This window comes from Nicotiana tabacum, chromosome 16, assembly GCF_000715075.1.
Source record: "Nicotiana tabacum cultivar K326 chromosome 16, ASM71507v2, whole genome shotgun sequence".
Lineage (NCBI taxonomy): Eukaryota > Viridiplantae > Streptophyta > Magnoliopsida > Solanales > Solanaceae > Nicotiana > Nicotiana tabacum.
Window position 1 is genome coordinate 21,041,432 of NC_134095.1, and position 60,948 is coordinate 21,102,379.

The 60,948-nt window shown below is 38.4% G+C and overlaps 1 protein-coding gene and 1 long non-coding RNA gene across 3 annotated transcripts; both read right to left on the bottom strand.

Moving 5' to 3' along the window:
* Positions 1 to 25,982: 25,982 nt before the first annotated feature.
* Positions 25,983 to 31,744, bottom strand: LOC142170532 (uncharacterized). The gene is made up of 2 exons (XR_012699762.1): positions 31,205 to 31,744; positions 25,983 to 26,210 (listed from the first exon to the last, which is right to left on the bottom strand). It is a non-coding gene; the product is annotated as an uncharacterized LOC142170532 (long non-coding RNA).
* Positions 31,745 to 39,472: 7,728 nt separating this feature from the next.
* Positions 39,473 to 46,706, bottom strand: LOC107779683 (peptidyl-prolyl cis-trans isomerase FKBP62). 2 transcript variants are annotated; one of them, XM_016600153.2, is made up of 13 exons: positions 46,342 to 46,706; positions 46,148 to 46,234; positions 45,389 to 45,646; positions 45,114 to 45,194; positions 44,930 to 45,010; positions 42,990 to 43,184; positions 42,428 to 42,517; positions 41,878 to 42,053; positions 41,088 to 41,204; positions 40,851 to 40,997; positions 40,307 to 40,434; positions 40,106 to 40,226; positions 39,473 to 39,782 (listed from the first exon to the last, which is right to left on the bottom strand). In XM_016600153.2, the coding sequence occupies exons 1-13, from the start codon at positions 46,532 to 46,534 to the stop codon at positions 39,720 to 39,722; spliced, it is 1,737 nt and encodes a 578-aa protein (XP_016455639.1). In that variant the 5' UTR covers positions 46,535 to 46,706; the 3' UTR covers positions 39,473 to 39,719. The 2 variants fall into 2 exon arrangements, with proteins under 2 accessions (XP_016455639.1, XP_016455638.1); XM_016600152.2 differs by having other exon boundaries at positions 41,088 to 41,210.
* Positions 46,707 to 60,948: the final 14,242 nt, after the last annotated feature.

Genomic DNA, 60,948 nt, shown 5'->3' on the forward strand with positions numbered 1-60,948 from the left:
TGCCCTAACACATAGGCAGGTATCCTACCATCAAGCCAGTACTGTGCGATGAGCAATCATAGTGATCTGTGCATTGTCTCAAAGCTCTCAGGAATACTGTTACTAAGCTAAAATGACAAGACATCCTCCCACAAGGCAACGACAATAGCCCAATCAACAATACGGGGAGAAATATCCCGCACCATATCTGTAGTGCCATTACAATCCTTCAATTCTCAATTTATATCCAGCAGTTCGCGTCGTGTAAGATTGAGTAGGAAGGAAAAAAGTGCATAAGCTTCAAGGAATCAAATCGTACGATAAGGAATCAAGAAGGGAACTACTCCTAACAGCCCTGTAGCCTCCCGAAGATAAGTACAGACGTCTACATACTAATCCGTGAAACTCTACTAGACTTGCTCATGACCCGTGAGACCCAAGGGAACATAGTGCTCCGATACCATGTTGTCACGACCCAAAATCCACTAAGGGTCGTGATGACGCTGGACACCGCTATCAGGCAAGCCAACCAAGATACTTAATTAAATTCTCGTTTTAAAATTTTTGAAAACTATGATTTTCCTTCAATTTACCAGTAAAAGATAATAGTCTCAAATCAAATATGAATGTTAAGAAGTTCATACAAGATACCCCACAATTATCCCAAAACCCGGTGTCACAAGTGCATGAGCATTTACTAGGGATGAAATAAAATACAGTAACTGTCCGAAATACAAGTGGACAAAAACGAAAATACAGTACAATACTCTGAAGGAGACTTTCCTGGCTACGGTCGTCTCGAATAATGCAACCCACCTGAGTTTCTGTATCAACCATGCCGCTATTCCACTAGCCACACATAAACCTGTGCAACAAAAATGCATAGCAAGTGTAGTATGATTACGAAAACAATGTGTACCCAATGAGTATCCCATCTAATCTCGAAGAAGTAGAGACAAGAGGTCGACTTCGACACTTCCTAGTGGTCCAATAGTAATATAGTAAAAATGTGAGGAGATCAGGGGATTTTATAAAACAATAATTATAATTCATAAAGTTAGATAGTAGGTAAACAACCTCCCAAATAATTATGGATTTCCAAAGATTTACTTTTTATTATCTTTATCAATTTATCTCTGGCCAGGAAAGGCAAATATCAACATTTATAAATCTTAAGCAAAAATACAAACATGCGCATATCATGCCAAGGTTGTACGACCCGATCCAACATAAATGTAAAATGTGCATTGCCGAGGGTCGAACGGAGTGAACCATAGATAAATCTATTACCCCGCTCGCAAATCATCCATGCGATGTGGTCAACATAAAATAAACAAGCACCCTGCTCGCGAATCATACATGCGACGCAGGTACACATAGAATCACATATTCAAACAGTTAATCAAGACTTCATTAGGGAACAACTTATCACGCCCCAAACCTGGGGGCAAGACTGTCACCCAGTGCCTAAACTTTGTAGTATTGTCATCTTTGGCAGACTGGCACCTAGTGCCTCTCCTATCCTTGTGTACGAACATGCAACTAAGAGACTCTGAACATATGATGTCATACTTTGGCCATGAGCCACATTACAAGATAACTATGAATGCTGACTAAATGTCAATATATAATAGGGCCGACAAGGCCATCATAACTATTACAGCTGACAAACTAATCAAATATACATACAAGGCCTGCAAGCCCAACATATTGCACTACTGACAAGATATGTCTACAAGCCTCTACTGATGGTATACTATGATCGGAACAGCTTCCCGACTTACTCATAACATATATACATATATATACAAGATGTACATAAGGCTCTAGACCTGGCAACTCCGAAAGGCATGGAGCTTACCGATCAAGCTGGACTCGGGCAACACTTAATGAGGAGGTCTACCCGTCTATCTGTTTGAACCTGCACGCATGAAATGCAGCGCCCCCAGAAAAGGGACGTCAGTACGAAATAATGTACTGAGTATGTAAGGCAATATACTGAAAGCTGAAACTGAACTGATAATATAACAACTGCAAGTAGCTGGAAGTCAAAGATAATCTGAAGATATGCTTACTTGCTGATACGGACTCAATTCTCTCAATATATTAAGTAAAATAGTTGTCCAGCCCTATAAGGCTCAGTATACATATATATCTACTTTGTCGTAGTAGGCTCGCTCATAAGCGCTCGGCCATACTAGGCTCTATATCTCGACCATGTTGGGCTCGCTCATACACGCTCGACCATAGTAGGCTCAGTATATATATAACTGCTCTGTCGTAGTAGGCTCGCTCATACACGCTCGGCCATACTAGGCTCTGTATCTCGACCAACTGGGCTCGCTCATAAGCGCTCGGTCACAGTAGGATCGGTATATAACTTACCATCTAATCAGAGGTTGCCCAATAGGGGCCTGCCCATCGATTATAGCTCGATGGTAATGAAAATACTTTTAATACTATATATATGTAACTTCTCTGCTCTCTTGACTGGAAGAAGGAAATACTCAACTGAATATGAAGTCCCGATAAGGAGAATATTATAATTTACAATACTAGGAAAATATATGCAATTTGCGAAACTAGCAAAATATACGTAAATTCCGGGATACGAATGTAATGACGAGATCATGCCAAATGAAAGAAGAGCTTAGCCTTAACATACATGAGCCGGTTTTCTTGACAATCCCTCTAACACACATTTTTTGCGAAGAACACGTAATGGCAAGATCGGAGTAGGAAAAAAAATCCATCTTCGTATGATCAAAATGTTTCCAACCTTTATCGAGCAAACCAAAATGTTTACAACTTGATAGAAGAGCTATAAAAGTTATTGCATCTGGTTGGACGTGTGCTTGTCTCATTTTATCAAAGACTAAAATTGCTTTGTGCTAAGGCCATATATGGCAAATACGGTGAACATGGAATTCCAAGAAGTTAATGATTTGCCTTCAAATCTTTGGAAAATCTTCTACACATTTTTCTAAGTTCCCACACTTACTGTACATGCTTTTAAGAGTGGTAAATACATACACATTACCTATAAAATCATTTTGTATACACAAGCAGTGTATCTCTTTCCCGATATATAACAAAGAGAAACCTGCACATGCTTGAAGTAAGCTTACCTTGTCCAAATTTTTAATCCATTTCTCTTAATGAATTTGATCACAATGTTATTTAACTTCTCTTACTGAAGCTATCTATTGCCTATCACTTTCATATAAGACCTCTATTTGAGAGATTTTATGCCTTAAATATAGTGGCCCCACATGCCAATGACTAAGCCACAAGATCTACTATTGTGTCACTTTTCAATTTCTAATATAAGAGTCACCAATTCTTGGAATGGGGGCTGCCACGTTCTCACCTTAGTATTCATCCAAAAATTTTAATTAATTTAATTAGATAATACCCCGCTACCCAGTAATTAACTATTACCCGTATAATTTAAAATTTTCATCAAATTACTTAAATTTCTATTTATTTTTTAAATACTTTATATATACTTTATATCTTATACTACCGTGGTCATATGGTACCTTGCATGGTACTAGTTTATAATTATCGTTTATAATTATCGAGTATTAATGCTTGACACGTATTTTATCCCAAATGCCAAACTTGGACGAATATTCGTTTCCTTTGAATTGTTTTCCCTCTCACCTTCACGAATTTACTTATTACTTGTTTGAAATAGCATAATCCTTATAATCTTCGAATAATCTTTTCCTTGGACTGATGTCAATTACCTTACGAAAAATTCCACGTACAATACTACAGGGTGCAACATCGTCGTAATGTAGTACTACGGAATGTGACATCTCACTTCCGGGCTCTCATTAATTTATTTATGGCGTATTTTCACGTACGAAAATATGGGGTGTAACATTATTCCCCCTTTGGAACATTCGCCCTCGAATGTTGACTGATGCACTTATCGTTCTCATATCCCATAGCTCTTGAGAATACTTTAGTAGTCCTCTTGCTATCTAGGCAACTGTTCTGTGAATAATTCCAAAGGCCAGGGCATTCCCCCCTTTATGCTTATTTCCCACGCCATGACTTGTGATCGAATTCCTTTCAATCTCGTAACTCTTGCTACCTTAGATCATGCAGCTTCTACGATACTGACCTTGTAAGTGTGCCTATGAGACTCTCCTCTCCTTTTTCCTCCAGTTATTAGCCAATCCTGAAGTTCTTCGCTTTGTATTTTGTCGAACTTACGAATATTGCTATATCTTATTTTATAGTCGTGGTTATCCATTTGTATGACTTTACTGCATCTACATAGGTCATACTATGCCATAACTCTTACTTTGATTTATCGTTATTGAGATCTGCTACCAAATCCCAGCTTACTCTCATTGCTTCTTTCATATATATAAATTTAAGTCCCGTAATGCTTCCTCATTACTGTCCATCTTTAGAATGACGGCCTAATCTTATCTCATACTTAAGCTTGCGACCGATTTCCTTGTGCCTTTTTGGAACATCGAAATATCACATCGTCTCTAACTCTTCTTTCAATCTCTAATTAGACCTTTCGGTGCTTAGAAACCATGGGCTGGAAGGTATGCTACTGACGACGCTGCTATCATTCCTGGATACTGAATCCCTGTGCTTCTAGCCCATTTTCCACAGTATGGACTATTTATAACCTTCTGTATTTGAGTATATTATATGTTGTTCACCTTTTCTTTACTTACCTTAAAATATTGCCTCACATTCTTCTATCTCTTTCATAACCTCCCTTCCACATAGGCATAATTTATCTCCACAACCTGAAGCTCTATTATAATACTTGCACCTTTGGTGCATACACAATCCGGTGGGAGCTTCATACTAACTTCTTATGAAGCTGGTACTCTTCAGTTGGCTTCATCGTAGAGCCGTTATAAAATATGGCTACTGTGCTATCTCTCTTATACCTCTGCTATTTAAGAGTGATCTTGAGGTCTATAATTCTCTTGGTCCCTCCTATTTTGCTTAGTCGGTGTAACTCTTTAGTTTCCTCTTTTTTCTAATCAGCATTTATGTAGACTTAAGCTATCTTATGATCTGCGGCTCCTGGTATTAGTTATTACTTTTGCCTTTCATAGGCACTGAGGGATATTCATGATAAAATCCTTTAACACTTCAATCCTTCGTCTATGACCTGAGCTCAATTCTTTCTTTTAATGTATACCAGAATCTTCTACGGCTGTATATTCTGTAGAGAACTCCGAACTCTTAAGTACATTCCTAACATTACCAACTCGGGATTATTGATCGAGTAATTCCTTTCGTTCCTTCCTAGCTTTCTTCAACATAGGCTATGACTTTTCCTAGTATTTTTTTCCTTGTTGCATGCATACTTAGCTTATTTTATTTCCCATGCATGCCAGAGTTTTCGTGCAACTCATATGATCTCGAATATTACTTTTAATTGTACTTCCCGTTCATTAACCACGGTAGGTGCCATTTTCCTTTGGAGTGCTTACAATGTTGTTGTGAGACTGTTGTTACACAACTATTTCCTCTTTAGATCGTTGTGCTTAGGTTGAAACCTTCTTCCTTATTTGCTCAGCTAGTCTTTTGTTGTAGTACTTAGGGAGAACCCTTGACTCTCGTAAAGCTGTGAGCTTATTACGGACCTTTTGATGTCCTTCCTTGCCCATAATCATCCGTAGCTGCCTACCTCTATGCCCTTGTTCTTGTAGGGTTGCTTCTAAACTGACATTTTGATTGCCTTCCCACTAGCACTTTCTTTTATCCTCATAACACTTATACATTATTTTTAGCTACCCGACTCTTGTTTGAATATATCTCAAATATTATAATGACATTCTTTGAGGCTGAACTCGCCATGTTGGGTTATATTATGTTTATCGCACACGATCTGATAACTCGTCTGTAACCTCCTGTTTAGCCATAACTGGGATCTTCCTGACCAATTACTAACTACTCGTTGGCCCATTCTCATATCAATATTCCTCGTAATCATTCTTGGAATATCTTCTTTGTCTTAACTTACATCTCGCACTGGCTTCTTATTTGTTAATAACAGCTTGGGCAAGAACCTTTACTTCCCCTCCTTAACGTCGTGCTTGCACAATATTCTTGAATTGTAGCATATCTGTAAGATTTGGATAAGTGCCATCTTATTCCTCTTTCATTTATCGCATTCTTCCTTTACCATTCCTATAACACCTCCTTTTTACCTACACCCCCCGAGAAAGGTGTATATAAAGGAGTTTTTTCCAACTTAAAGTGACAATAGAAACAAGATTATTTTATTTAAAATCAGAGTCGCCACTTGGGATAATTTATGGTGTCCCAAGTCACTGGTTAAAATCCCGAATCGAGGAAAGATTGACTCTATATTACAGTCCGCGAACACAGAAATCCAGGTAAGGAATTCTGTTAACCCGGGAGAAGGTGTTAGGCATTCCCGAGTTCCGTGGTTCTAGCACGGTCGCTCAATTGTTATAATTGGACTATTATCTGATTTTAGTACATGTTTTAACCTATGATACAATTTAAACTCTTTAACCGCTTTTATCCAATTATATCTTTTAGGGAAAATTTCAACGTTATTCAAAACATGACTTGAACCGCGTCACATAAATACACCCGCGATCCTCGACACATTTCATCTAAAATTGTTGAGATTTGGATTTGGGTCGCATAAATGCGCACGCGAGTTTAGGAAGGTAAATTATTGAAACAACGCGCCTAAAGCAACTACGCATTTTTAACTTTGCGAGGCCCATGGAACTTTGCTAAATGGCGTGCCTCGATTTCTAAGCGTAAAACAAAATTAACTAAGAGAGGGCCATGCAATTGAGATTTTGTTTGGCACGGCACGCCTCAATTTATTCCAACCAAAAGGTTTCTAAACTAACTGATGAGGGCCATAAATTATTTGTGTTATCTAATATGGCTCACCTCCACTATTCGATGAATTTTAATTATCCGAACATTAATGGAGTTGGGATTCTGTTACTGCCTAAGCTAACTAAAAATGACATTGCCACTAGAAGGAGAGGCTTATTATTTAAAGACTACTTGGGCTGGGCGTGAGGCCCAATAACCTACGAATGCAAGGCTGCCCCAGATTGACAATTTTATAGTAGAATCACGTTGGGCCCAAATGAGAGCCCAGACTGGGGATAAACCGGCTCCAATAGACTTAGAGACTTGAGATCGATCCTCCACATGGTGCAAAGCGTAAGGCATTCGAGTTTGAGGTTGCAAGTCACATTGTTGCCTGAGAGTCAAAGCAAATGTTGATCCTATTTTTCACAAATACCATGGCATATTTAATGTCAATTGATTCCTATGCGAGAATACAATCAGACAGTAGTCCTTTTTTTTTATCTAGCATTCATTATTACTCTCAATCTACAACATGCATAGCATCATAGTGACAGAATATGAGAAACATATGCTATTCTATACTCCTACAGGAACTCATACTTCAATCTAAAAATTGGACAAAGCTAAAATCAAAAATCCGAAAGCCAAGCTTAAACCCTATTCAAAATCTTTTCAAGATTAAAGATGCTCATTCATTAGCAAAGGCAGAACTGTACTATATCTTAATCTATGCAAAAAACAGATCTGAAATGAACAATGGAGAATAAACTCAGGTTTGCTAAACCAACATCAGGAAGGGTCTAACATTGCAATTCCAATCACAACCATGAAACATGCATCTGAACCAACATCTCATTATACATAATTCCATCTAACAAAATTAAATGCCATTCACCAAGGGTTTCAGACTCGAGATTTTATATGTAGGAAAGAACCAAACGACAAGATAGCATATAATGTTCAGAATCCCAATTGCTAATCACCTATTCAAAGTCAGAAAGACAATAAGTGAAACTCTCTAAAAGATGCATATAGGACATCAGTCATCCAACTTAACTCATCAAGCGCAAGATCAAATAAACCCTTATCCCTCATTTCAAACCAAACACAACCTACAACATAGTATTTGTCAACAGCTAACAAAATGTCATGTACCATAAAACTAGGAATTAAACAAGTAAACGAAGTAAACCAAGCTATGAACACAACTAATTGTGACTACTACTCAGAAACTCCAGATTCCCATTTCGATTCCAACTCAAGCTTTACATTAGGTGAAATGCAGAAGTGTGTACCTGAATAACAACAAAATAGACCAAAAATTAGTCTAAAACTAAGAGGAAGCAGCAGCAATAGACCAACAGCAACAGAAATCAGCCACAACTTATAATTCAAACCATTTTCAAAGCCAGATGGATCAGAAGTTGATTCAGAAATTGAAAACCTCCAAAATTCAGAAGAAGTTCAATGAAAACAGTAATTTTCAGTGAATTAGCTGCCTTTGTTTTTCTGTATTTTAGCTCTTAAACTATGCCTTGAAAGGCAAGAAAAGATGCCTTTATATGCAAGGCAAGTAGGGCAGCCTTAAGGAAATAGTTTCTACACTCAGGCCCTTTGTAAATTTTGGTTTTTGCTACTTAGTCCTTGACTAGTTTTTCTTTTTTTTCCTGAACTACCCTTAATGTATTTATTAATTAACACAAACAACCCCCACCCCATCTTCTAAGAAACTTCCTAGTTCAGTTACCATGAGATTCCCTAAGCCAATTTCCTAGACTACCCCCTCATGACCCTGAAAATTACCCCTCCAACCAAATACGGGTCAAGTTGACCCAGTAGATTGAACCAACCCTAGGCTCAAAAGCGATTCAAATCATTTCCCACTTGGGCCTTGTGATTCCACAATTCGAATTCAATCTTGTCCAAATGGCCATATCTTAATAGACTAATCAACATTTCTTAAAAGACCAAACAAACTGTTGAAATAAGGCTCAAACAAAGGAAAAAGAATAAACGGACTAATTGACTAAACACATAAACTACCCTGTCCCTAAACTAATCAATCAAATAGAAAAAAAGAAATGAAAGAAAAGTGAACACATCATGAAGAAATGAGGGTAGGAGATAGAACAACACATGCAGTCGAGCTGAGTCAAAGAAAAAGAAGAATGATGCCATATAAGAAGAGAGAAAGGCCGGAACAATACCTAAAACTGGACAAATGCAAACTTGAAAACTTCGACGGAATCTTTGATTTCTTGACCGGAATAGACCTTAATCGTGTTTTCTCAATGTGAAAACACACAAATAAAGTCTATTACAATCTTGAATCTTCAAACAGGCCCGCTGATTTGATCATTGGGATTTAGGGTTAAATTTTGATCTAAAATTCGAGAAGTTCCAAGATAATTTGAAGGCGAGTGTTCAGGGATTTGGAATGAGAGGGACGTGGTTGTTCTATGGTGTATTTTTGGAGTCGATTGGGTAAACTAGGGTTCTGGTCTAACTTTCGATTGAAGAATTGAGAGGCTAGGCTGGGATTCGAGAGTGAGAATTTGGAGATTTGGAAAGAGGAGAAGGAGAAGAGTCGATTGTGTAAAAATGGGGTTAATCGGAGCAATGCCACTGACGGACGCAATTTCTGGCAGGCGGATCACGGCGGTTAGAGGTGGCGTCTGGTTGTGGTCTCTAAGGGTTTGAGGGAGATGAGAGACGAGATGGGGGGGGTCGAGGTGCGTTAGGACATTTTTATATCAGAAATCCCAGCCTCTCCACCGTTGGATTTGGGAAACCTCGACGACCAGGATTTGTTTTTAAAGAAACGACGTCGTCTGGTCGCTAGATGGGGCGGAACGGATTGGGGCGGCTCTGGGCCACACATGGGATGGGTTTCAGGGAAAAATATTTGGGCCTAGGGAATTTAAAATTAAAATAGCCCAGAACTATGCTTTCTTATTCAATTCTTTTCTTTCTTTTCAAATTAAATTTTTCTAATTTCTTTTAAATTAAAATTAAAATTAAACACAAACCTAAATTAATTCCTAAATAAATTATCCCATCAAATTGAATTAACTAATCTCTAAATAATAATTACCACGACTAATTAAATACCAAATTAAAGAAAAACTACCAAAATTCAAAATCAAAACTAAAAAGCAAAATAAACTATTTTTGTGATTTTCCATTTTTGTAAAGCAATATAATTACTAATTAATTCTTAAAGATGTAAAGTTAAATCCTAAATGCAAATGTAGCCTTTTTTTGTAATTTTCATTAATTAAATAAAATAACATGCCCAGGCAAAATGCAAACAATTAACAGAAAATGCCACAAAAAATCCACAAAATGTAAATAATGGAAGAAATTGTTTTATTTTGAATTTATGGGACTAATTCATATAGGTCAAAAATCACATGCTCACAGTTGCCCCTCTTTGCTCGGAAACACGAAGAGTTTTCGTGCAAAGATAAAGTGAGTGGATACGAGCGATTTTTGCCCGCTTGAATACTCTGCGTACATATTACCCTCCCCAGACCTCACTTGTGGGATAATACTGGGTCGTTGTTGTTGTTGTTGTTGAATACTCTGTGGGAAGCATTTTTTGAATGATTTGACTGCACCCTGCTTCTGAGGTTGCCTACATATCCTTGGCTATAAAGGAATCAGGTCAGTGTAGTTCGGGAAGTTTTGGTAGCTGGGACAACCACGAGGATGTGATTTCACTGTTGTTGTTGCTGCTGCTACTGCTTACTGTATCCCTTTATTACACCATGATAAAATAAAATAAGCTAGACTAGACTATGATCTATGCATTACAAAATCCTATCTATATCTTCAAACTGGCTCTTGTGGTTCTTGTTGCCTTGTTGACTTGTATTCTCCCGGTAGAATCCCTTTGTTGCCGCCTTGAATTGTAATCTGAGATGTTTTTCCTTTTCTCCAGGTGGATGCCTGAATGCCAACTTGGAATGTATTCCCTGCTCTCCAGGCGGGCTCCTGACTGCTGACTTGTAATGTATTCCCTGCTCTCCAGGCGGGCTCCTGACTGCTGACTTGAAATGTATTCCCTGCTCTCCAAGCAGGCTCCTGACTGCTGAACTTGAATGTATTCCCTGCTCTCCAAGTGGGCTCCTGACTGCTGACTTGAAATGTATTCCCTGCTCTCCAGGTGGGCTCCTGACTGTTGACTTGAAATGTATTCCCTGCTCTCCAAGAGGGGTCCTGACTTCAACAAAATAGACAAAAACAAAGAAAATTTTTCTGCCTCAGTTTGGGTATATAGGCATATATGTAAGTGTTAAACTGAATCATTCTACCGAATATTATTAAGAATCTGAAAGCTAAGTCCTATTATCCAGAGAGGTCCTGACAACTCTTAAGTAAATGACAATTATAAATCTAAGCTATATCCTTTAAAGGTGTTACTTCCGCTAAATCTTGTTATGCAAGCCCGTTTTAAACTACGTCCCATTATCCAGGAGGGTCCTGACAATCAAAAATCAAGTCTTATCTTAAGAGTGACAAATTATTCGGCTAAATTGTATTACCCTACAACAGAACTTTTGCTAAACCTTGTTATCTAATGGAAATATTAAAGCTAGGTCCCATTATTCAGGAGGGTCCTGAAAACTCCTAATTGAATCCTATTTTAAACATGCAAACTTTGAAACTAACTTATATTCCTTTGTGGTACATTTATGCTGGATTATTCTACTCATGATTGTTTTGAATTTTATACTAGGTCCCATTTTTCAGGAGGGTCCTAAAAATCAAAAATTAAACCTGTTTGATGACTGCCTTTCTCCACGGAGGGTTCCTCCGAAACAACTGAAAATTCCTGCCCCTATTTAAATTAAAGCAAAATTTGTCAGTTTAAAATGTGGTGGTTAATTGATGGCATTCTTGCTGAAGGTCTCTCCGCTGCATTGTTTTGCTTTGACTGGATTCCCCGAACTTTCCCTGAACCGCTTGATTTTCTGACTGACTTTCAAACCCCCATGACTTTTGGATGACCCGAGTGTTCTATACCCGAACCGTTGTTTCACATGTCTGACCCCTTTAACTGAACCTCTGCATCTCCCATGAAATTGCCAAATCATTTTGCCGATGGAACTCTTGCTGGCACTCTATCCCACTTTACATCCTACTATATTTGGTATGCCCTGGCCGCACTGTGCTTTGCACTTTTGAAGCTGCTAGTGAGCTTTGAAATTCCTTCTTATTTGCTTAAACAAAACTAACATTGGGAACATCTTAGAGAAATAAACCCAAAAGAAATGAAATGCAATGACTTAGAGAGTTGAGGATAAGAAAATCCAAAACTAGAAGACTATCTGAAGGGGAAAAGGAAAAGAGACTTATCTGAGTGGAACAGCTGGCACCAATAATCATGACATGTATTTCGGATTAATCTGCCCAATCTGTCCAACCAATCAACCTCTAGTTGCCATACTTTGCTGCCCCAGAGTTTCCATAACCTGATTTCTTTACCAAAACCTTGACCTTGTTCGGCCTGCGGTGCCCTGAAAGGTTTTCACCAACAAGCCTCTCTCATTTGTTCATCTCTCAACTCACTTTCGCCTTATGGTGCCCAAGAGGGTTTTCACCAATAAGACTCTCTCATTTTTTATTTTTTTCCCTCTTTGGACCAGAATGTTTCCCTTGATATGAATCACCTCCACTTGCTTGACTTGACATCTCTCAAAGACTGATCAGAAGGTCTTTCTTTGGACCGTAATGTGGGCTTTTGGATGGGGTTAGAAAAAAAGGGTATAAAAGGCTCAAGACAAATCAAATGGGTTAAAAATTACAACTTTTGGAATCAGATTTCTGACAACAACCACAACGTCTGCCCTAGGTTTCTTGTTTGGGGACTTTTGGATTTTTATTTGAAGGGACCGAACCATGAGAATGCCTATGTATCCTTAAAAGGAATCAGGTCGAACATAGTTCATGTCATAGAAATTACTTTGTTGTTGTGATTTTCTCTTTTCTCTTCCTTTGCTCTCTCTTTTTGCTTTCTTTTTCTCTTTTTGTTGTTTTTTCTTCTTTCTTCCTTTTTCATTCTTTTCTTTCTCTTTTCATTTTTCTTTCTTTCATTCTTTTCTCTTTTTCTCTCCTTCCTTTACTTATCTTTTACGCTGGTGTTTCCAATATTTGCTACTGATTCCGACATAGGGGTATGCGAGAAAATGAATAAGGCTCAAAAGGGGTGATAAGGGATAAAGTGTTTAGATAGCAGAACAAAATACCTTCGTCATTTCAATATTCAAAACATGCCAAATACAAACAAGTACAATCATACAAAGAAATCATACATAGTATCTCTTGACCGCATCAGAATTGATGGCCATTTATACGCACTTGCCTTCTATATATTTTAAATTCAAAGCACAATTGGAGAACACTCTAGTCACAACGAACGGCCCCTGCCAGTTTGGGGCAAACTTGCCTTTTGCTTCATCCTGATGTGGAAGGATACGTCTTAACACTTGCTGACCTACTTCAAACTTCTATGGATGCACCTTCTTATTATATGCTCTTGCCATTCTTTGTTGATACAGTTGGCCATGACACACTGCTGCCAATCTCTTCTCGTCGATCAAACTCAATTGTACCAAGCGGGTTTTGACCCACTCATCATCATCGATCTCAGCCTCTGCGACAATTCGAAGGGATATAATTTCCACTTCTGCGGGTATCACTGCTTCGGTGCCATATACCAACAAATAAGGAGTCACCCCTACTGAAGTACGGACAGTAGTGCGATAACCCAGCAATGCAAACAACAACTTTTCATGCCACTTCCTAGAACCCTCCACCATTTTTCGAAATATCTTCTTTATATTCTTGTTGGCCGCCTCAACTGCTCCATTCGCCTTAGGGTGGTACATGGTAGAATTACGATGTGTAATCTTGAACTGCTGACATACCTCTTTCATTAGATGACTGTTGAGATTAGCCCCATTGTCTGTAATGATCACCTTTGGTATCCCAAACCGGCAAATGATATTTGAGTGCACAAAATCAACCACCACATTCTTAGTTATAGACTTGAATGTTTTAGCCTCTACCCACTTGGTGAAATAATCAATGGCCACTAAAATAAACCTGTGCCCATTGGACGCTACTGGCTCAATTGTTCCAATGACATCCGTTCCCCAAGCAACAAAGGGCCACGGTGCAGACATCGTGTGTAATTCAGATGGTGGAGCATGAATCAAATCTCCATGCACTTGGCACTGATGACATTTACGCATGAAACTGATACAATCTTGTTCCATAGTGAGCCAATAATAACCTGCTCATAGAATATTCTTTGCCAACACGTAACCCCTCATGTGCGGTCCACAGACTCCATGTACTTCGATCATAATAGTTGTAGCCTGCCTAGCATTTATGCACCTTAGCAGCCCAAGGTCTGGAGTCCTTTTGTATAGAACCCCTTCGCTGAAGAAAAAAACCGCTTGCCAACCGCCTAATTGTTCTCTTTTGATCACCTGTGGCTTGTACTGGATACACCCCCATCCTAATGTATTCCTTGATATCGTGAAACCAGGGCTCCCCATCGAGCTCTTCTTCCACCATATTGCAATAAGCATGTTGATCGTGGACCTGAATATGCAAAGGGTCCACGTAAGCCTTATTTGGATGATGTAACATTGATGCCAGAGTAGCCAAGGCATCAGTGACCTCATTATGAATCCTTAAAATATGCCTCAACTCTATTGATTGGAACCGTTGACAAAGATCATGTAAACATTGTCGATATGGTATAAGTTTTAAATCCCGTGTTTCCTACTCTCCTTGAATCTAGTGCACCAGAAGGTCCGAGTCACCCAAGACCAAGACTTCCTAGACACCCATATCCACAGCCATCCTCAGATCCAAAATGCATGCCTCGTACTCAGCCATGTTGTTAGTACAGTAGAACCGAAGCTGAGTCGTAACAGGGTAATGATGCCCTGTTTCAGAAACAAGTACCTCTCCTATCCCAACACCTTTCATGTTAGCAGCCCCATCAAAGAAAAGTTTCCATCCTGACTTTTCGATCTGTTCCAACTCATCAATGTGCATTACCTCTTCATCAGGGAAGTAAGTCTTCAAAGGTTCGTATTCTTCATCCACAGGATTCTCAGCCAAGTGGTCGGCCAATGCTTATGCTTTCATCGCAATCCGAGTCACGTAAACAATGTCAAATTCTGTGTGCAAGATCTACCACTTTGCGAGCCTTCCCGTGGGCATAGGCTTCTGGAAGATGTACTTCGACGGATCCAAGCGAGAGATGAGGTAGGTAGTATAAGATAACAAATAGTGTTTCAAATTCTGGGCTACCCAAGTTAGGGTGCAACACGTCCTCTCAAGATGAGTGTACTTAACCTCGTAAGATGTGAACTTCTTGCTGAGATAATATATGGCCTGATCCTTCCTGCCAATGATGTCATGCTGTCCCAACACACATCCAAATGAATATTCCAAGACTGTCAAATACATAATAAAAGGTCTCCCTGGTTCTGGCGGGACCAACACATGTGAGTTTGACAAGTACCCCTTTATCTTATCAAATGCTTCCTGACACTCGTCTGTCCACTTGCCTGCAACATCTTTCTTTAACAGTTTGAAAATAGGCTCACAAGTTGTCGTGAGCTGAGCAATAAACCGGCTGATGTAATTCAATCTCCCCAACAGACTCATCACCTCAGTCTTGTTCTTTGGGGTTGGCAACTCCTAGATAGCTTTGATCTTTGACGGGTCTACCTCGGTGGCTGAGTATGAATCCCAACAACTTTCCAAACAGAACACCGAATGCGCATTTTGCAGGATTGAGCTTGAGATTGTACTTGCGAAGCCTTTGGAAGAACTTTCTCAAATCTCTGACATGGTCAGACTGCTTTCTAGACTTTACAATATCATCCACATAAACCTCGATCCCCCTGTGTATCATGTCATGGAATATGGTCATCATTGCCCTCATGTAGGTTGCCCCAGCATTTTTCAAACCAAATGGCATGACCCGATAGCAGTACGTTCCCCATGGCGTGATGAATTCCATCTTTTCTGCGTCTTCCTCATCCATTAATATCTAGTGGTAGCCCGCATAACAATCCACAAAAGAACCAATCTCATGTTTGGCACAATTATCGATCAATATATGGATGTTCGGCAATGGGAAGTTATCCTTGGGACTTGCCTTGTTGAGGTCTCGATAATCAACACACACCCTAGTTTTGCCATCCTTTTTTGGCACAGGCACAACATTGGCTAACCAGGTGGGATACCGGGTGACCTGAATGACTTTGGCCTCTAATTGTTTGGTGACCTCTTCCTTAATCTTCACACTCATATCAGTTTTAAATTTCTTCAGCTTCTGCTTAACCGGGGGGAATGCCAGATCAATGGGCAATTTGTGAACCACCAAGTCAGTGCTTAGACCTGGCATATCGTCATCGGACTATGTAAAAATATCTTTATACTCAACAGTGATTTAATTATCTCTTCTCTTAGTTGTGGTTCAAGATGGACGCTTACTTTAGTTTCCCGGACATTATCTTGTTCCCCTAAATTGATTGCTTCTGTATCACTCAAGTTAGGCTTGAGTTTTTCTTCAAAATGGCTTAATTCTTTACTAATCTCTTCAAAGGCTTCATCCTCGTCATATTCTGATTCATCATCACACTCTATTTCTTGAATTATTATTTCAGAATTAGATCGGCTTTCAAGACTGAGCCGAAGATTCCTCATGCATGCCATATTATTGAAGCCAGCATAAAAAGAATTGTACAAGGAAGAAAAGAAAAACAAAAATAAAACTATCAGGAAGGGAGAAAAAGGGAAATTGCATTTCATTGAAATTAAAGATAACAAGGTTTATACATCCAAACGGACGGAACATAGGATCTGAATTACAACCCTGGAATAATCTAGATAAACTAAAAGACAATCAAAGCAAACTACCAAAACTCCTTCCTGGTGGGGAGAGGAGTAACTTCCCAATTGTTAATCTTTGCACTGGGCCCAACAAATTGCACATCCGCCTTGCTAGAACCCTTTCCAGCTTCCACCGTGTTCACTTCGTCGAATATTCTCTCGAACTTTTCAATCAGATCTCCGTCCATATCAATCACCGACCCGGGAACCGTCGTCACTGGGCACTTTCTGGTACCAGGCCTAACAAATGATCTGGAAAGATGCGGGACTGGCTTTGGAAGGGCCCATGCTCTTTGTTTCATTTTTCTAGCTCTTCTCATGTTTGCGACTGTGGGCTTGAACCCCAGACCAAATGTATCCAAGTTTTTAGGAAGAGAAACCGGCTGTACGATACCTTGCAAAGATGCACCCAAACCCTTGCCCGGTATAAAACTATTTTTCAACATTTCAACGGCTACCATGAGTGATGCGGCAGCTACCCTTGGAGTTGGCATGCACTTCCCTTCTGGAATTTTATCTACCGATACCATGTCAAAAACCTGATAAACCCATGGTCCCTTATCGTCTTCAACCTCGATGAATAGAACAATAGCATCATTGGGAACACACAAATTATATTTGCCGTGCACAACAATTTCCTGTTGGTCCCGTTCAAACTTGACCATTTGATGCAGAGTAGATGGGACCGCTTTGGCAGCATGAATCCAGGGTTGTCCTAACAGCAGATTGTAAGAAACAGCCACATTGAGCACCTAGAATTCCATAGTAAATTCAACTGGCCCTATTGTGAGCTCAAGCACTATGTCCCCGACTGAATCTTTCCCTCCACCGTCGAATCCTCGAACGCAGATACTATTCTTGTGAATTCTTTCATCCTCCACCTTCAACTTGTTCAAAGTGGAGAGAGGACAAATGTTCGCACTAGACCCATTGTTAACCAGTACCCGAGTAACCATGGAATCTTCGCATTTCACCGTCAGATAAAAGGCTTTATTGTGTTACCCTCCACGGGCAACTCATCATCAGAAAAAGTGACTATGTTTACCTCAAATATCTTGTTAGCTAGCGTTTCCAAGTGGTTTACTGAGATTTTGTCAGGAACGTGGGCCTCATTCAAGATCTTCATCAAAGCCCGACGGTTCTCGTCTGAATGGATCAATAATGACAATAGCGAGATCTGAGCCGGTGTCTTCCTTAACTGCTCCACAATGGAATAGTCCTACACTTTCATCTTTCTCAAAAATTCCTCTGCTTCTTCCTCGGTCACAACTTTCTTCACCAACACTGGATTTTATTTGGAGGTCTTAGCTTTTCTCAACTCTTAGGGGAAAAGCATCTCCCCGATCGAGTCAAACCATGGATCTCACACACTTCTTTTCTAACCTCTTTCCCCTTGTAAGTCACTCTCACTCGTTCATAATTCCATGGGACTGCCTTGTTGTTGACTATCAGTAATTGAGTTACCGGTTTGATAATGACAGGATCTGTGCGGGCATCCTTCATAATTACCACAGGCTTGTTCGTCACTCCGGGCACAACCACTTTCGCTCTTTTATGTTTTCCTGCAACGTCTCTTGAGGACCCCTTTTTGACCCTCACAGATGGTTCTTTATTTGCCTCGTTCAACTTGATCATAGGCTTCTAACTTGTTGACTTTTCAAACGGCTTGGCTTCACTAGCCCGAATCATCATGACATTTTGCGAAGGCTTCTTAGGCTCCCCTCCCTTATGCACTATCTCAATCATATTTGTCTCATGATGGGCTAGCAATGGGTTTTGGTTGATATTGGGTGCCTCCGGAGCTTGGACCTCAATTCGATTATTATCAATGAGCTCTTGAATAGCTATTTTCAGTTTCCAGCATTTCTCTGTGTCATGTCCCGGGGCCCCTGAACAATACTCACAACTTACCTAGCGGTCAAGATTTCTGGGAGAGGGATTTGGCAGTTTGGCCTCGATCAGATTCAACATACCCAAGTGTCTCAATCTGTGGAATAGACTAGTATATGATTCTCTTAATGGAGTGAAAGTCTTCTACTTCTGCAACCTCTCATTCTTAAAGGCTTGATTTTGCCGAAAACATGTTCTAGGGGGATTTCTATATGCTCTTAGGGGTGGATAGGTATTTTGTGGAGTTGGGTATGGATTTTTTGGAGTTGGCGCACGCCATTGTGCTTGAGCGGGAGGTTGGGTATAGGTTTGTGCGTGATGAACGAAAAAATGGGGATCTGGCGGTAGGTAGTAGTGTTGTGGTGGGCTATAGAGAGTGTGGGGGTAAGTTTGAGGGTAGGGTCGAGACTGGTTGTAGTACCGTGAGGGGCCCCTGGATCCAACCCAAGCTCCCGACTTAATTATCGCAACTTCCTCTTTCTTCTTCTTCCCGAGTACACCTCCAGTACCATTTTGAATGGCCTGGGTGGTCTCTTTGATTGCCGAATAACTAATGATCATGTTAGACTTGAGTCCCTCCTCAACCATGCCTCCCATTTTTACAATCTCATTAAAGGACTTGCCCACTACTGATACCAAATGACCAAAATAAGTGGGTTCCAAAGCCTACAAGAAATAATCAACCATCTCACTTTCTTTCATCGGAGGGTCAACCCTCGCTGCTTGCTCTCTCCAACGGAATCCATACTCCCTAAAACTCTCACCAGGCTTCTTCTCAATCTTTGTTAATGACAGACGGTCTGGGATAATTTCAAGATTGTACTGAAAATGGCAGGTGAAGGCTTGGGCCAAATCGTCCCATGTGTACCACCTGCTGTGATCTTGTCTAGTATACCATTCTAATGTCGATCCACTCAGACTTTGGCTGAAATATGTCATTAGCAATTCGTCCCTTCCGCCTGCTCCTCTCATCTTGCTACAAAATCCTCTTAAGTGTGCTACTGGGACGCCATGACCGTCGTACATATCAAACTTAGGCATATTGAACCCTTCTGGTAACTGAACATCTGGGAACAAACATAAATCTTTATAGGCCACACTTACTTGACCTCCCAGCCCCCTCATACCTTTAAATGATTGTTCTAAGCTTTTGACCTTTTTGATCATCTCCTCATGTTTGGGATTTTTGGGTGGCTTCTCGGGCTCTGCCAGGAGATCAAGATGGGGGGGTATAGGAATATGGTTCCAGAAATTTGAAGGTGGGTTCAGGGGGATAATACTGGTTGTCGTGAGTTTGGAATAGAGGTTCACTAGAAGATCGATGTAATGCAGCAGGTGGAGGTGCCACAAAAGCGGGAGTGACTGGTGGAGGAGGGTACGAGACTTGTCTGGGTGGAGGAGCTTGTGATGTATGGGAAGTGGTGCTGTGGCATTGTTGGTAGAGGGGAAAGGCTGAAGATGAGTTCACAGTGGGAGGTTCCTGAGGTTGGGACAATGGTGAGATATAAGCAGGGTCGGCGGGATAAACCGGTGGTGGATGACCCTTTGCCCAGGCCTGGTACATTTCAACCATTTGCTGCTTTAACTTATACATCTCTTCCTTCATCGCATTAACATCCAATTCTTCCACCTCTTTTGACGGGTCGACAATACTTGCCTCCATTTCTTGGTTGACCATATTTAGCCTTTCTTTTGATCAGGTATTGTTTGAGTGAGTTTCCAGAATGCCAATCAACTAACCACCTGCCTGGACTCAATACATCAACAACAACCTTGTTAGTGATTAGGGCTTTAACAAATTGGTAACCGCACATTTTGAGATATGAATGCACCTAAGCATTTAACCATTTCTATTATGCATTTAATCGGCTGCTTACGTCATCTCGGCTTTTCCATTTGCAACTTCCTCCCTTTTTTCTCTTTTTCATTCTGGCATTTGCTTTTCTTTGTTTTCATCCTCCCATTTCCCTCTTGTTTTGCCATTGCTTCTTTCTCTTAGTTTTCTTATTTTTTCTCTCTTTTCTTTTCTTTTTCTCTCTTGTTTTTCCTTTCTTTTTCCTTTTGTTTATGGTCAAATCCTATGGAGATTGCCTACGTATCATGACCCCGCATGAATTAGACCGAGCGTAGTTCTGGGAGATAAGTGTGAAAGTAAATAAAATATTTTTGGGATTTTCAATTTTCATAAAAAGCAAATGCTTGATTATAAAGGCTCAAAATTAACAGACTCCAAGAGAAACTAACAGATGCAGATGAAAAGACGAAATACAGACTCCAAAAATAAACTATCATACTCCAACAGAAGAGAATACAGACTCGAAAACAAATGACAGATTTCAGCAGAAAGAAAATACAGACTCAACACAACTGACAGACTCTAACGGAAAAGGAAATACAGACTCAAATGGGAAATCATGAATACATCAATGCTCTTGGTGCCCGTGGGACATCATTCGGTCTCGCCGCGGGCCTATAAGCAAGATCCCTTTGAAGTCGATCCAAGTCACTCATTATCTATTTAACAAATGTCATCACTGTCGCAAAGAAGGTGTGCGAGTCATATCCTCACAGGCTTGGCACTTTACAACAATGTAATCAGCGATGGTTCTAATTCTTTCTCTTATGACACCTTTTTCTTGCAACAAACGCCCGATCTGCTGGGTCCTGGCTTCCAAAGTTTGCTAGACCGCATGATTTTGCTCCTGAAGTTGTTGTAAATCTATTCTAATTGTGCCAATGCTGTATAACAATGTTCCCTTTCAACCTTGAAGTCTTTCTCCTGTTTGATCATTTTGTTTTCCGTGGTGATGACCCTTTTCTTTAATCCTGCGACCTTATTGTCGTACCTTTCTTTCAACTGCTTAATCAGGCGTGCTCGTTCATCTGCGTTTTTAGTCTATTGCATTTGAGCCTTGGCTAGTTCACTTTCCGCTTTGTTCAAATCAAAACTATAATCATTCACTTTCTACCTTAGGTTATCTATGAGTTTTTCATCTTTGGCACTTCGGGCGGGGTTTTCTACCGCTATTTTCATTTTCTGAATTTGGGCTCGAAGGGTCTCGTTTTCTTTGGCTAGCTTTTTCTTTTCTCCTTCATCCGCCGCGACTTGTAAGCTATTCTCGAATTGAAGTTCTCTGACTTGCTTTTCCAATTTTCCTATTGTGGCCCTGTACTCATTCTCCTTAGCCAACCAAGCCTACTGTTCTTGCGACGCCTCAACAAATTCTTGAATGTGAGGCTTTTTGACTGGTCTTTCTGGTTCAGCCCTTGCAGTGTTCTTCTTTCTATACCAGACAAGGTAGGCGGGTGAGACTTTGCCTCTATATAGGTCACGCACTTAAGTGTTCACTGTCAAATACTGGCATTCGTTCCAAATAGATCGAACTGTTTCTTCATGAAATTGACTGTCAGAACTAGCCTCGACCGCATAAACACTAAGATCTTCATCTGGGTGCATCACCTGACATCTTCCAAACTGTCTCATCGCCCGGTAAGGAGCGTAAGGTTGAATACCTCACAGACCCATCAGGAGGAAGTAAGGACCAGTGGCGGACATATACACAATTTCTTCAACAGGAAGCCAATCCAACGTCCATTCTATTTGTCCCGCAGTAATGGAATGAAGGCGGGATACCCAATCTCCAAACCCCTCTGGCAGCTTGAACCCTTCAATGCAACTTTTCTTTATAGATCCATAACTCATATTGAGGGCGATGACACAGGTGCTCAATCATCCACATCTGTAATAGCAAATTGCATCCCTCGAAGAAATCTTCCCCAGCTTTACATGTTGTGAGAGCCTGGTATATCACAGACACTATCATAGAGATAGGAATGCTCTTGGCATTGGTAATCAGGACCTTGACGACTCCAGCCACCCGCAAATCAATATTCCTCTTTTCGGGGAAACACCACAAGGCCTAGGAAAGCTACCATGAAGGCGAAACGCCTATGCTCATCCCATTTTGTTCGGTTTCCTTTGCTACAAACCCCATTTTCCGGATCGTTGAACCCTCCTACATGCCCGTACCTCTGATATATAAAGTGTAGAGTGGAAAAACCACCCTCCAACTCGGAGTACGGGACTCCCTTGCTTATCTTTAATAAATCCATGAATTTGTGAGAGTTAACGGCTCTTGGAGCGATCAGATACTTATGTCTCAGCCCTTCAGTACTTCCCATATAACCTGTTGTCTCTTCCAAAGTCGGAGTGAGTTCAAAATCTGAGAAGTAAAATACGTTATGGGTCGGGTCCCAAAACGTAACCAAAGCCTTTATGATATCTCCCCTAGGTCTGATTTTTAACAACCCCGTGAGACCTCCCAAATGTAGATTGACTTTATCTTGCTCCGATTTTCTCAGATCCTCCCATCACATATGCAACTCCAAAGGGATCTTGTTCATAACTGTTATCGGCAAACTTGGACTCGTGCTCATTCTGCACATTTATTAGGGTGATTAAGCAAAAATCAAGACTTATTTGACTCAAAGACAAAATTGACACTTTTTTCTCTTTTTTTTCATTTAAAAGTAAAATCCGATTTTGCAAGTACGGCTTTCAGCACCTCGGAGACGAAGATTTTAAGGCTGCGTTGGCTAACCGGTGAAAACCTTGAAAAATGACCACAGGCGGTTGTTCTTGCAAAAGCAGCCTTCCAGCGCCCTTTTAGGGAGATTCGGCTATTTCTGACAAGAATGGCACCACCCTAACTATTTTCAAATAAAAGTAAATTTTTTGTTCTTTTGGGCTATTTTTGCAAAAAAGGAAGTTGAACCCGATGGGGGTTGCCTACGTATCCCACATCCGGTGGGAATCAGACTGGCGTAGTTCGAGCAAATAAAATGAACTATTTTTGAAAACAAAACTCCTTTCTCATTTTTCAATTTGTTTTCTATTTTTTTCAAAAATTCGGCAGAGTTTTAGTGCTATTTGGACACTGGTTTTTCTTAAAACAGGTGATTCACTCCCTTAACCCTCTACCCTGCTATTTCTTTTCGAAATTCTCTCCTTTCATTCAAAAGCCGGTCAGCATGCAAATTCGAAGCAAATAAATGCGCAAGTAGCAGTAAGATGCATCAGGATGGTCTTTTATTTTGGGTGCACCTGTGCTAGACAGACCCAACCCCTATGTTGAGTCTCCAAAGTCAAAATGCACATGATGCAAACAAACATTCCTACTAGGGATCCGGCATGAGGTATTGTTATACTAGGTTTAAAAACCTGGCTTTATTTGTTCTAAACTTGGCTTACCCGAGCGGACAACTCGAGCCGAGGGGGGGCTACGTACCGGTAACCAAAAGATCATTCCGATTTGCAACTTGTCCGAACCTCGTTCTATTTGGGATTTGACACTAACAGAAAGAAGTCACGACCAGCGTGCACTCCTCAAGAGGGAGAAGAGAAGGGTTTCGTAGCAGTTTATATACAGTTCAAATAATATCAAAGCAGTAAAAGCATCACTTAGCACATTAGGCCCAAACGTAGCAAAATCAGATAAAGCCAGATATAAAAATTTATCTAAGCTCAAATTCTGAACCCTGAACCAGAGATTCTGGGTTCGATCCCCAGCAGAGTCGCCAGAGCTGTCACACCTCCTTTTTACCTACACCTCCCGAGAAGGGTGTATATAAGGGAGTTTTTTCCAACTTAAAGTGACAATCGAAACGGGATTATTTTATTTAAAATCAGAGTCACCACTTGGGATAATTTATGATGTCCCAAGTCACCGGTTCAAATCCCAAATCGAGGAAAGATTGACTCTGTATTACAGTCCGCGAACACAGAAATCCGGGTAAGGAATTCAGTTAACTCGGAAAAAGGTGTTAGTCATTCCCGAGTTCCGTGGTTCTAGCACGGTCGCTCAACTGTTATAATTGGCCTATTATCTGATTTTAGTACATGTTTTAACCTATGGTACAATTTAACTCTTTAACCACTTTTATCCAATTATATCTTTTAGGGAAAATTTCAACGTTATTCAAAACATGTCTTCAACTGCATCACATAAATTCACCCGCGATCCTTGACACATTTCATCTAATATTGTTGAGATTTGGATTTGGGTCGCATAAATGTGCACCCGAGTTTAGAAAGGTAAATTATTGAAACAACGCGCCTAAAGCAACTACGCGTTTTTAACTTTGCAAGGGCCATGGAACTTTGCAAAATGGCGCGCCTCAATTTCTAAGGGTAAAACAAAATTAACTAAGCGAGGGCCATGCAATTGAGATTTTGTTTGGCACGGCACGCCTCGATTTATTCCAAAAGGTTTCTAAACTAACTGATGAGGGCCATAAATTATTTGTGTTATCTAATATGGCTCACCTCCACTATTCGAAGAATTTTAATTATCCGAACATTAATGGAGTTGGGATTCTGTTACTGCCTAAGCTAACTAAAAATGACATTGCCACAAGAAGGAGAGGCTGATTATTTAAAGACTACTTGGGTTGGGCGTGAGGCCCCATAACCTACGAATGCAAGGCTGCCCCAGATTGACAATTTTATAGTAGAATCACGTTGGGCCCAAATGAGAGCCCAGACTGGGGATAAACTGGCTCCAACAGACTTAGAGACTCGAGATCGAGTCTCCACATGGTGCAAAGCGTAAGTTGTTCGAGTTTGAGGTTGCAAGTCACATTGTTGCCTGAGAGTCAAAGCAAATGTTGATCCTCTTTTTCACAAATACCATGACATATTTAATGCCAATTGATTCCTATGCGAAAATACAATCAAACGGTAGTCCTTTTTTTTTTTATCTAGAATTCATTATTACTCTCAATCTACAGTATGCATAGCATCATAGTGATAGAATATGATAAACATATGATTTTCTATACTCCTACCGGAACTCATACTTCAATCTAAAAATTGGACAAAGCTAAAATCAAAAATCCGAAAGCCAAGCTTAAACCCTATTCAAAATCTTTTCAAGATTAAAGATGCTCATTCATTAGCAAAGGCAGAACTGTACTATATGTTAATCTATGCAAAAAACAGATCTGAAATGAACAATGGAGAATAAACTCAGGTTTGCTAAACCAACATCAGGAAGGGTCTAACATTGCAATTCAAATCACAACCATGAAACATGCATTTGAACCAACATCTCATTATACATAATTCCATCTAACAAAATTAACTGTCATTCACCAAGGGTTTCAAACTCGAGATTTTATATGTAGGAAAGAACAAAACGACAAGATAGCATATAATGTTCAGAATCCCAATTGCTAATCACCTATTCAAAGTTAGAAAGACAATAAGTGAAACTCTATAAAAGATGCAGATAGGACATCAGTCATCCAATTTAACTCATCAAGTGCAAGATCAAATAAACCCTTATCCCTCATTTCAAACCAAACATAGCCTACAACATAGTAGCTGTCAATAGCTAACAAAATGTCATGTACCATAAAACTAGGAATTAAACAAGTAAACGAAGTAAACCAAGCTATGAACACAACTAATTGTGACTACTACTCAGAAACTCCAGATTCCCATTTCGATACCAACTCAAGCTTTACATTAGGTGAAATGCAGAAGTGTGTACCTGAATAACAGCAAAATAGACCAAAAATTAGTCTGAAACTAAGATGAAGCAGCAGCAGTAGGCCAACAGCAACAGAAATTAGCCATAACTTATAATTCAAACCATTTTCAAACCCAGATGGATCAGAAGTTGATTCAGAAATTGAAAACCTCCAAAATTCAGAAGAGTTTCAATAAAAACAGTAATTTTCAGTGAATTTTTAGCTGCCTTTATTTTTCTGTATTTTAGCTCTTAAACTCTGCCTTGAAAGGCAAGAAAATATGCCTTTATAGGCAAGGCAAGTAGGGCAACCTTAAGGAAATAGTTTCTGCACTCAGGCCCTTTGTGAATTTTGGTTTTTGCTACTTAGTCCTTGACTAGTTTTTCTTTTTTTCTGAACTACCCTTAATGTATTTATTAATTAACACAAACATCCCCCACCCCAGCTTCTAGTAAGCTTCCTAGTTCAGTTACCATGAGATTCCCTAGGCCAATTTCCTAGACTACCCCCTTATGACCCTAAAAATTACCCCTCCAACCAAATACGGGTCAAGTTGACCCAGTAGATTGAACCAGCCCTGGGCTCAAAAGCCATTCGAATCATTTCCCACTTGGGCCTTGTGATTCCACAATTCGAATTCAATCTTGGCCAAACGGCCATATCTTAATAGACTAATCAACATTCTTAAAAGACCAAAAAAAACTGTTGAAATAAGGCTCAAACAAAGGAAAAAGAATAAACGAACTAATTGACTAAACACATAAACTATCCTGTCCCTAAACTAATCAATCAAATAGAAAAGAAAAGAAATGAAAGAAAAGTGAACACATCATGAAGAAATGAGGGGAGGAGACAGAACAGCACATGCAGCCGAGATGAGTCAAAGAAAAAGAAGAATGATGTCATAAAAGAAGAGAGAAAGGCTGGAACAGTACCTAAAACTGGATAAATGCAAACTTGAAAACTTCGACGGAATCTTCGATTTCTTGACCGGAATAGACCTTAATCGTGTGTTCTCAATGTGAAAACACACGAATAAAGTCTATTACAATCTTGAATCTTCAAACAGGCCCGCCGATTTGATCATTGGGATTTAGGGTTAAATTTCGATATGAAATTCGAGAAGTTCCAAGATGATTCGAAGGCGAGTGTTCAGGGATTTGGAATGAGAGGGACGTGGTAGTTCTGTGGTGTATTTTTGGAGTCGATTGGGTAAACTAGGGTTCTGGTCTAACTTTCGATTGAAGATCCGAAAGGCTAGGCTGGTATTCAAGAGTGGGGATTTGGAGATTTGGAAAGAGGAGAAGGAGAAGAGTCGATGGTGTAAAAATGGTGTTAGTCGGAGCAACGCCGCCGGTGGAGGCGATTTCTGGTAGGCGGCTCACGGCGGTTCGAGGTGGCGTCTGGTTGGGGTCTCTGAGGGTTTGAGGGAGATGAGAGACGAGCCGAGGGGGTAGGGGTGCGTTAGGACATTTTTATATCAGAAAATCCTAACCTCTCCACCGTTGGATCTGGGAAACCTCGACGGCTTGGATTTGTTTTTAAAGAAACGACGTCGTCTGGTTGCTAGATGGGGCGGAACGGATTGGGGCGGCTCTGGTCCAGACATGGGACGGGTTTCAGGGCAAAATTTTTGGGCCTAGGGAATTTAAAACGAAAATAACCCAGAACCAGGCTTTCTTATTCAATTCTTTTCTTTCTTTTCAAATTAATTTTTTTTAATTTCTTTTAAATTATAATTAAAATTAAACACAAACCTAAATTAATTCCTAAATAAATTATCCCATCAAATTGAACTAACTAATCTCTAAATAATAATTATCACGACTAATTAAATACCAAATTAAAGAAAAACTACCAAAATTCAAAAATCAAAATTAAAAAGCAAAATAAACTATTTTTGTGATTTTTCATTTTTATAAAGCAACCTAATTACTAATTAATTCTTAAAGATGCAAAGTTAAATCCTAAATGCAAATGCAGCCTATTTTTGTATTTTCTATTAATTAAATAAAATAACATGCCTAGGCAATATGCAAACAATTAACAGAAAATGCCACAAAAAATTCACAAAATATAAATAATGGAAGAAATTGTTTTATTTTGAATTTATGGGAGTAATTAATATAGGGCAAAAATCACGTGCTCACAATTACATAGTCACTAGAACCACTTACTTCTGACTTAATGTCATATCACTCCATATTCCCTCCTTTAGGGGTGTACTAAAAGCTTAAGCCATGAGGATCTACCTATAGATGTTTTCCCTCTTCATTCTTGGCGTCGTTTCTCAACATCAATGATCCTTACTCGCCTTGCGGAAATTCTCCTGTAAAAAGTATGACAAATTCCCTTACTCACGAGGGTGACACATAGCGTAATTGGCACATACAGTCTCTGAAGCTTAACTTTGCTCACATTGCTTGCTCTAGGGAATCTTCTCCCTGAATGACTTTTCTCTGAATTCATCGTGAATCTTCTTCTGTGGCCCATTCTATTTCCGTCGGAATGAAACCTGAAATTCCCATGATGCCGAGTATTTTCCAATCGTTCAGTCCCTAATTCATATTTAGTTTATCTTGTTTACCAATCCATACTAATTTTTGTCACTATGGGGATTAACTCTCCCCTCTGGTTGTCGCGTTGGAGTCACGAACTTATTTCTCCAAATGAGGATATAACCTTATGGCCTATGCTCTTTCGTTGTCTTAAGGCCCATCACCTTTCGTCTCTTCCTTCATTTGACTATAGGTTCTGTAACACTCTACCATTTTCATCCATGTATCATACCTTATTCATAATGCTTCCTTATCTCTCTTTTCATTACTTTGCTAATATTTCTGCATATCCCTTTTCTTGTGAAAACTTCAATACGACATTCTTTCGTTTTTAGCTTCCCTTTGCTCCATCCAATGGCTCTTTGGGTTGCCCAACATCCTTGCTCTACTAGGGACGCGAGACACACTAAGCTAATATGTATCCCTTCAAGGATTATAGTGCATGTCTTTATAGTACTCCTATCTGGCTGCACTATTTTAAAGTGTACCATCTGGGTGTCTCATAAGGAGATTTACTCGCACATTTGCAATATCCTTCAGAAATGTCAACTAACACAAACAATTCATTCACCATTTTGGTTTAATATAATGCCAGCCAGGTCCTAATGTCCCGTCCTTTTCTTAAACTATACATGTTAGCCCCCATAGGGCATAATTGAGATAAGTACGGCCAATTGTACATATCTCTATTACTATTGAGGGTAACTCTTAATGCTTATATTTTTCTGCCGGAACTATAATACTGATAATCTTCATTAACTGGGTGCCTCATACCATTCTTCACCTTGCTTCTTTTACTTCTTGAGAGCGGTTGTCTTTCACCATAAAGGTGGATAAATATTCTTGCCTTAAGGTTCCTTATCAAGAGGCTTACACCTTTTAGTACGCACATGATCTGCTGAAGACCTCACAATTACTCATCATAAGCATGATGCAAAGTCGAGTTCCTCTGACTCAACTCTTCCATAGCCATATCTTTTACCAACAGTCTTTGTGGATGTAGGTATCGTCTTATTACGAGTAAAATAGAAGTTAGGAATTTGAATTCATACAACTGAGCTCTACCATACGATCTAGAGTAATAAGAAAGAGTGACAGTCCTAAATGCCCTGTAGCCTCCTGCTCATAAGTGTGGTGCACGACACACCCATAAAAAAGACTCTACTAGACATGACTTGTAGACTCCCTAGGACAGAACTGCTCTGATACCACTTTTGTCATGCCCCAAACCCGGGGGCAAGACTGGCACCTAGTGCCTAAATTTTGTAGTATTGTCATCTTTGGCAGACTGGCACCCAGTACCTCTCCTATCCTTGTGTACTAACATGCAACTAAGGGACTTTGAACATATGATGTCATACTTTGGCCATGGGCCACATTGCAAGATAACTACGAATGCTGACTAAATGTCAATATATAACTGGGCCGACAAGGCCATCATAACTATTACAGCTGACAAACCAACCAAATATACATACAAGGCCTGCAAGCCCATCATATTGCACTACTGACAAGATATGTCTACAAGCCTCTACTGATGGTATAATATGATCGAACAGCTTCCCAGCCTACTCATAACATATATACATATATATACAAGATGTACATAAGGCTCTAGACCCGGCAACTCCGAAAGGCATGGAGCTTACCGATCAAGCTGAACTCGGGCAACACTTAATGAGGAGGTCTACCCGTCTGTTTGTCTGAACCTACACGCATGAAATGAAATGCCCCCTCCAGAAAAGGGACGTCAGTACGAAATAATTTACTAAGTATGTAAGGCAATATACTAAAAGCTGAAACTGAACTGATAATATAATAACTGCAAGTAGCTGGAAGTCAAAGATAATCTGAAGATATGCTTCCCTGTTGATACTAACTCAATTCTCTCAATACATTAAGTAAAATAGTTGTTCGTCCCTATAAGGCTCAATATACATATATATCTGCTCTGCCGTAGTAGGCTCGTTCATAAGCGCTCGTACATACTAGGCACTGTATCTCGACCATGCTGGGCTCGCTCATACGCGCTCGGCCACAGTAGGCTCGGTATATATATAACTGCTCTATCGTAGTAGGCTTTCCCATACGCGCTCGTCCATACTAGGCTCTGTATCTCGACTAACTGGTCTCGCTCATAAGCACTTGGCCATAGTAGGATCGGTATATAACTTATTATCTGATCAGCGGTTGCCCAATAGGGGCCTATCCATCGATTATAGCTCGATGGTAATGAAAATACTTTTAATACTATATATATGTAACTTCTCTACTCTCTTGACTAGAAGAAGGAAATACTCAACTGAATATGAAGTCCCGATAAGGAGAATATTATAACTTACAATACTAGGAAAATATACACAATTTGCGAAACTAGCAAAATATACGTAAATTCCGGGATATGAATGTAATGACGAGATCATGCCAAATGAAAGAAGAGCTTAGCCTTAACATACCTGAGTCGATTTTCTTGACAATCCCTCTAACACACGTCTTTTGCGAAGAACACGTAATGGCAAGATCGGAGTAGGAAAAAAATCCGTCTTCGTATGATCAAAATATTTCCAACCTTTTTCGAGCAAACCAGAATGTTTACAACTTGATAGAAGAGCTATAAAAGTTATTGCATCTGGTTGGACGTGTGCTTGTCTCATTTTATGAAAGACTGAAATTGCTTTGTGCTAAGTCCATATATGGCAAATACGGTGAACATGGAATTCCAAGAAGTTAATGATTTGCCTTCAAATCTTTGGAAAATCTTCTACACATTTTTCTAAGTTCCCACACTTACTGTACATGCTTTTAAGAGTGGTAAATACATACACATTACCTATAAAATCATTTTGTATACACAAGCAGTGTATCTCTTTACCGATATGTAACAAAGAGAAACCTGCACATGCTTGAAGTAAGCTTACCTTGTCCAATTTTTTTTAATCCATTTCTCTTAATGAATTTGATCACAATGTTATTTAACTTCTCTTGCTGAAGCTATCTATTGCCTATCACTTTCATATAAGACCTCTATTTGAGAGGTTTTATGCCTTAAATGGAGTGGCCCCACATTCCAATGACTAAGCCACAAGATCTACTATTGTGCCACCTTTCAATTTCTAATATAAGAGTCACCAATTCTTGGAATGGGGGCTGCCACGTTCTCACCTTAGTATTCATCCAAAATTTTTAATTAATTTAATTTAATAATACCCCGCTACTCGGTAATTAACCAATTACCCGATAATTTAAAATTTACATCAAATTACTTAAAATTTTACTTATTTTTAATATACTTTCTATATACTTTATACCTTATACTACCGTGGTCATATGGTACCTTGCATGGTACTAGTTTATAATTATCGGGTATTATCGCTCGAAATACCGCTCGACCCGTATTTTATCCCAAATGCCAAACTTGGACGAATATTCGTTTCCTTTGAATTGCTTCCCCTCTCACCTTCACGGATTTACTTATTACTTGTTTGAAATAGCATAATCCTTATAATCTTCGAATAATCTTTTCCTTGGACTGATGTCAATTACCTTACAAAAAATTCCACGTATAGTACTACAGGGGGCAACATCATCGTAATGTAGTACTGCGGAATGTGACATCTCACTTCTGGGCTCTCATTAATTTATTTATGGCGTATTTTCATGTACGAAAATATGGGGTGTAACACAACTATCCAAGAAAAATCCAAATTCTCCTTCTTTAACGATTTAAGAAAAATGAAGTTTAATCATTTTAGAAATTCATTTACCAATTCGATAGAATTTAAGAAATTTAAACCGCCAATAAGATTACAAATTTTTCCAAGTACAACATGCTTTTGGGTCCTAGACTACCCGGAAATAGCATAATAGTATCTACGCACGGACTCTCGTCACCTCATGCGTACGTAGCCCCCACAAATAGGAGCACACAACCAAGTAACTCACTTATGGGGACAATTCCCTCTTACAAGGTTAGAAAGGAGACTCACCTCGCTCCGAAGATCTATAACCGGCATTCCACGCCCTTCTGAAGACTCAAATCGATGCACAATGCTCTAAAACTAGCCAATAATTATGCAAATCCATTCATACATGTTCAATTACTCATTACAATCCAATTTATAGCAATTCCTAACCTTGATCGAAAAGTTGACAAAATTGCCCTCAGGCCCACGTGACCGGATTCCTAAATTTTTTGAATATAAACTTTACCCATGAACTCACGAACTCAACTATATGATTTTCTCATAATTTCATACCCAAAATCTAGGTCAAAATCCAAGAATATTAATTTCTAGGTTTTCCCTCAAACCCCAAGTTTCTACAAATCTCATGCTCAAATCCGTACATAATCAATGTATTTAACTCAAGATAGGGGGAATAGCTTACCTTATCGTTGATGATGAGAACCCCCTCTTGAAACCCTCCAAGAATCGCCCAAGGCAAGAGAAATACGTACGTAAATGTGATATAAGATTTTTAAGGCAAGTAAAGTAAAGGTGAACAACGTACGAGATACTCAAATGCAGAAGGTTGTGAATTGTCCACTTTGGACAAAAGGCTAGAAACACTAGGATTCAGTGTCCAAGAATGATAGCAGCGTCATCAGTGGCATATCTTCCAACCTATGGTTTTTAAATATCGAGAGATCTAGTTAAGAAGGTAAAGATGAGTTAGAGACGATGTGATGTCTCTCTTGATGTTCTAAAATAACACGAGGAGATCTATGGTACAAGCAAGTTGAAGGAAGGTTGAAAGCTAAAGTATGATAGAGCGATAAGGTTCTAGAAGACAGGAGTAAGGATAAGAACGGGCGAGTTAGAAGATAAGAAAATGGATAAGTCCTTAGGATTAAGCCCATGAAAACAAGAAGAGTAGACGGTTTCTCTAAGTTATACAAAGCTCACTATAGCCTGAATGAACTCAAATGAGCCTAAGACTAATAACATTTAGAAGAGATGGAATGTTGTAGAATGGGGGTGTGATTATGATAGATAAATGACGACGTTTGGGCCTTCGATTGAGTAATGGTCTGACGGAAAAAAGAAAAAAAAAAGAAAGAGATTTTATGAATTGGACAGGATTAAAATAGCCACGTAAGGTAAGTCACATTGGGATGCTATGAAATATGGTTATGGAAGTATAATATCGTATCATCCAGGTGGATCAGAAAAATCACTTCAAATATTCCATAATGCAACGTAAGCCCTAGTGGCAATATATTATGTAAGAAGTTTCAAGTTATCAATGGAAGATTGTAGATCAACATTGAGGTGAATCGACAATGGATGGATAAAAGATACAAAGTACGAGATAAGATTAGGCCATCAGCCTTAAGATGAACAGTAATGAAGAAGTGTTAGAAGACTTCACTTTATGCATATAGGATAAGCAACGAGAGTAACCTGGAGTTTGGTCACAGACCTCAGTAATGATGAATCGATGCATGAGTTATGGTATAATATGGCCTACTTAGATGTAGTAAAGCTAATGACGCCCAGAGGGACAGCTTGACATAATTTTGTATATGTTCACAAAGTGAGGCCTAGAGATTGGCTAAGAGTTGGAGGAAAGGGGAAAGAAGCATCGCATAGGCACACATATAAGTTTAGATTCGTACAGTCTACATGATAGAAGATGGCAACGGTTACGAGATTAGAAGTATTCTGACTACAAGTCGTGGTGTGAAAAGAGGCTTAAAAGGGGGAATGCCCAGGCCTTGGGATTTATTCAAAGACTAGTTTCCTAAATGGAAAGGATAATATTAAAGTATTCGCAAGAGCTATGGGTTATGAGAATAATAAGTGCATCAGTCAACGTTCGAGGACGAATGTTCCAAAGCCCGCGGTATCAGGTCGATATTACGCCCTGCAATATTATATTACGATGATGTTACACCCTGCATTATTATATTACGATGACGTTATGCTCTGCGGTATTATATTACGACGATGTTACACGTTGTAATATTATACATGAAATTTATCGTAAGATAATCGACGTCAGTTCAAGGACAATATTATTTGGAGATTACAAGCATTATGCTATTTCAAACAGGTGATGAGTAAATTCGTAAAGGTGAGAGGGTAAGCAAATCGAAGAAAGTGAATTTTCATCGAAGTTTGATATTTTGGGATAAAATACGGCCTGAGCTAAAATACCTGGTACTTATGGACTAGTACCATACAAGGTACCACATAACCATGATAGTAAGGTGAATAAAAGTGAGTAGTATTTTAAGTAACTTGAGATAATTCTTAACTATGTCGGTAATTGATTAATTATTGGATTGGTGGGGGATTAATAAGTTGATTAAGGAAAAGGGGTGAAATTTTGGATAAGTTTAAATCCCTGATGTGGCAGCCCCTCCAATTCAAATTAATGACTCATTAGTCATTACTACAAGGTGTCACATTTGGAGGAATCTTGTGACTTAGTCATTACAAGTGGGGACCTCACCCACTAATACAAAAGGCTTCCCAACGCCTAGTGACTAAATAAATATTTCTCTTACTGTTGCCAAACTTTAGGATCAACTTTGTTTTGGATTGAATTGTAAGGAAATGAACAATAAAGCCATCTAAAGTGAGACAAATGACTCAAAGTGTTCCTAACCAAAAACAGTTTGTAACAAAAAACCTCACCAAATGAAAGTCACACTTACTAAGTCATAGATGGAAATACTTCAGCAAACAAGGTGTTTTGCAAAGGGTTTAATTAACGTGACACAAAAATGCTTCAACATGATTTGCAAGATTTCTTATCACCTTAGCAACTTGAGATTTTGTAATATTAAGGGAGTACGGTGCAATATTTCTCAAGAATATCATACAGATTTTCCTCTACTCCGATCTGCCATTACGTGTTGTCACAATTAACGTGTGTTAGAAGGATTGTCAAGAGAATTGCCTCAGGTATGTTAAGGCTATCCCTTCTTTCTTTTGACATGATCCATACTACACAAACAAAACGAGCAAATGCACAACTTCCATAAATGACTCTATTCATAGAAGTATTAAAAAGGCCTACATTCTTGAATTCCCATGTGTCCTATTATTTTATCCTCTGTTCATGGGTCCCAGAAAAATACGTAAGTTGAAAAAGTTTAATTCATGATATTACTCAAAGACATAATGGTCTTATGACATTCCGAAAGATTTTATTAACGTACTTCTCATGCATTGCATTCATGTACATTGACCCATGACCAGATGGTATTATATACTATATATGTATTTTATATGTATATGGGATATGGGAAAAGGTTACAACATTATATACGCACCACCACCTGATTAGCTGGTATACGTTGATGATTTTGCCCAAAGTGGCCGAGATGATATGATGGGATGCCCTCAGAGGCTAATGATGTTATGAAACATGTATCTATGCACGATATGACATTCATATGCATATGCATGACACTATAAGTATTTCATGATTTACAAAGTTTTTCGGACTTACAGGTTGAGTTATTTACTCTATATTTCTTCCATGTCTATTATTACTTATTTATGTGCCTTACATACTCGATACATTATTCGTACTCACGTCCCTTTTGCCTGGGGACGCTGCATTTCATGCCCGCAGGTCCCGATAGACAGGCCGAGAGCCCTCCAAGTAGGCTATCAGCTCAGCGGAAGATATTGATGCGCTCCATTTGCTTCGGAGTTGCTTGTTTGGTCAGCATGATTAGTATATGCATTGATTGGTTTGGTAGCGCTCTGTCCCGACCTTTACAATGTTACGTATTATTAGAGGCTTGTAGACAGATGTCATGTCCACGGATTTTTGTATGGCTTTGTCGGCCTATGTTTTGAGTATATAAAGGATCATGTCGGACTTATAGGCCCGTACGTCATATGTATAAGTTTGGATTACATGTTGGATCGTCGAATGTCGAGTATTTCTCCATGTTTTATTCTACTTATCTCACGATAGCCTCTCTGGCTCATTTACCCATGATAGCATGATACAAAATATATGTTACGTAGATATCCAGTTGAGTAAGGTACTGGGTGCCGGTCGCGGCCCATCGGTTTGGGTCATTAAAAAAGTGGTATCGGAGCAGTTCTGTCCTAGGGAGTCTACAAGCCGTGTCTAGCAGAGTCTTGTTTATGGGTGTGTCGTGCACCACACTTATAAGCAAGAGGCTACGGGGCATTTAGGATTATCACTCTTTCTTCTTACTCTAGATCGTGTGGTAGAGCTCAGTTGCAAGGACTAGGTTTCCTACACTCTATTTTATTCACAATACGATGATGCCTACATCCAGAAATATAGTTGGTAAGAGATTGAATGTGGCTATGGAAGAGTTGAGTCAGAGGAACTCAACTTTTCATCATGCTTATGATAAGTAAATGTGAGGTCTTTAGCAGATCATGTGCATACTGAAAGGTGTAAGCCTCTTGATAAGGAGCCTTGAGGCAAGAATACCTATCTAACTTTATGGTGAACTTATCTTCGAGAGGCTACAGAACTATTAGGACAGTTTCACTCCTTTCATTCCTATCATGCGAGTCTGCTGATCTCGGAATTTAAGCTTTTATCATTCTATTATATCACAGATGGTGAGGACACGAGCTACAATTACCGACGATGCTGCTCTCGGAGCAGGTGTCGCCAGAGGCAGAGGCCGACGAGGAGCACGTGTCGCAGCTAGATCACCTACTAGAGCAGTAGTTGAGAAGCCGCCAGTAGCTCCAGTTGGGGGCAGGTACCGAAGGCGCCTGCTGTTCCCCCCGGACTTTAGGAGACTTTGGCACAGTTCCTAAGCATGTTTGGTACATTGGCTCAGGTGGGGTTGATTCCGGTTGCTCCATCTACTTCATAGACCGGGGGAAGAACTCAGACTCCCGCCGCCCACACTCCAGAACAGAAAGTTCACGTTAGTCAGGTTCTAGGTATCATGGCGACACAGCTTGTGGTTCCAGTTCAGCTTGTGGTCAGGGCAACCACATCGGAGGAAGAGCAGCTTAGACTTGCAAGGTTCATGAAATATGACCCTCCTACATTCAGTGGTTTGGCTTTAGAGGAGTGTCATCGCATTCTCCGCACTATGGGTATTGTGGAGACGAGTGTGGTTGCTTTTACTACGTTCCAGCTTAAGGGAGCGGCTTATCAGTGGTGGCGGGCATATGAGTTAGGTAGCGCGGCCGATGCAGTTTCACTTACATGGGTTAATTTTTCAGAGATGTTCTTGAGAGAGTTTGTACCTCAGTCCCTTCGGGACGCATGGCGCGCGAAGTTTGAGCAGCTGCGCTAGGGCACTATGTCAGTATCGGAGTATGCCATTAGATTCAATGATTTGGCTAGACATGCACCTGCCTTGGTCGCTACAGTTAGGGAGCGGGTCCGTAGGTTCATTAAGGGGCTCAGGCATGATATTTGGTTCATCATGGCTCGGGAGTTGGAGTCGAATGTTTCATTTCAGCAGGTGATAGGGATCGCTCGCCGGATAGAGAGCATGTGGGATCAGGAAAGAGAGGACAGACGAGGCTAGGAGAGAGAAAGGGCAGGCGAGGTCAAGAAAGAGAGGACAGGGAGGCGAGGAGGCCTCGTAGACCGGAGAGATCCATTAGCCATATCGCTTTAATTGAAATTATGAGTTTTTTGCATCAGATATTTGCGACATTAACACTTGGCCTGTGTGATGTAAATATCTGGTATACAACTTAGGAGCAAAATAGGATCTAATTTGTGTTCAAATATTTCAAAATTGCATCTAGACTAAAATGTATTTAAGGAAATGTGGGTGCCTTGATTCTCACATTACATCAATTACTAACTTCAGGAATTGTATTTATTTTTATTTTGTTAAACTTAAAATTTTTATTTAACCAAGTATGTCAATGGTTCATACAACTATAACTATTCTATCTGTCCACTATCCAACTATCCAATCTACTACTGGAACTATCCATTGATAACAATCTCTACATTTTAGTGTTATGTTGGGTAACTATTCTCAGCTGGTAATGCTACTTGCTAATTTTCTGTCCATAAGTATGTAGCTGTACTATAATTTCCTTTATCAGCTACCTTCGTTGATTGCTGAATCTTCTTGCATTCCTCTCAGACCAGATTTGATGTACCCTTGCTGCAAATAGGAATCCAATGACGCCTGGAGTTATTAGTTCTCTTGGCTGCCCATTTGACTTCATCTTCCTAACCTCTGATTGATCTCAAATAGGAATCCAGTGTAGCAATGTGCTCCATATAAACTTTGAGTAGTCACAGTCAAAGAAAAGGCATTTAACTCTGGCAATTATCTTTTCGACTAAACTTCAGGAATTGTTACCGACCGATATGGGGAGAGGCATATGACCAAATTCCAGCAGATATCTTAGAAAATTGGGCAAAGTATAGTGATACTTTTAAAGATATAAATTGGGCAGAATTACAAGAATAAATGTTACTATATAAAATGGGACGAAGAGATTATTATTATTATTATTATTATTATTATTTTGTCAAACTATTGGTGCTTTTCCCAGTGGCAAGCCAGCAGTTTGTCATACAAATGGAAGTCTTTGTTTCACAAGTTGTGATAATTCAAAGAGTTTCGAATTAAAAGACATCCATCTCTTAAACATAGCAAGGCACTTGTATTCCTGAAACCTTACATAGTGCAGTAGCTTTTATCAATATGTCTATCACTAGTTTCCAAACTTCTCAGGTAAAAACTAGCAACTTTGCACGAAAAACCCAACAAGCCAAGCCAGATATGCAGGGTATATCTCATATTCTATAGGGGCTACTTGGAAAAAAGCTTCTAACTTGCAGCATCCAAATGAACTATACAATGGGAATGTGTCAACTTACATTTAAAATAGAACTGAAACCACATATTTCAAGTGGTACATGCGTCGTTTCTGTGACATTTCTCTATTACCTTGTCTATACATGCTCTCTGTTAGATTTAGAAAATGTACAAGTACAATTCTTCAGCAAGAATCAACTTTCAATCAATTGTCAAGGCATGTTCATCTCACCAACGTTTTCTTCAATCTTGCTCTCCGCTTCAACTTTCAATCTCTGCCAAAAAGGGAATAAAGTAGAGTTTAATTGCGCTGTAGATGACCGGCAAATTTCTTAGATTGATCCTAGAGTGAATTTTCAAAATACTACACTTTGTGTTTCGCTAGGTTTGGAGGATTAACATATTTAATTTGAGCTCACATTAGCCAAAATCTTTCAAGTACAGAATGAATCATTAAGGGCTCGAAAACTCTATACTTCTTCAGCTTCATGCATAAAACTTTTTTTTAATTTTCTTTTATCCTTATTTGCTCCTTTTTCTCTCAACCTATGAATCATTACTACCTTTTTTTCCCACAGGTAGAGATCAAGCGACAAACCTTTGCTGCCGAAGAGTTCTCATTTGACAAGCGTGCAAACATTGTTGTGTAGACCTTTGCATCTTTCTTATTGCTCTCTGCTTGGAGTTGTTTTAGTGTCCTTTGTATCAGTTTCACCTCCCTGAGCAGCAGGAACTCTTTGATTCAATATAGTCAAAAGAAAAAATCTCCAACGATATTTTAAGTCATAAGTTGCATTACCTGTTCTGTGGATCAATTTCCAGGGCCTTCTTGATATCCAATTCTGCCAAGTGCAGATCAGCTGTTTCCATAAAAGCTTGTGCTCTCCTATATAATGCTTTCACATTACAGGACTCAATTTCTAAGACCTACGAGCGATGAGAAAGGAAAAGGACGAATTTAGGCCCTGCTTGCGTGGATTTGAAATGACTGAGATCGCAAATTAAAAGAACAATTGCTTTTAATCAGCTAAACTTGCATCAAGCTTTTTTCATTCTTCAGCATTTGAAACAGCTACCCAGAATTATATTAAAAAGCGAAGGGAAGCACATAGCAGCAGGGATTTCGAAGACCTACAACAGCTCCTGATAGAGAATGGGACGACGGAGAGAAAAGAGAAGAAATTACGCAAAACCATGATACTTTCAAAAGAAAACACATTTCTAGCCCAACATAGAAACACGCATGATCATACTCTTGTCACACTACAAAACCTGCCTATCCATCCAAGTTAAATGAAAATAGCATCGCTCCAATGATTTCTCTTGTTACCTAAGTACATTACCTTGGAACATTGCTTGATAGCTTCCTGGAAATCATTTTGTTTGAGACAACAAGCAGCACCATTCAACCAGCATGACACTCTCAGTGATTTAACTAGCCTTTGGTCATCATCTTCAAAGGTTCCATCTTCATTAATATAATCAACAGCCTGAACAGAAAAAATCCAAAAAAAAAATTAATAAAACGTCTAACAAAACGTCGCACATTCTAAACATTGATGACCAACTCCCTGAGATACCTTCTCATATTTCGTCATTGCTCTTTGATACTTTCCGTTTTTAAAGAGTAGATTGCCCTCTTCTTTCTTCCTTTGGGCCACTTGGATTCTCTCATGTTTATTCATTTCCCAAGGATCCTTTTCCTTGTCCCCCAAAAGGAGAAAGTTAGAACTTTGTAAAATTGTATGTATCAACCCAAAATGAGTAAGACAAGGAAATTTATTAAAATGGTCTTATGCAGTATAAAAAATTTGCCACCAAAGCCTATCAGCTTGAAATGCAGGCATAGATAATGCATCTAATAACTTCTTTCCAGATAGAAATAGGTTACCACAGAAGAAATGAAGGCACCAAATCATACCTGAACTATCACAAGATATACCAAACGAGAGAAAGGACCTTTTGGTGTAGACAGAAGAGCCTTCGTGGATGTTCCGAAAAAGTTTTTGTTAGTGGCTAGTTTGTTCCCTAGTGTGTACCAGGAAATTCTCACAAGTCTGAAAACTATTTGGGTCTACTTAAAAGAAAAGATCTAACTAAATATTGTCAAAAAGAAAAAAAAAACACAGCAATGTATCTGCAGACTTAATCAATCAGTCCTAGCAATAATGTCTGTACCCTATTGGGTGATGTTAAGGTTTCTTCATATGCTCGATCCTTGAAAATTAACTACATTTTCCAAACAGATCATCGGCCTACTTGTTTGGGTCATTTACATATCACTGCGGTAGGAGTTCCAATCCTACATTTGCTGAACCATATGTACTAAGCCAAATATGTCTTAGCATAAAACAGACTTCCATCAGATACCTTTGTGAACTCCAACATCTCAACTTCAAAAACTATGGTTGAGCAAGGAGGAACCATAGCAAGATCCCGCTTCACTTCAGTACTTCCAAACCCATAGTCAGGTTTAATTGTCACTATTGCGTGTTCACCCTTCTTCATCGTAGTAACTGCTTTGTCAAGTCCAGCAACGACATGTTCTACATGCAAAACAGTACAATATAATCATAGCAAGCCAAAGATCGTAGGCGTAGATGCAACAAGTACAGAAGCATCACTGAAGACTTATGGCATACATGCAAGGTTTCGTCATAGAGTAAGTCCATATTACAGAAAATCTAAAAGAGTTTAGAGCTTTCAGAAGAAAATCGTCTAAGAAATTTCATAAAAAAGAAAGTCGTCTAAGAAATGCACCTGATATAACTTTTATTTCTAGTCAAAAGACCAAGGACGTATCACAAAAACCTCAATTTAACATAATAAACCTTAATTATCTTATGATTGTACCGGTGGATAATGAGAATAAATATATCACAACCATAGGTACTTTTCAAATTCATTTCGTTGCACCGACCTTCATCAGTTGTATACTTCAATGCGTCCTCTCCATCAAAGCCTCTTTTCTCAAGCAAAGTGCCATCCTCAAGCTTAGTTGTATATCTAACTGGAGGTTTGAAACAAAGACCAAATAGTTAGTAAATTTTCCATACCCGAGCTGAATCTCCAAAACATAAGCTAATTCTGCAGTTATGCTCCTGAAATTAGCTAAACACATATGTGTGCCTTTCACTGAGCAAGATCAAGGTAACATTTCCATCTTTGCAGTCCCCTTTTCCAGGATGATGGACACAATCTGGCATTTGAAGAGAAGTGAAATCTCACAAATTATCGAGGGTAAAATAACCCACTAGTGAGATTTTACTGGGTCGTTGTTGGTGTTGTATCAAGGGTAAAATAGACAGTATATGACCCAAATGCACACTCATAGTGCCATCCATAGTTCTCTATATCTATGTAATTTTCTGCTGATCCCACTGCTACCAAACCCTTTATGAATAAGTAACATTATGTCAACTATCTGTTTTTATTACCCCAAGGGCGACCAGGTAAAATGCACATAAATTCTGCATACTTACTAGTTACAGCAGCACCTTCGTTTGCAGTGAGAGTGCCTTCCCCCTCTTTTACAATCTTCTTTAAAACACCCAAATCACCAGTCACATTTATCACCGGCTTGAAAGAAACAAGTTCAAGATCAATACTCAGAATTGAACTTGGAGGAATTGAAGGGAAGCCATTTTCAGGATCCTTACCCCCATCAACAAAGGCATCTGCAAAGATTTTGGGGGTAAAAGAAAATATTAAGAATTGAAAGAACTGTTGAAACTTTAACTTTTTACCTAACATAAAAATTAGAACTGTTAAAACTTTTTCAGGCTGATATGGAAGAATATCTTTCTATCATAAAAGTCAGGAAAAGCAACACCAACTTAAAATGATTGCATGACTTCTTGAGCACATTTTTTGCATTTAGCATGGAATTAACAGAGTGAGAGCATGAAATTTCTATAAGTCGAGGAAGCAAGCTATGTTTAAATTGGATTACCAGTTCCTCTATTCTTCTTTTTCAATCAAAGAAAAATAGACTTTTGGAATATAGATTACCAGTTCCTCTATATCAGCATAAGTCTTTTATGACATGGGACAAGACACATACAGAATGGGTACATTTTAACAAATACTATCTACAGAAAAAGTTCAATGTCTTGCAAACTTTATGCTACATAAATTGGTAGAAGATAAGATGCCTTAGGATAACAATATCGAATAAAATAGAGATTGTATAGATAGCCACAGTGTTTTTAAATGTGCTGATACTTTAATTGAAAGGAATGCCTGGTAGATTCCTTGCTTCATGTCTACCTTCTCCACTTAATGTGGTCAGTAGACCTTTTGTAGTGAACTATTTCTTTGTTAAGGTCGTCAGAGTGAGCACACACAGTATGAAATATTTGAACTAACAAAAGGTATATAGCATAAAGGACTAAAACATTAAATTTGTAAATCTGAACTAAATTTTCTCATGAACTAAATGGCTAAAATGCCAAGAAATTATTTCATACTGTACAGTCTGAAACTCCAACCATCCGACAGCTTTATGATAAGCAATTGTAATGTGCAAAAGAAATTAATTTATGTTCCCTTGATTAATGGAGAAACGAGCAAATACATTTCATAGAAACAGTTTTAAACGTTTTAATTAAGGTGACTCCATTAAAATGGTAAGAAAGACGTGTTTTTCCTGCTACATTACCAAATCAACAGGTGACTAGACAGCACTGGATGAGAAATCACCTTCAACCGTTATTATTTAAGTGATTACAAACAAAAAGGAAAAACCTAATAGAAGTCAGTATGACCAGATCCCAGATTCTAGTTGCACTTTACGTCTAAGATCTCACAGCCAGCTCTTGCCTCAGTATGTTAATTAGAAATAAATCAGAAGGTACAACTATCTAGGACCATTTTCTTCATCAATAGGAACACATGCCTTATGTGAGCAGGGAAAATCAAGACTTCTGCTCACTTGATTTACACTCAATTCGCTTTAGTACAATTTATCATTAACAAAAAATGCAATTAGTGGTAATAACTCACAATTCATCTCCCTAATACAGCTAATAATCAGTACTAACTTCCCTATATGGAGTCAAGGAAAAAACCTAGCTATAAATTTAGATATCCTGATAATCTTAACATACCATTCAAGAATTAACATTATGATAAAACTATCCAAACAGAGCAATCTTTCCATCTGAATAGAGAGTGGGCTACAGCTGATGGTTCAATGCGATCAACCCAAACGCATCAATGCACTCAACCACAACTGGAATACCAGTTTTTGAGATTGTCAAACATTTGCCAGGTCCGCTACTCACAAATAATCTAATCTTTTTAGCCATGACTAACATATTATTTATGAATTATACTCCTAAAACACACCCCTCCCATCAAAAAAGGAACCCCGACTACCAACCGAAAGAATGATAGCAAAGAATGAGTTGGAAAGACGTACACTGAGGCTGAACAATTAAATTCACTTTCTCTCCCCTTCTCATTGTCTTGATTGCTTTTGGTAATGCTTGACAGAAATGGCCTAAAAGGAAACAAAATAGGTTAGTCAAATCTAAGGAATGAACCAACAGCTGATAGTACAAGTTTGTTGATTCTAAAGCACAAATGCCAAGATACCAAGGTACCATCTTTGATATAAAACTCCACTCCGTGTTCAGGTGTTTTTGCCACAATGACACCATCAAGCAGCCTCACCACATACTTCACTGCAAAATCAAATTGAAAAAAGCAAGGATATTTTATTTATAAACAGCTAACAAAACATATCACAAGCAAGACCATATAAATGCAGATACTGGCACTAGCAGCAACATCATTGGGTCGAATATTCTTCTCTGTTTTTCTTTTTGTTTCCTTGCAGTTAATTCTTTTGGAGTAAACACAAAACACATTCAAGTACCTAGAACTTCATCCAAGTCATCAGGAGGTCCTATCAGCTCCCCCTTCTCCATAATTTTCTTGATAATACCACCATCCTTGCAGACATCTACCACTGTGATCCATGATACGAGCTCGACCTCAAACTGAACTACAGAATTCGATGAAACTGCATCCAAGTCTGCGGATCCAAAACCAGTTCTTGGGGGCAATGTGAACAATGCCATTTCACCTTTCCTCATCGTGACAATTCCGCAATCCACGCCAGTGGCAACTTTCTCTAACCAACCAAAAGCAAACTAATTAAGCTTAACAAATAGAAACCAAATTATAGATGCAGAAACCCAATATCAGCAAAAGCAATACTCTCTCCGTCCCATATTTTGTCCTTGTTTGACTGGGCATGGAGTTTAAGAAATAAAGACATACTTTTGAAACTTGTGATCTAAAACATTAAACAAGTCATACACATTCGAGTGGTTATAAACATCTCGTTAGTGGTAATATAAAAATTTTAAAACTAAATTATTTCTAAATATATAAATGTGTCTTTTTTTTCGGGGCAGACCAAAAAGAAAAGTATGACGCATAAATTAGGACAAAGGGAGTATATTTTTCCTAGAATCTCTAACAAGAAGAAAAGGTAAAGAGAAATGGCCAATAATAAATTCTAACCATTTTTAGCAACTTTAGACATCATTATTAGTAATTAACAAGTGCACACCAATATAGGAAGTAAACTAGAATGAAGGGGAATAAACATATGTAACCAAGAACTGACCTTCGCCAAGCTTGAACGTAACAGGTTCACCTTTGTCCCTAGTCGAAACACATTTGGTTCCATCACGTAAGCTACCAACATAGTGAACTGCAACTCAATTGAAAAAACAAGAAAAAGGGTACAAAATTTTTATTTAAAAGTTTAATCTTTGATTGAACAGAGTAACAAATTCTTGAAAATTGGTTAGCAGTTACCAGTAACTTCATCACCAAATTCAGGGGTTTCCCAACCAAGTCCAAGCTTAAGAAGCTTCTTCTTAAGACCACTTGAGTGAATTTCCCTTTCGTCACCAATATTGAGTGGTGGTGCTGATTCTATTTCTTCCCCTGCCTCTTCATCATCTTCATCTATAAATGCTTCGGCATTTGCCCTAGAAAATTCCACCATCTCTAACTACTGCTTACTTAGAAGTTAGAATTTATAGCTTAATATAGGGTGTTCTGTGAAGTGATTTATACGGTGGTCGGAGATCGGGCGCCGGTGAAAACCAACGGAGGACTGGTGGTGACCGAATAAGATTAGTGGAGTATGGGCCACTTGTCTGTAGTTTACTGAAAGGGCTACTTTCATTAATAGCACACTATTAAAAACATAATACAAAAGATTAGCTGTCACGCCGGCATGGACGTAACACAGCATTCGGTGCCTAACTACATCTGATCGAGTGAATCAACTGGCTGGCTGAATCAACATGTGATATCATAACATACTATATGCGGAAGATAAATTAACATGTACTAATATACTGAAAGCCTGAATGATAAAACAAAAAACGAAAATACTAAAAATAAGTCTGAAAATAAATGTAGTCAACATTGCTTAACATAAAAAACCTGAGACTCTGTCTAACTGTTACTTTAGTTTATGAAGTCTCTAATGAAGTACTGAAAACAATGACTGTATGTAAATACTAAAAGACTATAAAGTAATAATAATGCCCCGGGAGAACTGGGAATCACCAAGTAACTGGTACGAGAATCCTAGCGCTTTGAATCATCAACCTGTAAGTCATTACCTGCATCGTGAGATGCAGGCCCCGGACAAAAGGGACGTTAGTACATTTGAATTGCGTTGGTATGTAAAGCAACTAAAAGAAAGAATTAAAAATGTTGAAACTGAAACTAAGCTGATAACTGAGAATTGATAATTGAAATGATAAATATTGAAACTGAAACTAAGATGATAACTGGTAACTGATAACTGATATTTGATAACTGGTGACTGAAATTATAACTGATAACTGAAATGATAACTAATAAATGAACTGAACAAAGGAAGTAAGGATATGAATACTCCCTCTTCTGAATAATGAACAACTTGTTTATCTGAATAAATAAACTGCGGCCTCAGGCCCAATATATATATATATATATATATATATATATATATATATATATATATATATATATATATATATATGTGTGTGTGTGAACTGCGGCCTCGGGCCCAAGTATACGTATACATAACTGCGACCTCAGATCCAAAATGCATAAAGCATAAACTGCGGCCTCAGACCCAAAGATGCATAAAGCATTAACTGCGGCCTCAGGCCCAAAGATGCATAAAGTATAAACTGCAGCCTCACGCCCAAATACAGGTGTTCAACATTCAGGAACTGAGAATCATACTGCAATACATAATAGTGAAATACTGAATTACACTGAGTTGCATGATACTGGAATACTGGATCACACTGAGTTACATAATACTAGAATATTGAATAGGACTAGACTGAGACATGTATTCTTGAAGTGATTATGAACACTGAAACTTCAACTATTTATGGTATACTAAGTAATCTATACTAAGACTCGGTGGCATCAAACCCAAGTCTATATTAAATACGCATTGAGCTCATAACGTTTAGAATGAAAGTGGTGAACAAGTTATGAAGCTAGAGAATAGAAGTTCTGCAACTATTCAAGGAACTAGGCTAAACTATATTTCTGAGGCAATTAGTAACGTCGTAAAAGAAACGTAGTGTAGGGAGAATCATTAACATTCCCAAACATAGAGAGTTAGTCTCACATACCTTAACTTCCTGCTTTGGAGCGTAATACAACATTCGCCAACCCTTTCAACTTTAATCTATATCAATACAAGTCAAAAGAATTCCATATTAACATTAATTCTCATGTTTTGGTCACTTAAGCATTTTCTCAAACACTTGGTGACATAAATCTTTATAGTCTTTATTAATGGTGTTCTACACCCAACAAGCCATTCTCTTGATCCTAGATAAATTATAAAGTCTCAAATTGTTATAATCAACATCGTTCTTCATCACCCATAAGGTAAACAACACCCTTAACCATTAATCAACAATAAACACCCCAAACCTATAATCGTTCATGCTTTTTTATCAAACCCATCAACTCATATCTCATTGAACTAGAGTCTATAATCATTAATTCAATAGTATAATCAATTAGAGGTTGAAGACATTACCTTTTTGAAGTTCAATCCTCTTGAATTCGAGTTCTAAGGTTTCTTCTCTCAACAATGATGTCCCAATCGAATATCTAATGATATGGAGGGTTTACCCATGTTAATAAGATGTTAGAAAATTGAAATTAACTTAGAATCACCATTAGAACTTACCTTGGGTGGTGTAAGGACCCTTAAGGAGTTAGGTTTTTGATAACTGTATAACTGGTAATCGAGGTAAATTAATAACCATAAGACATGATAACTATTTTTGTACTTTCTGATGAGGTTATGCTCCAATATGTACTACTGCCCATTGCATCCCACTTTTAACATCATCTCATGTCTCATTTGTTACCAGCTTATACTCCATAATTATACCCTAATGGGAATCATCCTCTCTAGAACCTTGGGTTTTTCTCGCGCGTCGCTTGGGAATCCAATACATTTGGAATTCGATAGGAAGAGAAGATTACCTATTGCTCTAAGCTTCAAGGCACGATCTAGAGTAGAAAGAAATAAGACAATCCTGGATGTCTTGGTAGTTAACCATTTATATGAGTGGCCGTCACACACATATAAAGGAAACTCCACTAGACACGGCTTTATAGACTCTCTAGAACTCTTGAACCTAGTGCTCTGATACTAAGCTTTGTCACGCCCCGAACCTAGACTTGGACGTAATACGGCACTCGGTGCCTGACTACATTTGACCAAGCGAACCAACTGGCTGGCTGAATCAACATGTGATATCATAACATACTAAATGCGGAAGATAAACTAACATGTACTGATATACTGAAAGCCTGAATGATAAAAACAAAGTGCGGAAATACTAAAAACAAGTCTGAAACATATATGTAGCCAACATTGCTTAACATGAAAAGCTGAGACTCTGTCTAACTGTTACTCTAGTCTATGAAGCCTCTAATGAAGTACTGAAAATAGTGATGTCTGTAAATACTGAAAGACTGTAAAGTAATGATAATGCCCTAGAGAATTGGGGATCACCAAGTAGCTGGTATGAGAATCCTAGCGCTCTGAATCATCAACCTGTAAGTCATTACCTGCATCGTCAGATGCAGGCTCCAGGCAAAAGGGACATAAGTACATTTGAATTGCACTGGTATGTAAAGCAACTGAAAGAAATAATTAAAAATGCTGAAACTGAAACTAAGCTAATAACTGAGAAATGATAATTGATAATTGAAATGATAACTATTGAAACTGAAACTGAGATGATAACTGCTAACTGATAACTTAACTGATAACTGATATCTTATAACTGAATTGATAACTGGTGATTGAAATTATAATTGATAACTGAAATGATTGCTAATAATTGAACTTAACAAATGAAGTAAGGATATGAATACTCCCTCTTTTGAATAATGAATAACCTATTTATCTAAATAAATAAACTGCAGCCTCAGGCCCAATATATACATATATGTGCACAACTGCGGCCTCAGGCCCAAGTATACGTATACATAACTGCGACCTCAGGTCTAAAATGCATTACGCATAAACTGCGGCCTCAGGCCCAAAGATGCATAAAGCACTAACAGCGACCTCAGGCCCAAAGATGCATAAAGCATTAACTGCGACCTCAGGCCCAAGGATGCATAAAGCATAAACTGCGGCCTCATACCCAAATATAGGTGTTCAACATTCAGGAACTGAGAATCATACTGCAATACATAATAGTGAAATACTGAATTACACTGAGTTGCATGATACTGGATTATTGGATCACACTGAGTTACATAATACTGGAATACTGAATAGGACTAGACTGAGACATGTATTCTTGAAGTGATTATGAACACTGGAACTTCAACTATTTATTGCATACTGAGTAATCTATACTAAGACTCGGTGGCATCAAACCCAAGTCTATATTGAATACGCATTGAGCTCACAACGTTCAGAATGAAAGTGGTGAACGAGTTATGAAGCTAGAGAATAGAAGCTCTACAACTATTCAATGAACTAGGCTACACTATATTTCTGAGGCAATTAGTAACGTCGTAAAAGAAACGTAGTGTAGGGAGAATCATTAACATTCCCAAACATAGAGAGTTAGCCTCACATACCTTAACTTCCTGCTTTGGAGCGTAATACAACATTCGCCAACCCTTTCAACTTTAATCTATATCAATACAAGTCAAAGAGATTCCATATTAACAATAATTCTCATGTTTTGGTCACTTAAGCATTTTCTTAAATACTTGGTGACATAAATCTTTATAGTCTTTATTAATGGTGTTATACACCCAACAAGCCATTCTCTTGATCCTAGATAAATTGTAAAGTCTCAAATTGTTATAATCAACATCGTTCTTCATCACCCATAAGGTAAATAACACCTTTAACCAATAATCAACAATCAACACCCCAAACCTATAACCGTTCATGTTTTTTTATCAAACTCATCAACTCATATCTCATGAACTAGAGTCTATAATCATTAATCCAATAGTATAATCAATTAGAGGTTGAAGACATTACCTTTTTGAAGTTCAATCCTCTTGAATTCGAGTTCTAGGGTTTCTTCTCTCAACAATGATGTCCCAATCGAATATTTAATGATATGGAGGGTTTACCCATATTAATAAGATGTTAGAAGATTAAAATTAACTTAGAATCACCATTAGAACTTACCTTGGGTGGTGGAAGGACCCTTAAGGAGTTAGGTTTTTGAGAGTTCCCCTTTCTAGAGCAAGTTTTTATGTTTTGGTGTTGTAGGGGACGAAATATGGCTTTAAAATGACCCCCACGAGCTCGCCCGCGCACCTGAAGACCTGACCGCACTACTGACCACGCAAAACGGCAGTAACACTGCCTCAAAAGTAGCGCGGTCGCGCTACAGGACGCGCATATTGCATACCATTCTGTAAAACGCGCATAACCTTTTGTACAGAGATCCTCTCAAGATCTATAATATATCGTTGGAAAGCTATTCAAAGGCCTACAACTTTCATGCGTTGAGTGTTTCCAAATTCCTTACACATTGTTATTAAACTCTGCTGGAATATATACCTTCGGCAAACTTAGTCGATTTTGTCAAATCTTATGCACCTTACTTTCCATCTTGATTTTGAAACAGCTATTTTCACCCATAATCATCCCGATGGGACTTCACATGTCCAAAATATAACCTTACTACTCGTTTAACTCATTCATACCTAAGCCAAATTTATAGAATGTTACATTAGCATTAATTAATGACTAACAAATATGGCAGTAAAATATTTATACATATAGCAGATTTAATTCAATTCAAATCACCAAGAATCAAACTGCTTAAAAAGGTAGTCCTAGTATTTAATATCATCCATTCCATAACATGTTTTATGTTTTCGTTAGAAACCAATCCATTCCGTAACAGATTTTTTTCTTTCCATGCATGAATTTTTTTATATAATGTAATGTAGCAAAATTATACATCTTTATATTCTGATGAAATATATATATATATATATATATATATATATATATATATATATATATATATATATATATATATATATATATATATATATATATATATATATATATATATATATATATATATATATATATATATATATATATATATTATGAAAAAATATAATGTATATTTGTGGTATATATACATTATAAATCTTGTATATTTAGGAAAATTCATGTATATATGCATATGCTGTTTATATACGTCTTTATATTTAAATATATATCATCGATCCATTTTATAACAATTTTTTTCCTTTTTATACATGGACTTTTTTATAAAACTCAATTCTAGCAAAATTATATATCTGTATATTACAATGAAATAAAATACATATATATCGTAAAAAAATATAATGTATATTTGTGGTATATTATAAATTATGTATTTTTTTTAGGAAAAACCATGTATATATGCATATGTTATTTATACACTTATTTATAGTTAAATAGATATTATTAATATGCCATTTATATTTTGCACTAATATAACATGCATATTTGTATAAATTATCCGTATAAAAACAATATATGTGACATTATTTTTTTCCTTGTATATACATATTAGGAGCATGTTAATATTTTAGATAAAATTTTATGTAAGGTATATGCTAGCGATATACTTTGAATAATATCAATATAATAATATATTATGATATATATAAGTTATATAAGTGGTATAAATACATATAAAAATATATATGACATATTGATGGAATATTTACATTGTAAATTATCACAATATAATATATTTAAAATATATTAAAGGTATATTTTAAGTTAAAATAAAATTGTACAGAAAAAAAGTTTAAAACTCAAAAAAGAAAAAAAAATACTAAAATTTTCATTGTGCAGAGGGAATTATTTTTGAGATATTCTTCTTTCAAAATCTTTGATATATTTGGGTAAGTGTTATTTATGGAAGAGAAAAAAGAAATTATGGAAGACTGAGGGAAAAGGAAATGTATTAAAAAATATATTAATGTAGAGGGATCCCTTAGTTAATGGAGTTATCAACGTGAAAGCGCTAAGAAAGTAAAAAAATGTGTTGTTTTTTGGAATAAACAAAGCGTACTATCATTTATGAGAATAGTTTTTAAAAAGGGAGCAAGTATGTAAAAATCTCTTCCTGCTGAAACTACGAAGTTGTTCGGTCGTTTGAAGTGGGTTGGGCTTTCTACAGACCAAAAGATTGGATTTGCCCAACCCACTTCCTTTTTTCCTTTTTTTTCAAAATTAACCTAAATGCAGTCAAACATTTATATAACAGCCTCGTTTATTCTGATATTTTTTGGCTAGTATAGTGAAGTATTGTTATAGAGGACACATATTATAATATAAAACAATAATTGATTCCGAGATACACTTGACTTTTATAGTAAATGACTGTTATCTAAAGTTTTGGTTGTAGTCCTTTCCATTCAGAGACGTGAAGTCTAAGATACACCTCTATTTCCTATTATAGAACATAAAATGTCTGATCCTGTATCTTTTTCCATTGCTGAGGAAACTCCTGCTTCTCCTGCTGTGTCTTTTCCACCATATTCTTCTCTTTCTTCTCCCAGTTCCAGTACTTCTTCATTATCCTCTCAGCCAGTGGCTCAGCTAGTTAGGGAGACACTCAGAAGATCTTCTAGACCCTCTAAACCACCTGTGAGTATGCAGGATTATGTAGTGCAATCTAAGCTGCCCTTCTGTTCTTATCTTATCTCCTCCTATGTCTGTTATGATCACTTGCCCCTGCCTATTAAGCTTCTTTGATTGCTTACTTAGTAGTACTTGAGCCTTCATCCTATGTTGAAGCATGCAAGGATCCCTTCTGGGTTAATGCTATGAAGGCTGAAATAGCAGCACTCAAAGAGAACCAGACTTGGACCATAGTTGGCTTGCCTCAGGACAAAATTCCCATTGGTTGCAATGGGTGTTCAAGGTAAAATACAAATCAAATGGAGAGATGGAAACATACAAAGCCAGGCTTATAGTCAAAGGATATAGCCAACATGAGGGACTGGACTATACTGAGACATTCTCTCTTGTGGCCAAAATGGTTACAGTAAGGTCTGTGGTAGCTCTGGCAGTAGCTTCTCACTGGTACATTTTTCAAATGGATGTGCATAAAGCATTTCTCTAAGGGGACCTTTCTGAAGAGGATTTTATGCAAATTTCAGATGTCTTTTCAAGCCATAGGGAATATCAGAAGGTGTACAGGCTCAACAAGTCCTTGTATAGGCTCAAACAAGCTCTTAGACAGTAGAACTTGAAGTTAACAGAAGCTTTGCTGGATATGGGGTTCAAACAGTCTCATTATGACTATTCTCTCTTCACACAACAAAAGGGATTAGACCTGGTAGTCATACTTGTCTATGTAGATGATCTCCTAGTAACATGAACTAACTTGAAGCTGATTGAGCAAGTGAGGAAGGATTTACAGGTTAGGTTCAAAATAAAAGACTTTGTGGAGCTAAAATACTTCTTGGCCATTGAATTCTCTAGATCAGAAAAGGGAATTCAAATGTGCCAAAGAAAGTATGCACTTGAACTAGTTTCTGAGCTTGGTCTGTCAGGTGGAAAGTCAGTGACTACTCCACTAGAGTTCAATCACAAGCTAACCTCTATGGAATTTGATAAGATTGTCACCAAGAATGGTAGTGACAATGATAGTGAACTTGAAGACAAAGGGAGATATAAGATAATAGTAGGTAGACTATTGTACTTGATCATGACTAGGCCTAACATAGCCTTTGTGGTTCAAGTACTTAGTCAGTTCATGCATGTTCCTAAGTAATCTCATATGAGTGCTGTCATGAGAGTCATCGATATATAAAGGGAACTCCAGCCCTAGGTCTGTTCATGCTAGCAGTTAGAAATATGAAGTTAATTGCTTATTATGATTCAGATTTGGGTGCTTGTGTGGAAACAAGAACATGAGTAACTGGTTATGTGTGATGACCCAATAGGTCATCTAGAGTTTTAAACCTTAATTCTGTGTTTGAAGTCTTCGATAGCTTCTTTAAGCCTTCCTTGATTTACGTGCACAGTCAGGGTATTTTTTCTGAAGTCTTTTATGTTAAAAACTGATAAAATATGAAATTTTGTCTTCAAAATCTATTTGAATTGACTTCGATCAACATTTTGATCAAACAAACTCGGATCTATATTTTCGGTCCCGGTGGGTTCGTATAGTAATTTGGGACTTGAGCGCATGTCCGGAATCGAATTCGGAAGTCCCTAACTCGAGTTATCGCTTTTTGTCAAAATTTTAAAGTTTCAAGGCTTAATGAATCTAAAAGTTTAAAGGCTTAATGAATCTAAAGGTTTGATCAATGTTTGACTTTGTTAATACCGGGTCTGTATTTTTGTTTCGGAATTTGATATAGGTCTATTACTATATTTATGACTAGTCTGTCAAATTTGGTGAAAAACGAAGTTGGTTTGACGTGATTTGGACGTCCGGTTGTTAAAATAGAGGTTCTAAAGTTTCCTTGAAAATTTCATTTGATTTGGTATCCGATTTGTAGTTCTAGGTATTATTTTGGTAATTTGATCGCGCAATCAAGTTCTTATAATATTTTTGGACTTGTGTGCATGATTGGTTTGGAGCCCTGAGGGCTTGAGTGAGTTTCGGATAAGCTACAGAGTGAGTTTGGACTTAGAAACAATACTAGTGTGCTTCAGCTCCGGTGTAGGTCTCTGACCTCGCAATTGCGAGGTCAGTGTTCGCAATTGCGAAGAACCCAATTTTCTACTTGGGTCGCAATTGCAAAGAGGGTTAGGTCAGCCAAGGTTCCGCATTTGCGACATCTGCGCCTGGTCAAAAGCTGAGTTAGACGGGATTTCTCTCATTTTTCCAAAATTTCAAACCTAGAGAACCTTAGAGGCGATTTTCCCAAGAGCCCTTATTATCCAATTCATTGGTAAGTGATTCTAACCTATTTTCTTTCAATCTTCCATTACATTTCATAAGATTTCAACCAAAAAATCTAGAACTTTTATGGTAGAAATTAGGGGTTTGGGCAGAATTAGGGATTTTTGTAAAATTAGAATTTAGACCTCGAATTGAGGTCGGATTACGAAACAAATTACATAACCGGGCTGGGGGTGAATGAGTAATCGGATTTTGGTCCGAATTTTAGGTTTGGACCAAGTGAGCCCAGGAATTGACTTTTGCTGCCTTATTCAGTAATAACCTAAATTGAATTTTTTGCATTCGTGGGTAGATCCTAAGGCTTATTTTGAACTATTTGGTTATTTATTTGCTAGATTTGGTTGGTTCGGAGGCTTGTTTGAAAGGCAAAGCCGTGGTTGAGCTTTGAGTTGATCTTTAGAGCGAGGTAAGTGTCGTGGTTAAACTTGACTTGAGGAATTAGGACTTGTTTGCCTATTTTCTACTTGTTTAAATATTGGGTACAACGTATATGTGAGGTGACGAGTACTTATGCGTTGTTATTGGGTTAAAGCATGTGGGTGGGACTTGTTTCTTGTATGTTATCGCTTTCTTTGATTATGATATCCATGTTTTGACTAGTTAATTACTAAACTGATCGTTCTTTCCACATTTATGGGCTATCTGTGATAATTGAGTGTTATTTTGAGGTTGAGGTTGGTATTGCGGGACCATTGTTGACATAAGATTTGTCCTTGTTTATTATATCTCCGTATTGTTATATGTTCATTATTGTTACCTGGTAAGGGAGAGTGTTAATGCACGAAGGGTGATGTCGTGCCATATTTGTATATTAATGCATGAAGAGTGATGTCGTGCCGTATTTGAGAGTTAATGCACGAAGGGTGATGTCGTGTTGTATCTATTGATTCATGATGAAATTGAGGGTAAAAGCACGAAGGGTGATGTCGTACCGTATTTATCATTTTATGGTGAGATTGAGAGTAAAAACACGAAGGGTGATGCCGTGCCATTATTACTGTTTCATAGTCAGGCTGAGAGTAAAAGCACGAATGGAGATGCCGTGAAATTTTATTCATTATGTTTGTTCATTTTGTTGGTTGAAGGTTTATTGACTGTTTATTTGTCATTATGTTGTACGTATATTGTTATTTGCACAGGTTTATTTACGTGGGTATCCTGTCATAGACTCGTCACTACCTCGTCGAGGTTAGGCTCGACACTTATGGAGTACATTGGGTCGATTGTACTTATACTACACTTTGTAGTACTTGTGCAGATTTTGGGACTAGTCCCATTGCCCGTGAGGCGTATCAGCTCGGATTAGCTTTGGAGACTCGAGGTACACGACCTTGAAGTCCCCTTCCACTTTCCCTCGATTTACTATTCTTTTCATTCGAGACAGTTGTACTTATTTCAAACCCTGTTTGTAGAAACTCTAGAAGCTCGTGTACTTGTGACTCTAGATCCGGGTTGTATTGAATTTTAGTTTATTACAACATTTTGTATTTTATTATGAATTTCATTTCTGTTTAATTGGTTAAATTATTCAAAGTGATTAAAAAGCTTACATAGCAAGTGAAATATTAGGTGCCATCACGATCCCGAAGGTGGAAATTCTGGATCGTGACATTATGTGATCAAGTTTGGAGAAGCCTTGATATCATGGAAATCAAAGAAGCAAGGAACAGCCTCCAGAAGCTTAGCTGAAGCAGAATTCAGAAGCATGGCCACAACAGTAGCCGAAATTACATGGCTAACAGGATTGTTCAGAGAACTTAGCATTGAGGTTGAGGTTCCAATACAACTTTTTTGTGATAGCAAAGCTTCTATTCAAATTGCAGCTCATCCCATCTTTTATGAGACAAAACACATTGACATAGGCTATCATTTTTTGAGGGAGAAAATTCAGGAAGGTCTGATCCAAACACAACATATTGGAACCAAAGAACAACTTGCAGATGTGCTGACAAAGAGCCTGTATAGTCCAGGACATGAAAACTTAGTGAGCAAGCTGGGAATGAAGAACCTATTTTCATTTCTCAACTTGAGGGAGGGGGGGGGGGGAGAGAAATCTAGATGTGTGGGTGTACAACTATCAATGAGCTATAATTAAGTTAAGTAAAGTCGCTGGTCAGTTGTATAAGTAGCAGTTAGTTAGTTATAGATATTTTATAGATTTCATTTCTTACTGATCATCTAATGGAATCAGTTTGGAGCTTCTCTTCTCTTCTCTCTAACTACATCTGTGCATGCTCTCGTCAATGTGACGACCCGTCCAGTCATCTCATGAGTTACCGCTCTGTTTTCCCAATTTCTACTTCTTTATGCCTCGTTATCCGCATTAATGTGATCGAGTTGATTAGTTTGCGTTCAGGGTGGATTTGGTAAGAAATGAGACACTTAGTCTCTTTTAAGAAGGTTTAAGTTGGAAAAGTCAACCGGATATTGACTTATGTGTTAGAGGGCTCGGATATGAGTTCCGATAGTTCAGTTAGCTTCGGGAGGTGATTTATGACTTAGGAGTGTGATCGGAATTAGTTTTGGAGGTCCGGTGTAGAATTAGGCTTGAATTGACGAAGTTAGTATTTTGGCGATTTCCGGTTGATCGGCGAGATTTTGATCCGAGGGTCAGAATAGAATTCCGAGAGTTGCTATAGCTGTTTTATATCATTTGTGATATGTGTGCAAAATTTCAGGTCATTCGGACGTGGTTTGGTCAGATTTTTTATCGAAAGCATATTTCGGAAGTTTTTAGAAAACTTAGGCTTGAATTCAATGTGAATTGATGGATTTGGTGTTGTTTGAGGTGTTTTGATGATTGGAACAAGTTTGAATGAGGTTTTAGGATGTGTTGGTGCCTTTGGTTGAGGTCCTGGGGGCCTCGGGTGGTCAATCGGATCATTTGGACCATTTTCTAAGTTGAAAAGTTGCAGATTTTGGGAGTTCAGGTGTTGCAAAAAATAACCCTTCGCGTTCGCGAGGTGTATGTCGTGTTCGCGTAGAAGGGATTTGGGAGGCAGGAATTAAGCCTTCGCATTCGCATTTGAAGCCTCGCGTTTGCGGAAGGCTAAGAGTTGGTGCTTCGCGTTCGCGTATAAGGAAATAGGGTCCAAGAGCAATTGTTCTTCGCGTTTGTATGTGAGGGAACGCGTTCGCATAAGTCTAAATCCTGAAGCATCGCGTTCGCGGAGGGTGAGTCACGTTCGCATAAGCTTAATTTTTGTTAATTTAAAAATGTGCTTCGCGTTCACGAGGCTGAGGTCGCGAACGCGATGAAGAGATATCAGAACTGGGCAGAAAGTTTATAAGTTATTTCATCCGCGATTTTGAGTTATTTTCCTCCATAGTTGAGTATTTTGAGAGCTTTTTGAAGGTTATTAAAGAGGGATTCAAGGAGAATTGATTGGAGGTAAGATTTTTGAACCTAAAGCATGATTCTGTTGTGAAATTAACCTAGAAATTCATGGAATTTAAGCTAAAAATGGAAGAACTAGGGCTTGAGATTTTTGAACTTTTGAATTGGGATTTGAAGGACCATTTGAGGTCGGATTGGAGAACTTTTGATACATGGGGTGATAAGGAATCTAATAAGGTGAAATTTTTTGAGTTTCGAGAAGTGGGCCCGGGGCTCGGGTTTTGCTAATTTCGGGATTTTTGATATTTTTCGATTGTTTTCGCTTGGACTTTGCTCCCTTAGAATATTGTGACATATTCGTTCTGCTTTTGGATAGATTCGACGCGCGTGGAGGCCGATTTGAGGGTCAAAGGCGTCGCGAGCTAGAGTTGTAGCCGGTTCGAGGTGAGTAATGATTGTAAATGATGTCCTGAAGGTTTGAAACCCCGGATTTGCACATCGTAGTGCTATATTGAGGTGAGACACGTGCTTGATGAGGAGCGTGGGGTCGTTTACTACTGGGGATTGTGACTTGGTCCATCCCGATTGATGATTTTACCGAGTATTTGACTGAAACTTATTTGTTATCATCATGTTTTGGGCTGATTGTCGTATTTGGGCTTCGTGCCAACTATTTGGACCCTTCGGGGATTTTTATCACTATTTCCTCACTGTATTGATTTATCACTTGAACTCAGTTTGGTTGGTATTTACTGTTTTACAACTCAACCACTTTTACTCATATTTGAAACTTAAATGATATTTCTAAAAGATGTTTTGGGCTGAGAACTATTGTTTTACTAATGCCCGAGGGGCTTGTGATGATTTACGGACTGAGTGAGGCCGGGAGCCATATGTGAGGATATGCTGAGTGATATGAGGCCGAGGGCCTGAGATACTTTATATGCCACGAGGTGGCTTGAGTGATGTGAGGTCGAGTGCCGAGCGATGTAAGGCCGAGTGTTGAGTGATGATGCCACGAGGTGGCTTGATATAGCGCTTGGGCCGTAAGGGGCCCCTCCGGAGTCTACACACCCACAGTGAGCGCGAGTACCCATTATGATCTGAGAGTGAGCCCGAGGGGATGATGTTGTACTGAGAGTGAGTCCGAGAGGCTGATACTGTTCTGAGTGATTGATACTGTGCCTGAGGGGCGGATTTTTACTTGTCATTTACCTGTTAAATTACCTGTTTTACTTGTCTTAAAAGGGATTTTATTTGATTTCTTCACTGATTTACTGCTTTAAGTGGTTTTACTACTTGATATGGAATTGCTTTGTGCCTTTACATATTTTCATACTTTTAGCCATTGTTTAAAATTATTACTTACTGAGTCGGAGTACTCACATTACTCCATGCACCATGTGTGCAGATTCAGGCATCGCAGAGTCCGCTCCTGAGTGTTGATCCTCCCAGTCCAGGTAGTGATTCGGAGACTACGAGGTAGCTTTTGGCGTCCGCAGCCCCGTGCCTCCCTTATCTTATATTTTTCATGTTCTTAGAACTAATGTATCGGAATTGGTGTTCAATAGACTTGTATCCGAATTTCTTAGTTGCTCATGACTTGTGACACCCCGGTTT

Coding starts and splice junctions, on each gene's coding strand:
- LOC107779683 (XM_016600152.2), bottom strand. CDS start 46,534: ATGGTGGAATTTTCTAGGGCAAATGCCGAAGCATTTATAGATGAAGAT. Junction 40,998..41,087: donor CAATGACGAAATATGAGAAG/GTATCTCAGGGA, acceptor TTTTCTGTTCAG/GCTGTTGATTATATTAATGA. Junction 40,435..40,850: donor CTATCAAGCAATGTTCCAAG/GTAATGTACTTA, acceptor CATCGCTCGTAG/GTCTTAGAAATTGAGTCCTG.